This window comes from Nicotiana sylvestris, chromosome 1, assembly GCF_000393655.2.
Source record: "Nicotiana sylvestris chromosome 1, ASM39365v2, whole genome shotgun sequence".
Classification (NCBI taxonomy): Eukaryota; Viridiplantae; Streptophyta; class Magnoliopsida; order Solanales; family Solanaceae; genus Nicotiana; species Nicotiana sylvestris.
In genome coordinates, this window is record NC_091057.1 from 48,173,107 (window position 1) to 48,245,195 (window position 72,089).

At 40.5% G+C, this 72,089-nt stretch overlaps 1 protein-coding gene across 1 annotated transcript; it reads left to right on the forward strand.

Moving 5' to 3' along the window:
• The first annotated feature begins 40,071 nt into the window (after nucleotides 1-40,071).
• Nucleotides 40,072-55,091, forward strand: LOC104232037 (uncharacterized). Its single transcript, XM_070147473.1, has 4 exons — nucleotides 40,072-41,111; nucleotides 42,874-43,379; nucleotides 54,279-54,429; nucleotides 54,722-55,091. The coding sequence occupies exons 1-4, from the start codon at nucleotides 40,072-40,074 to the stop codon at nucleotides 55,089-55,091; spliced, it is 2,067 nt and encodes a 688-aa protein (XP_070003574.1).
• The last annotated feature ends 16,998 nt before the right edge of the window (nucleotides 55,092-72,089 follow it).

Here is a 72,089-nt window from a genome sequence, read left to right on the forward strand (position 1 = left end):
TAGCATGAAAGGATATAAACATTTACAAATTTAGCATGATATGGGTCCTAAACTACCCGGACAATTAACATAGTAGTAGCTACGTACGGACTCTCATCACCTAGTGTGTACGTAGCCCCCACATTTAGTAGCAATTTATTCAATTACTACACCTATGGGGACAATTTCCTCTTACAAGGTTAGAAAGGAGACTTATCTCGCTCCAAAGCGTATTTCCAATACCAAGAACGTGCTTAAACCCTTAATTTAGAGCCAAACGATCCAAAACTAATTAAACGGGGTAGGAACTAGTCAATACAAGCTCACAAGATCGTATTCTAACTTTTAAAGTAGTTTCCCAACCCAAATCACAAGTTTCCTAAAATCTGACCCCAGGCCCACATGCTCGGATTCCGAAATTTTTCGAAGAAAGTTATTCTTTATAACCTAAGGATCAACAATATATGATTTCTACTTCATTCCATAACAAATTTCATGGTTAAATCAAACTTTTATCAAAACCCTAGGTTTTGCTCTAATCCCATGATTTTTCCTTAATCTTTGTGTGTTAATCTACCCGAGATTCAAGTATTAAACTAGAAATAAATAGGATGAAGTTACCTCAAGATGCTAGGTGAAAGTCTTCTCTCAAGAACTCCTAAATCGCCCAATAAATGAGTGGAAATGAGCAAAAATGGCCTAGAGCCCATAATAAATGAAGGTTACTGCTTAAATGATTTCCGCATGTGCGGTACTGGACCGCACCTGCGCCCACCGCTTCTGCGGAAAAGTATCCGCTTCTGCGGAAATTCAGTTGGGCTACTTCTGCAGGAAGCAACTGCTTCTACAGTTCCGCTTCTGCGGAAGCTTAGCAGCTTCTGCGGCTTCTGGCTTGGCCTGCCTGGGCCGCTTTTGCGAGAGCACGACCGCTTCTGCGGTCTCGCACCTGCGGCTGACCAACCACAAGTGCAGTTATGACAAATAGTTGGAGCTTCAGCTCCTTGCCAATTTTTCCAACTTCACTCGAGCCTCGTCCGATTGACGCTCGGGGCCACTGGGCCCCGTCCGAAAATACCGACAAGTTTGAAATCATAAAACTGACTTGTTCGAACCCTCTGAATTCCCGAAACAATGCTACATCTAAGAATCACCCCGTAAAACCAATTGAATCAAACTTATGAACTTCAAGTTCTTCAATTCACTTCTAACGCGCCGAAACGTACTTATACTACTCGGATTGACTCCAAATTTTGCATGCAAGTCTTAAACATTATATTGGACCTGTACCGGGCTCCGCAACCAACATACGATCCTGATACCAACATGATCAAGCATTATTCAATTTCATTAAATCCTTAAAATTTTAGTTTAACAATTTCTAACAAAAATTCATTACTCGGGCTAGGGACCTCAGAATTCGATTTTGGGCATATGCCCAGGTCCCATATTTTCCTACGGACCATCTGGGACCATCAAAACAAATGTCCGGGTCCGTTTACTAGAAATGTTGACCAAAGTAAAACTTAGCCTTTTAAGAAAATCTTAGGGAATCAAGTGTGCTTATTTCAACCCAAACTCTTCTAAATCCCGAACCAACCATCCCCACAGGTCGTAAATTAGATAAAGCGAGCGCGGGAAGTCTTATTTAGGAGGACGGGGTGCTAAAAAGTAAAACGACCAGTCGAGTCGTTACATTTCAGGTATTTAAACAAATAGCTTCTTATAATAAATAATTGAAGTCAGTTTATCCTTTTAGACTTTAGAGTGGACTATATTTTCCTTGTTTCTAAATTATTATTTAGCCACAAGAAGAGAAAAATTACCATATGTGCATGACTACTCCATAGTTTTATTCTTTTTGAATTCTTTAATTTTTTTATATGTTGAAATAGTTTAAATAATTGTTAGCTACAACTATTTCTTTTGTTGAGAAATCATTAATTAATTTGGATTATATGAACATTTAAGAAGCTATTCAAATTTAATTAGTATATTTGAAGACTTATATTATTTAGAATAGGGATTAATGTGAGATTTTGAGTGTTAAATAACTAGTTTAAATAAATCAAATTACTTTAAATATCTCATTTATAGATTTCTATTTGTGTAGATGGAATTTGTGCATCGTAGATGGATGTATAATAGGAATCATCCTAATCGTGCGGGGTTGAGGGATAAATTTATTGAAGGGGTTGCTGAATTTATTGCTAAGGCTCAAACACTTGATGATTTTCTTATTTGATGAAGGATTAGGTGTACTTGTGTGAAATTTAAATGTGTTAAGTTATTGAAATCAGACGAAGTTAAAGTCCATCTCTACAAGAAAGAGTTTGTAGAAAATTATTATATATGGACTGCTCACGGGGAGAATCATGCTAGTTTAGATGATGCTAAATTTCATAATTCTTTTGGTGGTGAGGGTAGCTCCATTGCGGAGCATAATGTTGAAAATTCTCGATACAATGAAATGATGAGAGATGCTTTTGGGACGTTTCCTGGGGTTCAATCCGAATCAAATGATGAGGCTAAGCATTTCTATGAATAGTTACTAGAAGCTAGTCATCCATTGTATGAAGGCTCGGTGCATTCCAAGTTGTATGTTACGGTTAGATTGCTAAGTATTAAATCGGATAGTTCTATTTCCCAAGAGGGCATTGGATGATGCGGTGATGTGCATGCCTCCAAAAAAAAAGAAATTTTGAGGGAAGACGTTGAGTTGCAAGAGGATGAGATCCCTTGGGTGGTTGAAAATGTGATTGATGAAACGTGAATAAGGAAGTGAGGATTGATATCCAAGATGCCTAGGTGGAAACTCAGAATGACGTGAACCCGTCTAGGGAACACATAATAGACATGCTGAAAACGGTTGTGCCTAAAGCCAAGGCTCATTTGCCAAGGCCACCTCCACCTTATCCTCAAAGGCTCGCAAAGTAGAAAAAATGAGAATTAGTTTAAGATGTTTATTGACATGATGAAGAGCTTATACATTTATATGCCTTTGGTGGAGGCTCTAGAGCAAATGCCGGGTTATGCTAAATTCATGAAGGACTTGGTGACAAAGAAAATATCCATGGATTGTGAAACTATCAAGATGACCCGCCAAGTTAGTGCAATAGTGCACTCGATGGCCCCAAAGCTAGAAGATTCCGGTGGTGTCATCATTCCTTGTACCATTGGGAGTGTAGACTTTGCTAAGGCTCTATGTGATTTGGGGGCAAGTATCAACTTGATGCCCTACTCAGTTTTCAAGACTTTGGGTATTGGGCAATCGAGGCCGACTTCCATGAGATTGCAAATGGCGGATAGAACTATGAAGAGACCATTGGGTATTATGGATGATGTTCTTGTCCGGGTGGACAAATTTATCTTGCTAGCTAATTTTGTGATCTTGGATTGTGAGGTAGATTATGAGGTTCCAATCATATTGGGAAGACCTTTCCTTGCTACTGGGAAGGCCTTATTTGATGTGGAAGCAGGGGAACTCATCTTTTGGGTGGGTGATGAGAAAATGGTTTTTCATGTGTGCAAGTCAATGAAGCAACCAAACAGTTTTGAAGTGTGCTCTTTTGTGGACCTTATCACGGCAGTGATAGTTGATGATACTAGTGCAATGATCAATGTGGAGGACCCTCTAGAGGAAGTATTGTTGAATCTTGATGTAAATGAGGATGGAGGCCGAGTGGAGTGTGTGAATACTTTGCATGGAATGGGTTCTTACTCTTATGAGCCTAGGAAACTCTCTTTGGATCTTGAGAATACGAAGACTCCACCAACAAAACCTTCAATCGAGGAACCTCCGGTGTTGGAGTTGAAGCCATTGCCTCCACACCTCAGGTATGAGTTCTTAGGCCCTAGTTCAACTTTGCCAATTATTCTTTCCTCTTGTCTTACTAACATGCAGGTTGATGCTACATTGACGGTGCTCCAAAAGTGGAAGAAGGCAATTGGACGGACCTTAGCTGATATTCGGGGGATAAGCCCCGTATTCTGTATGCACAAGATTATTCTGGAAGATGATGCAAAGCCCTCCTTGGAACATCAAAGGAGGTTGAACGAGGCAATGCAAGAAGTTGTGAAAAAGGAGGTAATCAAGTAGTTGGATGGCGGGGTTGTGTACCCCATCTCTGATAGCTCTTGGACTTCACCGATGCAATGTGTGCCGAAGAAGGGTGGCATGATACCAATGCACAAAATGAGTTGATTCCAACCAGGACCGTCATCGGGTGGAAGGTGTGCATGGACTACCGCAAGTTGAATAAAGTGACCCGCAAGGATCACTTTCCATTGTCGTTTCTTGATCAGATGTTAAACAGACTTGCTGGGCATGTCTTCTACTATTTCTTGGATGGGTATTCTGGGTACAATTAAATTTTAATTGCTTTGAAAGATCAGGAGAAGACCATTCATATGGCACCTTTGCTTTTTCTATGATGCCTTTTGGGTTGTGTAATGCACCGACTACATTCCAGCTGTGTATGATGGCCATTTTTACCGATGTGGTGGAAGAAATTTTAGAGGTGTTCATGGACGACTTTAGTATTGTGGGTGACTCGTTTGATGAATGTTTGAAAAATCTTGATAGAGTGTTAGCCCATTATGAAGAAACCAATCTTGTTCTTAATTGGAAAAAATGCCACTTCATGGTTGAGGAGGGCATTGTTCTTGGGCATAAAATTTCAAAGCATGGTATAGAGGTGGACAAAGCAAAAATTGATGTGATTTCAAGGCTCCCTTCCCCTACTTCTGTCAAGGGAGTTAGAAGTTTTCTTGGGCATGCGGGGTTCTACCGGAGATTTATCAAAGACTTTTCGAAGGTAGTGAATCCCTTATGCAAGTTATTGGAAAAAGATACCAAGTTCGTGTTCGATGAGAGATGTATGCAAGCCTTTGAACTTCTCAAGCACAAGTTGACTACCACTCCTATTATTACCGCACCCAATTGGAGCTTGCCTTTTGAGCTCATGTGTGACGCGAGTGATGTTACGGTTGGGGTGGTCTTGGGATAAAGAGTGAACAAAATGTTTCATTCGGTGTACTATGTGAGCAAGACAATGAATGATGCTCAAGTGAACTACACGGTGACTGAGAAAGAGCTTTTGGCTATTGTGTTCGCAATGGAGAAATTTCGGCCGTATCTCATGGGTTCCAGGGTCATATTTCATACCGATCATGCCGCACTCTGGTACTTGATGACGAAGAAGGATTCCAAAGCTAGACTGATGCGATGGGTCTTGTTACTTCAAGAGTTTGATTTGGAAATTGTGGACCGAAAGGGTAGTGAAAACCAAGTGGCGGACCACTTGTCCCTCTTGGAGGGGGAGGGGAGGCCTCGTGATGGCCTAGAGATCAATGATTCATTTCCCGATGAGAAACTCCTTTATGTGTCGGTGAATGGTATGCCATGGTTTGCGGACGTTGCTAATTTCCTAGTGACTGGTATAATCCCATGTGCGCTCTTTTCTAACCAAAGGAAGAAATTCAAATGGGATAGTTTGAACTTCTATTGGGATGAGCTCTACTTGTTAATGATCTGCACGGATGGTGTGATCTGAAGGTGTGTCCCAGAGGAGGAGCAATTGAGTATCTTAGAGGCTTGTCATTCCTCTCCCTATGGTGGCCATCATGGCAGGGCGAAGATGGCTTCAAAAGTTCTTAATTGTGGGTTTTATTGGCTAACTTTGTACAAAGATGTAAGTAAACTTGTAAAGAGATGCGACGAATGTCAAAGAGCGGGTGGAATTTTGAAGAAACATGAGATGCCTCTAAATACCATTCTTGAAGTTGATATTTTTTATGTATGGGGCATTTATTTCATGGGCCCATTTATTAGCTCGTGTGGGAACACATACATTCTAGTGGAAGTCGACTATGTTTCAAAATGGGTTGAAGCCGTAGCTTTTCCCAACAATGAGGCCCGGAGTGTTATTGCATTTCTCAAAAAGAGCATTTTTACTAGGTTTGGCACTCCTCGAGCAATCATAAGTGATGGGGGTCTCATTTTTGTTATCGAGCTATTGACACTTTTCTTGAAAAGTATGGTGTCAATCACAAAGTTTCTACTCCTTATCATCCTCAGGAGAGTGGTCAAGTTGAAGTCTCAAACAGGGAAATCAAAAGTATATTGTCAAAGATGGTCAATGCAAATAGGACCGATTGGTCAAAGAAGTTGGATGATGCTCTATGGGCTTATAGGACTGCTTACAAGACTCTGATTGGTATGTCTCCGTATCGGTTGGTGTTTGGGAAAGCTTGCCATCTACCGGTTGAGTTAGAGCACAAGGCCATCTAGGCTTTGAGGAAGCTGAATCTTGAATGGGATGTGGCAGCAAATCTTCGTGTGGAGCAGCTTAATGAACTTGATGAATTCTGATTCCATGCCTACTACAGTTCGTCCTTGTATAAGGACAAGATGAAGTACCTTCATGATAAGTATACTCGTGGTAAAGAGTTCAAAGTGGGTGATTTGGTTCTCTTGTTCAATTCTCGGTTACGTCTATTTCCGGGAAAGCTTAAGTTGAAATGGAGTAGACCTTTTGAAGTGGTGTTTGTGACTCCATTTGGTGCACTTGACTTGAAGAACAAAAATGGGGAGGTTTTCAGAGTTAATGGGCACAGGGTCAAGCACTACCGGGCAAAATTGATGACAGCCACGTGGTGGCACTGCTCCATCTAAAGTGATTTGATGGTAACCTGCCTCGTGTTGCGACGTTAAATCAGGCGCTTCTTGGGAGGCAACCCATGTGTCTTTCTTTTTGTTTTTCTTTGATTTTCTTTGTAGTATAGGATTTGCTTTTGGACTAACTGGTTATGAGATGTGTGTAGGATTGTTTTGATATAGTGCAGGATCAAGTTGGGAAAAATGTGCACTCTCTGAAGTTTGCACAGCGGCCGCATTGCATTTCTTACGCCCACAAAGGCCTTAGTGCGGGGGAAACATTTCAATGTGGTTCGCAAAGTTGTTTGGTAAAGAATGGGGGTTCTCTGAAGTTACCACCGCGGCCGCAATGTAATTTATACGGTCCGCGGTGGACCACTGCGGCCGCACAGCATTTCTTGCGGTCCGCAGTGGATGTCTCCCTAGTGCTTCATGTTTCTGAGTACCGCGGACCGCGGTGCCATTTTGTGCGGTCCATGGTGGGTAGGTACAGTGGGTCCCATGTTCTTTTTCTATAAATAGGACCTCATGCCCTCATTTAAAACTTTTCAATCATTTACTCTCAATAGTAAAAAAAAAAGTACTGTTCATCCAAGCCCTAATTGCATAAATTCAAATCTGTTTCTCAATCATCTGTGTTGCATCTCACTACTAATAATTTTAATTTTTTTCTTAGTTTTTAACTTTGTGTTGTTTTCTTTTGATTAGTTAGTTGTAGTTCTTCTTCTTCCCTTTTTCTTTAAATTTGTAGCGTATATTTGCTTAATAATGTTTAGGTTAGGGTTAGTTAGTGAAGAATGTGGATTAAATACCTAGGGGATCAATAATATGTGATTTTAGGCTAAAAATGAGACGAAAAATTAAAACCCTAGGTTGGTATTACTGCTTGTGGCTTACCGCGGTCCACGGTGCTTCTCCGCGGTCCGCAATGCCATTTTGTGCGGACTGCAATGGTGAAACTTCAGCAAGTTAAAAATTGAGGATTGCGGCCGCGGTGGATTTTCTGCAGTCTGCTGTGCCTTAATGCGGACCGCGGTACCATTTTGTGCGGTCCGCGGTGACCTTTATCAGAGAGTGGGTAGTCTGACCCCCACCTCAATGCGGTCTGCGATGCTATTTTGTGCGGTCCGCGGTGGTCCCTTTGCGGCAGCACTGTATTTTGTGCGGACCGCAATCTACTATCTACAACTATTTTCTTCTATTTCCTGCAATTATGTCATTCACTTATTCTTCTAATACTAACAAGCTTCAATTGAATTCCACTTGCAGAAAATGGTTAAATTATGAGGCGGTGGTGGAAAACAAAAGGGAAAAGAAGAGTCCTCCCGGGTAGGGGACTAGGCAAGATCAAATTGACCCCACAAGTCCGGCAAGCAATCAAAGATACCACAAAGTCAATAAGGACTGCGATAAAGCTGCTTCCCATTTGGGAAGTGAGTATGTGCCCTCCCTGGAGGCGTCCGACTCCGAGTCAGTGCCGGAGTATGTTCCTGACTGGTCAGAAAGGCGAAAATTGAGAGATACACCTCCGGGCACTCCTACTGCTCAAGCTTCAGTGGCAATTTCTTCTAAGTCATATGAGGGCTCAACTAAGAGCGGTGATGATGTTTCTTCCACCTCACCTACAATTTCAACAGCCGGTGAGGATCCCATAGAAGAAGAAGAAGAAGGAGGGGTTGAGCCCCAAGTAGGAAGGGCAGTTAGAACCAGAAAACCTTTGGCAAGATAGGTTTGTTAGTGAATTGGCATACCACAAATTCATAGAATGGTGGCCCGAGAGGAAGTTGATACTTGAACGGAGATTCATTGACAAGAATCTTTTGCCGCACAACCCAAATGTGCAGAGGCAATTTAGAGTGAGGTCGGGTTGGGATTATTTCACAAGAAATGTTGAGGATGCAAATGAGCACTTGGTGAAGGAGTTTTATACTAATGTTGCCCACATCAAAAAGGGCATTACAGTGACCAAGGTGCAAAATTTGAAAGTAAAGTTTGATGGGAAAACAATCAGTGACTACCTGGGCTTTCCAGAGGAGGATGAAGCATTATACTTAGAAAAGGTAGTTTTGGGGGAGGATGCCCGTCCGTGGTTAGCAGAGTACTTGGCAATCCCAGGTACTACCCCAGCATGGTTGACAACGGGAGTCAAAATATTGAGGAGAACCCTGAACTTCGAGGCAAAAGGGTGGGAGACATTTGATTGCAGCAGGCTAGACCCCACCACTTATGAGAACTCTCTTCCTATCTCCCGGGCATTTTTGGTAGCTTCTATCATGGCGGGGTACCTGATTAACATCAGAAATGTTATGTCCAGGGTAATTACACGGGTGGTCAACGAAGGTGACAGATCATACCCCTTCCAAAATTTCCTGACTATGTACTTTGAGGATCAGGATGTAGAAAAAAGGAGATTTGATGTGAGGTGAAACCGAAGGCACCCTTTTCCTGGCACAGCCTACAGGGTGATGACAACCCCAAAGGCAAAGATCTTAAAAGCAAATCCACTGCTTCTACTGGCTAGTCTGAAGAGCCAGTAGTAGTAGTAGCTCCTACCCAGCCTTCTTCAACTACCCCAGATATGGCCTCAGGTCCCTCTACTACCACTGCCCCAGATATCCCCTCCTCTTCAGCCTACCCATTGACTGCCCACCGACTAAACCAGACCCTTGCCAGTATCAACAACTAGATACAGGCAACCACTTCTAAGCAGTTTGTACTTTCTACCTTGGTGGCAGCCCAGTCGGTACCCCTCAGCCACAGGTCTTACAGTCAGTGGAGGATACTCTCAAAGAGCTTCTGGACAAACAGAAGAAGCTCCTAGAGAACCAACAGTTGATATTGGAGGCTGTCGGTACACATGGAAAAACATTGAAGGAGCTCACCAAAGAAACAAAGAAGTTGAGAAAGACTCGGGCATCAAAGGAGTCGGTGAAAGAGTTGAGGGTGGAGGTAGAGAAATTGAAAGCTGATCACTTGCCCTTGGAGGATTTATTGCATGACCCGGCTCTAGCAGCCTAGCCTGAGCCGGAGCAAGAGGTGGAGAGGCCAGCAAAGAGGAAGAGGGTGATTTCCCGTGCTGATGATATTGTGATTGAGTTGGAGGACCCGTATGGAGGTTCCTCTAGCCAGCCTCAGGCCCCTGTGAAGGCCCAGGACCTAGTGCAGACACAGGTTATAGGGATCCAGTCATAGGTTCCCGAGCAGTCCGAGGACCCAGGGACCCAGGCTCATGATCATATGCAGACAGAGGGCCAATAGGGAGTTTCTCTTTACGCTCTATCTTTTATTGATCTTATTTTGGTTAGATAGCATTAAGGACAATGCTAGATCTCATTTAAGGGGATAGCCCTATTTTGATGATATTGGGTTGTATATATGACACTATTATTTTTTATTATGCTTTCTTTTTACTTTTGGTATGTACATAATTTTACCATTTTAGTTCACTTTTCATACTTTGCAACTTTGGTCTGTATATAAAGTTACTTTCTGATGTATATATTCATTCCCCCTTATATATATTCATCTAAATCCCCTCTTGTACATATTCATTCTACTTTCCACATTTTTTCTTTCATAGCTTCTTATTTTGAGTTTTGTGTTCAATAAGCCTTTGGTTTTCTTAATGTCACGGTTCTTTCCAAATGTGGAATTTGTGTGAACCCGGTGGCTCTTCCCGATGATGGATGGCATGACAACTTTTTTAAGGGTTTGAGTCTGTTTTCTTTTTCTTTTTGTGTAAATAGTAGCTAGTGAGTAATGGTGCCTCAAGCAAAGCTTCACTTGGGCCTAACAAGTGAAAGTTGTGACCTTTGATCCTATGGTCAAAGATAAATTGTTGTGTATAGGATGGTGAAAGTTGTGACCTTGAGAATCTTGTGTTGGCCGATAATCATCACGTGGTATTTTGGGACCATTGTGTTGCTCAAATCTTAGCTAAGATTGTTGTGGGCCCCCGACTCTGTCTCTTTAGCGATCATATAGCTTATGTGGTGAGAATTTGAACTGCAAGTCCAAGTCTCGAGCCATTAGTCTAGAACTTGCCCTGAATGGTTGTTTAGGCGAAATTCTAAGTGTAGTTTGACTTGAGATGTGATTATAGGCTCTCCTTGATCCGAATGATATCTTGAAAACTTCCATAACCTACCAATGATAATATCCCTAGTCACCCCTTTTGAGCCATAGACCTTTTTCTTTAAAAACCCCACGATACAAGCATTTACCCATTCTAAAAATACCCTCTCTTGGCACTCGATCTTTTCTTAGCACAAGGCAAAAGCATAAGTTTGGGGGGAGAGACGAGGAATGCAACAAAGTGGTAAAAGATACAAAATAAAGAAAAGGAAAGGCAATGAAAAAGAAAGAAAATCAAAAAGTCAAAAAGAATGATCAATGTAAAAAAATGAAATGAAGGGATTCAATAAAAATAAAGAGATGAAAGGTGTGGAAAGTTGAGAAAGGAGAAAAAGGTTTGAAATGAACAAGAAAGAGTGACAGTGTGTCTCTCTAACCCTTAAGATAGAAGTTAATGACTCAAAAAGTCAAGAGAATGTGTGCCAAAATGAAGCAAATGAAGTACTTAAGGGAAGATGGAACCTACCTAGACCAACTATTTCCTACGCTGAACCAAAAGTCTTCACTATATCTCCACAAACACCCTATATTATCTTGAGTTGAATGAAGCTTACATTAGTGGTGACTCACATAAGGGGCAAGCTTATGGTACTTAGAACCGGACTTGTGGCCCTGTCTTTGAGAGAGATGAGTATGTTTTCCACAATCCTTGTTCTGAGTGCTACAACCTAAAAGTGAGGTTTGATTAAGGAGAGTTGAGGAGTATGAGTTTGGGTTCCATAATGACCAAAGTAGTAGAAAGAGTTTCTTTGATGGGTTTAGTCAACTCTTGATGCTCTTGTGTCGCACTAAAACCATGGTGCTTAGAAGGTCAAATATTGTTAATGATTCATTTGAATTGAGGGCAATTGTTAGTCCCAATTGATGCTAGATGAGGTCACTTTAGGTCAGCTATATTTTCTTGGATTTACTCTTGAGGAGGTGAGTCTTATTTTGTTTGTTTGAGGACAAGCAAAAGCTTAAGTTTGGGAGAGTTGATAACTAGGGATTATAGTTCATTTTACACTCCTTTTTACTTGAACTTTGATTAAAATCGTATACAAAATAGTCCCAAAAGTTACATGTTGTACTTGTTTAAAGGGTTTGGTAAAAAAGGTGACAATTAGTCAAAACCAGCTCAAAAAAGAGTGAAACATGCACAAGTACCAAGAACAAGTCAAAGCATAATTTCAACAGACCCATCACGGCCGCAATCCTTTAGTGCGGTCCGCGGTGAGGAGATTCAGAGAAGTGCAATTTTGGAAGCTCAAGCATTGCGGCTGCAAACCATTTTGTGTGGACCACAATAGCCTCACCGTGGCCGCAATCGAGTTTATGCGGTCCGCGGAGCAGAGATTCAGAGAGTTGGGATTTCAACTGTTGGAAGCCAATGCGGTCCGCGGTCTTTTTTGTGCGGACTGCAGTTGAAGCCACCACGGCCGCGATGTATTTTATGCGGCCCGGGGTGGCCAGATTTAGAGAATGATTAATCAAGCCAAGAAGCCTCATTGCGGTCCGCGGTGCATTTTATGCGGACCGCAATACCTCGTCATGGGTATTTTTGTCCATAAAATTCGACCTAGTATAAATACTTTCTTTTCACATTTTAGGGTATTTTTTGTAATCTATTAGAGACCAGAGCACGTGAACGGCATTTTGTGTCCATTTTGAGTAATTTGTAGCTAGATTAACACTGAATTTTCTTTATCTTAGTTTGTAATTAAATCATATGGGTTATTCTTCATCTATTTCTCTGTTTTCTTCCATTATCATGAGTAGCTAGACCCATTAGCTAGGGTTGTGGCTCAACCCTAATGTGGGTATTTGATGGGTCTTTTGATTTAAGGTTTAGATGTTTATGGGTAGATGATATTTGGACTGATTTGTGTTTTTCATGTTGAATTAGTGGTTGCAAACACTAATTTGTGCCTATTTGACTTGGGCTCTTCTTGAGAAAGAGAGTTTGAGTCTAGGAAAATCAGTCCAACAAGGAATTGGAGTGTAATCAAGAGATTGATAGCCCCAATTAAAGGGTTAAACTTAGAGATAGTAATACCCGACTTGAGCCTATATTGCTTGCACAATTTTGACACTCAATTGGTCTTGAGAAAGTCAATTAGGGCAAAGTCACTCAAGCTACCTAAATGTATAGAGTGAGTAATTTCGTGCATTGGCTATATCACAATCCCCAACATAACGTCTTTGTCTTAGGCGTTAGATCTCGTCAAGTATTCACCTAGGAGAAAGTCACTTCCCTAGTGCCTCTTTAACTATTTAGAAAACCTTACAAGCAATCATTCTTAGTTTAATTTAGCTTATCATTAGCATAAATATTAGAAGTAATAACCAACCAAAAGATGATTGGAAGAGTAATTAAGAGCACTACGCATTTCTAGTTTAGATAGGAATCCAATTCCCACTTTTAGCTCCCTGTGGATTCGATCCCAACCATCTCGGGTAAAAGCTGTTTCGACCGCTCTCGCCACTTTGTAGTGGTGTAGGGTTGGCACCGATCAGTCACAAATGCCAATACAAAAAAGAAAGTTCCAGTTAAAGTGATGCATTACTTACCTCTTATACCTAGGTTAAAGAGGTTGTATGCATCAATAAGCTCTGCTCCTCATATGAGATGGCACTACGAACATAGAAGGCCACCTGGTATACTCTGCCATCCGTCAGATGGAGAAGCATGGAAGCATTTTAATAGGGTGTTCCCCGAGTTTGCTAGTGAACCAAGAAACATTATAATCGATTGATAATCGTCCCCCACAAGGATGGGTAAGAAGGTTCTTATACAAATTTTTATGTTTTGAATGTACTTTTAGATATGTTAACATTAAGGAATATTTATTTGCAATTAAAAGATGTTTATTAATTATATATATGTTAACTTTAATTCAGGTTTTTGCCATCCTTTCAAACTACACATTTGGTTACAGATTCTATGAAGCCAAATTATCATGAGCCGTGGATTTCTTGGAGAAAGATACCGTACAACATCAGAGAGCAAATGTGGAATCAATTTAGGGTAAAAATTAATTATATTTATTTAATAATTATTGTCTTCATTTAATATTATTTTTTTATATTGTAGACAAGGTGTACATGGCATCCTCAGCATCAAAATGCAATAAATAGTATTTTCGAGAAGAAAGTTGCTATAAGGATTAAAGATACTATGTGCGTTGCTCGGAATTCCAGTAAAATGTCGGACTGGTTAAGAGAAGATGTTTGGGATAAACTTCTTGAGAAATGGAATACCCCATAATGGAAGGTAAAGAGTGAACAAGCAAAGGCAAACCGTGCCTCTAAAAAAGGTAGCTCGTTGCACACAGGAGGTTCGATTACTTTTGAGGCCCATAAACTAAGAATGGTAATTATTTATAAAAAATTTCTTAGTTTTACATATAGAATTTTACGTTTGTAAAGTCTAACTCATACTTTTTCTTATGAAGGAAAAGGAAAAGGGTGAGATATGAGTCACGCTGAGGTCTTCGAGGAGTTGCATAAGAAAAAGAAGAAGGATGGTACAAGAGAACACTGGGTGGAGATGCGTGCGTCAAACGCATAGATAAAATTCTAACGTCATAATTATTTATGGTTTATTAATATTAGTTTGTTTACATAATAGTTATGTTTTTCATTTCAGGAAGATTATCATAAAAGGTTGGAAGCATAGCAACAAACTCAGCCTCCTTCAACTCAACCAACACCAGATGATATGGTTTCATTGTTGACAGAGGTAGCGGGTAGAGAAAACAAAGGCAGAGTCTACGGACTAGGAGTACATCGACCTACAGGTCATCCAAACCCACTCTTAGCCAATTCTTTTTCTCCTCAAAATCAAGAACAAATGGAAGATATGAGAAATGAAATTCATGAATTGAAGCAACAATTGGACTCCCAATACGGAACATTTGTTAAGATGCAAAAATTCATGTGTAAACATGGGCATGATTTATCTGATGATGAGGATGAACACACTGTATCTGATGTGTAGTAGTTTAGTTGTGATGTTTTGGTTGATTGGTAAACTTAATTGTGAGAGACAACTTTATGTACTACTTTTAAACTTGAATATGGGCTACTATTTGGATGTTTTTATGCCTAAAATTGTTAGGTTTTAGGTTGGTATTGTTGGTTTAAGTTGTGTTAATGGTTGGCATTGTTGGTTTAGAATTTGTTAATGTATTGTTAATTTAGATTGTGTTAATGTATTAATGTATCATTTGTTTAGATTATTCTTAATGTATTGTTGGTTGGTTTTTTGTTTGTGATAGTTTGACAGGTGGTGTAGCTCGAAATTGGGCAGATTCTGTCCAGTTTTATACAAAATTCCGACTGAATTCCGACGGAAACGGTCGAACAGCTCCCCAGATTTAACCATAAATTCTCAGATTTTTGACTGATTCGGTCGGAAATGTAAAATAATAAATTAATATTCAGAAATTTTCGACGGATTCCATCGGAAATTAAATAAAATTTAATTTTAAATTATTAATTTCAGACTGATTCGGTCGGAAATTCAAAAAATATTAATATTCAATAGTTTTCGACGGATTCCGTCGGAAATTAAATAAAATTTAATTTTTAATTATTAATTTTACTTGTATTATTACGACCGATTCAGTCGGTAAATTCTGATTACTTTAGTCGAAAATGTGAATTATTTGGTTGTCTGACCTTTTTGAAATTTGTGACCACTTTGGTCAGAAATCACCGACAGATTCGATCGGAAATTATTTTCCGACCAACATTTTTCCGACCGACCAATTTCGGTCCGAAAGTTGTCGGAAATACGTGATTTCCGATCAAATTCCGACCGTTTTGGCCATCGGAAATATGCCATTTTCTAGTAGTGGGAAAGCCTATTACTATATTTATTCTAACTGCAAATCCTATTTAGATATGAATTAAAATAAACCAAATCCTAAATAACTAATGTTTCCTACTACAACTTTGAATTAGTTTTCCAACTTCATCAATGCAAACTATATTGAATTTAATTGGTTAGTAATTCGTAAAGTATTTGTTGGTGAGTACAGTTCACGTCTTGCTCCTTTTAGCTTCAATCAGGAGGATTAAAGATTCAGTTTTCATTACCCAAAATTTCTACTGCTTTTGCAGGTCTTAAAAAGTACGTATATTATATTTAACATTAGCTGATACCTTTCATTTTGCTATATATAACCAAAAGAAAAAGTTGAACGAAGAGCAGGTATTGCTGATTTCATGTATAGCGGACGGGACGATTTACCGGAACGAAACGGGCAAAACATAAAGGGATAAAAGGGAGAGCAAAATTCATTTCTAGCCATCCGCTAGAAAGTAATATCATCCGGTAGCCATAAAATCCGGCAACTAAAATTCGCTAGCCATCCGCTTTCCAGCGGCTTCTAGGGCCCTCGACCCTATTTTTATGCAGTAGCTTACATAATCTCTTATTTCAAATCCAATACTTTGAGAGATTATTATTTTAAGATTTTGAAGTTTGCTTTATGTTGAGTTTCAACTTTTATTTAAAATGTATCCAATTGTTTTAAGTACGTTGGTGAAGTTGTGTAAGTCTTAGGGCGGTTTTATAATTTTTTCTTTTGAGAATTGTCTTTAATTTGGGTATTTAATTTTCCTCTGTATCCTTTAGCAATTGTTTTTTTCCCAAAATAAGAGCATATTGCTCTTTGGTTAGAGACCGTTTGTATTCTTTAATTTTGAGAGTAAGTGAAAAACTCATGCTTACTACTAACTTGCATCATCTGAACTTATCAACAACTGTGTATTAATTTTCCAATGTTGAACCACCAATCTTTACACTAACAGCAATGGTTAAAATTTAGGAATTTTTACATTCGTATGCCACATAGAAAACTTATTACTCTTAATGTTTAAGGTTTGACTTAATTACACTTAGTATATCAAATTACCAATTCTATACCATAGTGTATTTTAAGGGTACAATTAATGCAGCGTATATCCCTCCTTAATTCAAGGTACCGTATATCCCACCCCTCCCACGTTTCTCTCTCTCTCTCCCTCACCCTCACCCTCACCCTCACCCTCACCCACGTTTATGTACTGTTATTAAACATATAAACTTATGATTATGGAAACATAGATTTACAGCATATTGATGTAGAAACACTTAAATCTTACATTGCAATTAGGAGCAGCAATCATTCAAGTTCTTGGTTACTGCAGTCAATTACCTTTACAAATCACTTGCAGGAAAGGAAGTACGTTTTTAAGGTTAAATCACTGAATTGCGTCAAACACTGGATATCAATAAGTTAATTTATTCGTATAGTCCTACCAAAGAACTTGAGCTGGTCTAATTGATTGAGTAATGAGATTCAAAAATATTATTAATTGACTAATTTTAATGAGTATTTCAGATCTTTAAAAATCACTTGAAGGAAAGGAAATGCGTTTTTAAGGTTAAATCACTGAATTGCGTCAAACACTGGATATCAATAAGTTAATTTCTTCGTATAGTCCTACCAAAGAACTTGAGCTGGTCTAATTGATTGATTATGAGATTCAAGTTCCTGGTGAAAATCTTGTGAACTGCAGTCAATTACCAATACTTTATTTCCCAAAAAAATAAAGACAAAGAAGCTCGTGTTTTAACTTCAATCAGCACCTGATTTGAATTTTCTGTTACTCTACATTGAGAATACAAATAATTTACAATTCATCTACAAAATATCTACAAACTGGGTATATTGAATTTTAATATCCCAATTCCCATTCGATTGTAGCTTAATTGGAATTTTCAACATAATTGCGTTTTTTGCAGAAGATTTGTAGAAGTTTTAGTTGTTTTTGATTTGTGAAAACAGAAAACAATGCATCTACAATCAGATACAAATAATCTACAATTCATCTACAAAATATCTACAAACTGGGTACATTAAATTTTTATATCCCAATTCCCATTCGATTGTAGTTTAATTGGGATTTTCGACATAATTGTATTTTTTGCAGAAGATTTGTAGAAGTTTTAGTCGTTTTTGATTTGTGAAAACAGAAAATAAAGCATCTACAATTAGAATACAAATAATCTACAATTTATCTACAAAATATCTACAAAATGGGTATATTGAATTTTTATATCCTAATTCCCATTCAATTGTAGCATAATTGGGATTTTTGACATAATTGCATTTTTCAGAAGATTTGTAGAAGTTTTAGCATTTTTTTATTTGTGAAAACAGAAAATAAAGCATCTACAATCAGAATACAAATAATCTACAATTTATCTACAATTTCTGCAATATGTCTTCTTCTTCTTCTTCTTCTTCTTCGAGTTTCAATCTGAAATTCAGTCAAAACCAAGTCTAATCTTCACCAAAACCCCTCAAAATTGAGATATAAACTCCAAACCATATTCCCGATTATTTTCAACAACACCCAATCCAAACAAATAATGATTTTTGAAAACCCAAATTTGAATTCAAAGTTTTCAAGCTTTTTAATGGCTGTCAATGGTGGAATTGCTCCTCTCTTTTCATTTGCTTTGTATTACTGAAATTTGAAATTGAGAAATAGAGAGCGATGCAGAGAGACAACTGAGCTTTTGCAGAACTGATTTCTACAATTTGATTCGAATTTGTTGACGATTTTGTCTTTTTTTGATTTGTGACTTAAGGAAAAATATCGAAGAACGGAGTTGTTGCAGAAAAGAGTCTATGCAATTTGATTTTAAATTGAAGATATAGGATTTGCGTTTCAAATTTGATCTGAAGGTCGCTAAATCAATTAGAATATTCTATTCCTGATTTGTAGCACGCCTAATTAGGAAGGAATCAACTCCTAACAATTAGTATTTAATGAATGGTATAATAATAATTGTTGAAAAACTGTGAACATGGCGGGTAAATATGAAACTATGCATATTTTTAGTAATAAGGTTTCATATATGGTATAGGAAGGAAAAAGTCTCTAAAATTTATATGTAATTATATTAATTTATAGAACTTAAATTCCTTTTTGGATTGTGGGCCGCATGAGTTTAGAATTCTGCCGTGTTTGTCTGGAGTTTGTGTTTATGAGATTTAATGGGTCCCTAATGGGAAAACATGGAAGTGTAAGGGAATTATACGAAATAGACTATCATTATACAATTTACATATAATAGACTGTTATTATACAAAATATATATAAAAATAGACTGTTACTATACAAAAAAATATACAAAATATAATGTCACTATATAAAATATATACAAAATAGACTGTCACTATACAAAAATATACTAAATAGACTATCTCTATACAATTTATATACAATAGACTATCGCTATACAAAATATATACAAAATAGACTGTCACTATATAAAATATATACTAAATAAATGTTACTATACAAAATAGACTGTCATTAGACAAAATAGACTGTCACTATACAAAATAGACTGTCACTATACAACAAATATACAAAATAGACTGTCATTATATAAAAAATATATAAAATAGATTGTCACTATACAAAAAATATACAAAATAGCCAATGCGGGCTATTAGATGTAATATGTTTGGGCCGAATGGCCATTTTGTGTAAGTAAAAAAAACATAGGCTATTAAAATTTTGAGGGACTATAGAGGATAATTTTCTCTAAAAGGGATCGAGCCTTATCCGGGTTGGGATAACGGGACAATCCATTGGCCCATCCCGTCCCACTAACTAACGGAACGGGGCGTGGGCCTAAGTGGGTTTTTTTTTTTAAATTTTATATTAAGAGATTTTTACATGGTTGCTCCTTTTTTTAAAATTATTCTCATAAATGATAGTAATCTTTGTTTATTCCAAAAATGACATTTTTTTTTATATTTTTAGCACTTTCATGTTGTAAAGTCCATTAACTAAGGGATCCCTCAACATCAATACACTTTTAATACATTTCCTTTTCCCTCTCTCTTCCATAATATTTTTTCTCTTTCATAAATAATACTTACCCAAATATTTTAAAGATTCTGAAAGAAGAATATCTCAAAAATAATTCCTTCTTTAATGAGGTTGCAAGAATTCCTATACAAGTGAATAGTTTCAACTAAAACAATACAAAATAGTAAATTACCCCTTTAAAAATAATAAAGTAGATAGATAATGAAATGTGCAAGCATTTCTTGTAGAAACGGTTAGGGAAGAGAGGAATTGTGTAGTTAATAGAATTAAAGGTGTGACATTTCAGTTTTAATTAATGTGCTAACCGTTACAATTTTAAGAAGTGACCATTGAATTTTTTGAGATAGACACAGAAAGGAAAATGGGAGAAAGGCCAAAAAAAATTGAGAAAAAGGAAAAATACATTTGATGCCCATAGAGAGTGCTACATCACCTTGTCTAGGTCTTTGTTTTATGTATCATATCATCATATCATAATACTATGAAAGTGTGAAGTCTAACGTTGAGAATTGAATTACCAAAATACCCATAAAAAATAAGCGACCATTTTATTCTTTAAACTCAATCTATTTCCTAAGAGTTCCTATACAAGTGAATAATTTCAATTAAAATAGAATACAAAATAGAAAATTACCCTTTTGAAAACAATAAAGTAGATACATCGTATTAGGACCAACTCAAATTTGGTGATACTTAAATTCTATTAAAACTTTGGTATAGATTGCATGAGTCGAAACATTTCACCGACTTCAAAATTTGTTTTAACCATTTTGACGTGTCTCTTCTCTCATTCTTTTATTGTCTACCCCGCACTTGCATCAGTTTTAAAGTTTTAGTTACTACTAATTGAATTAATTGTCAAGCTTGGAAGAAAAAATATAGCAAGTTTTATTTTCTTTTGTTCGCCAGCTTTTGCCATGTCATATGCTAAAGGAACAAACTGCTATCTTCTCGTACAAAAATCACTTGTCTTGGCCACAAGCAACCGTAATGGTCATTAAGATTTTAGACCTATTTTCACTTAATAATGAGGTATGCGGATATACTACTAAAAGTATTGCTAATATGATGGTTATTGGATCGACATGTATTCACTTTGATTGAGAATGTGATTATATATGTAAATATGTAATTAAGATATTCTTTTTTTCTTTTAGGTCTTCTATATGCAGTTTGTTTTAGCTGCTTTGGAGTCTTTTTTTTTTTTAGAGGTTTGAACTCACTCTATATTTGCTACTTTTTAGTCATCTTGAGATGACTATTGGTTTGATCTCATAGTAGATTTTTTTCCTTTTTAAATGACAAAATTGTTTTCTTATCTTAGAAGAATATGTCCAACTTATACATGAGATTATGATTCTACCTATAATTTCAAGAGATTTACATATGGATTCTGAGACCTAAGTTCTAACATCATTTAAAGGTGAAATCTTGCACCTAAAGATTAGCTAACTCAGTTAAGATATAGATTTTTCTTCTGATATAAAATAACTTTACTTTGCACATGATCAGGACGCCGAGTAGCTATGGTTTATTTTTAGTCATTTTGCCATGACTATAATAAATTTATATTATTATTGTTTCCTTTTGTTTTTACTAATTGCACAATTCAAGTAGTAGTTTCGCCTCATATATAATAAATGAAAGTCTGCTTTAATTTTTCTGCATGCAAAAACGAGGTTGGTTAGATCTGTCTAAAATAGCTAAATGAAACGTCAGCATAATAATTGATCACGCCCAACTATGCCTTATAAAAAGGACTAAGCGGTCGTTGAAAATATAATCCAGTTTAAAAGTCCGGAATCGAATTCCATAGACAATTAAGGCTTAACTACAATTGTTCAATATCGCTAAGAAACACAAGTCCAAACAATTTTCTAATTATAAAGATTATAATATTTACTTTTATCTAATTAGCTAACAAATACTAGAAAGCAATAAAACTATCAATTAACAAGGATAAGGATTGGAGTCAAGATTAAGAAGGTTTAGAGTTATGTTTACCCCATTGTGGGAATCCTTTCCGCTACGTTTTCTATAAATTTACCTAAGTCTTCTCTACCGATCATGAGCGCTCTGAGTGTCGTAATTTTCTCTCGAGTAACTACCACAATTTACTAGATATATTCTCCCGAATTATGTTAGTTGGTATTAAGTATGGCTCACTCGGATCGTACCAAGGTTTCGTTATCCCTAATCTCACCTTTAAACCCTTCGTATTGATCCCTCATATACGTTAGAGTGATGTTGTTCAACAACTACCTAAATATGCATTCTCTCCCAAGTAATACGCACTAAATAGGTACACTCGATTGAGAGCTCTTCAACCAACCATAATAATAACGCAGTTGAACAAATAGAGAAAATACTATGGCAAATCTATATTAACGTAACATGAAAATCATCCTCCAATAGGTTCCATCAAAACCCTAGATAACAAATTAGCTATTCATAATAGTATGCATAACAACAATACTAGAATTCATAACCAATAATGAAAATAGGAAGAAGAAAGTGAAAAACTCGTAGAAGAATTCTCCGCCTTGCTCCTAGTGTGTTCTTGCCTCCTTAGGTCCAATCTCTGGTCTCCACGGCGGCTCCGTGCTCTCCCTAGGCCTAAAGTGTGTCAAAGTCTGTCCCAGTCATCAAAATAGCGTTTTTACATATATTTATACCAAATAGGGTCGGGCCCAAACGAAATATCTTTTCCTGCGCAAAATAGGACTCTAGCTTTATAAAATTTGCACAAGCGCGCCGCATGGGGAGACGCGCCATGCGGTGCACTTGTGGGGAACTTTAGAGAGCTGATTTTGACAGGCTATAGAAAATTTCCACAGGCGCAGTGCACTCCGCGCTGCTCTATGCGCCCGGTAGTGGGAATTCGGGAAAATGTAAAACATTAAAGTTGTAGCTCTTTTAAATAGCTCTCTAACGATATATTTTGGAGCCTAAACGGAGTTCTGAGCGAAATATTATGTGCATTTTACTAGACAATACGCTGTATGCCCGCTCGATTCTTTGATTCGTTCTTAACTATCATCTATTGATCCTCGAACACGATCTCGGCTTAATTCTTTGGGCTTTTACTCAGACTTAAAAGCTCCAAATTACTTGAATTTATTCTAAAATATTTACATAGCTCGGAATCACTCCTACAAGGCATAAAATAAACAATTAGTGCAAAACACTAACGATTAAAGCTCAAACTCAATTAAAGTGCAGTAATTTAGAGTGTAATAAGCGACTAAAATACGCCATTATAGGCTATTATCAACACCCACACTTAAACCATTGCTCGTCCTTGAGCAATCAAATTACACTTCATAAAGACACGACCTTTTTAAACAACTCTCCTAACTCATTATACCAAGAATATTTAAAATAGACTAAGCACAAAAGTTGTCACGACCCATTTCCATTACAGGTCATGATGGCCCCCAACACCATTGTCAGGCAAGACAACGCGGAAGTATAATTAAGTGTTCACTTTACTATACCAAACAAGTACTATGATTTCTAATAAAGAAGTTAAAACTAGTGATAATCAGAAATGTATCCCAAAATAGTTATACAATTCCCAAAAGAAATAGTCTACTAATGTGTGTGCCAAGACCTGATGTCACAAGTTGTGGGCAACTAGAAGAATATACAAAAGAATAAATCTATCCTACTGTCTAAAATAGAATAGACAGCAAAAATAAAGAGAGACTCCATCAAGCTGCTGAACGGCACAGGAAGGGAGCAGCTCACCGTGGAAGTCTCGGACTCTGATCAGGGATGTGCACCAAACTGATATCCAGATGTATCTGCCTCAGATCCTATACAATTAAGTACAGAAGTGTAGTATGAGTACATAAACAATATGTACCCAGTAAGTATCCCATCAAATCTCGAAGAAGTAGAAACGAGAGGTCAACTTGATACTTACTAGGTCAAATAATATAATAAAGTGTGATATTAAGCATGGAAGTCACAATTAATTTATAGTTTGTAGCAAGAAGTAATAAGTCATGTCCTTAACAATATCACAGGTAGCCATTTACATTTCAAAACACTGAACAAAGCAAGTCATGAATAAGATTTCACATAGATATCATGCGCACATTATGCCGAGGTCCACGGCCCGATCCAACAAAAAAAGAAATTGTGCACTACCAGAGGGTCGAATGGCACGAACCATAGATGCATCTATTTCTACCGAGGCGATCGGCCCAATCCACAAATATCAATTGTCATCAAGAAAGCACATGAAGGCGCATTTATATTCAAATAAAATTCATACAAGTGTTAAACAAGTACATATGTTCACTTTTGTTCATAGCCAATTCTCTAGCATATCCTAAGTGATCACATTAGCAAGAAAATATATAAACATTCGCAAATATATCATAATACGGGTACTAAACTATTCGGACAATTAACATAATAGTAGCTACGTACGAAGTCTCGTCACCTAGTGCGTACGTAGCCCCTGCATTTAGTGGTAATTTATTCAATTATTACACCTATGAGGACAATTCCCTCTTACAAGGTTAGAAAGGAGACTTACCTCACTCCAAAGTGTACTTCCAATACCAAGAATGAGCCCGAACTCTCATTTTGGAGCCAAACGATCCAAAACTAGTTAAATGGGGTAGGAACTAGTCAATACAAGCTCACAAGATCGCATTCTAACTATTAAAGCAATTTTCCAACCTTAAACACAAGTTTCCTAAAATCCGACCCTGGGCCCACGTGCCCGGATTCCGAAATTTTTCGAAGAAAGTTGTTCTTTGTAACCTAAGGGTCAATAATATATGATTTGTTATTCATTTCATAACAAATTTCGTGGTTAAATCTAACTCTTATCAAAACCCTAGGTTTTGCTCTTATCTATTGATTTTTCCTAATCTTTATGTATTAATCCACTCAAAATTCAAGTATTAAACTTAAAAATAAGGGGGATGAACTTACCTCAAGATGCTAGGAGGAAATCTTCTCTCAAGAGCTCCAAAATCGCCCAATACACGAGTGCAAAATGGGCAAAAATGGCTGGAGCCCGTATTAAATGAAGCTCACTGCTTCAGTGATTTCCGCATCTGCGGTCCTGGGCTGCACCTGCGCCCACCGCATCTGCAGAAAGGAGTCCTCATTTGCGGAATCTCAACTGGGCTGCTAGGCCGCATCTGTGAGAGGTTGACCGCTTCTGCGGTCTCGCACCTGCGGCTGACCAACCGCAGGTGTGGTAATGACAGATAGCTAGAGCTTCAGCTCCTTCCCAAAATTTCCAAATTCACTCGAGCCTCGCCCGATTGATGCTCGGGGCCCCCGGGCCCCGTCCGAACATACCAACAAGTCTAAAATCATGAAACGGACCCCCGCTCGACCCTTCGGAACGCCCGAAACAACGCTAAATCTAAGAATCACCCCTTAAAACCAATTGGATCAAACTTATGAACTTCAAGTTCTTCAATTCACTTCTAACTTGTCGAAACGTACTTAAACTACTCGGATTGACGCCAAATTTTGTGGGCAAGTCTAAAATGTTATATTGGACCTGTATCGGGCTTCGGAACCAATATACGGGCCCGATACCAACATGATAAATCATTAGTTATTTTCTTTAAATCCTTAAAATTTCAGTTTAACAATTTCTAATAAAAATTTATTACTCGGGCTAGGGACCTCGGAATTCGATTCCGGACATACGCCTAGGTCCCATATTTTCCTACGGACCCTCCGGGTCCGTTTTCTAAAAACTTTGACCAAAGTCAAACTTAGACTTTTAAGAAAATCTTAAGGAATCAAATGAGCCTATTTCAACCCAAACCCTTCCAAATCCCGAACCAACCATCCCCGCAGGTCGTAAATTAGTTAAAGCAAGCATGGGAAGTCTTATTTAGGGGGACAGGGTTCTAAAAAGTAAAACGACCAGTTGGGTCGTTACATTCTCCACCTCTTAAACAAACGTTCGTTGGCCCCTCAACTAGACTCCCAGGTCGCCTCATCGACTGGTTGGCCCCTCAACTAGACCTTCATCACTGAAATCCTCTTGGATCTTAACTGGCAATCCTATCTATCAACAATGGCAACTGGATCCTCTTCATAACCTAAACTCTCATCCAGCTAAATAGTACTGAAGTCCAACACATTGGACAAGTCGGCATGATACCTCCGAAGCATAGACACATGAAAAACTGGATGAACTCCCGATAAACTGGGGGGTAAGGCAAGCTCGTAAGCAACCTCCCCAACTCGCCTCAACACCTCAAATGGGCCAATAAACCTTGGGCTCAGCTTGCCCTTCTTCCCGAACCTCATAACACCCTTCATTGGCGATACTTTCAAGAGGACCTTCTCGCCAATTATGAATGATACATCACGCTCCTTTTGATCCACGTAACTCTTCTGTCTGGACTGAGCTGTGCGAAGCCTCTCCTGAATCAACTTTACCTTGTCCAAGGCATCTTGCACCAAGTCTGTACCGTATAACTTAGCCTCACCAGGCTCAAACTACCCGATAGGAGAACGACACTGCCGACCATACAAAGCCTCGAATGGAGCCATCTCTATGCTGGACTGATAGCTGTTGTTGTAAGCAAACTCTGCCAAGGGCAAGAAATGATCCCACTATTCTCCAAAGTCAAGCACACACGCTCTAAGCATGTCCTCCGAAATCTGAACTGTCCGCTCTAACTGCCCGTCGGTCTGCGAATGGAATGTTGTGCTAAGCTCTACCCGGGTCCCCAACTCACTCTAAACGACTCTCCAGAAATGGTAAGTGAACTGAGGGCCTCTATCTGATATGATGGACACAGGCACACCGTGCAACTGGACTATCTCCTGAATGTAAATCAGAGCCAATCTCTCTGAAGTGTAAGTAGTCACAACCGGAATAAAGTGTGCCGACTTGGTCAACCTGTCAACTATGACCCATACTGCATCAAACTTCTGCAAAGTCCGGGGCAACCCAACTACGAAGTCCATAGTAATCTGCTCCCACTTCCACTCTGGAATAGGCATCTGCTGAAGTAGGCCACCCGGCCTCTGGTGCTCATACTTAACCTGCTGGAAATTCAAACACCTAGCCAGATACTCCACTATGTCCTTCTTCATCCTCCGCCACCAATAATGCTGTCTCAAGTCACGATACATCTTCGTCGCACCCGGATAAATGGAATACCACGAACTGTGTGCCTCCTCTAGTATCCTCTCCCTTAGTCCATCAACATTAGGAACACATAGGCAACCTTGGAGTCGTAAAACACCATCCTCGCCAATGGAAACCTCCTTGGCACTACCCTGAAGCACTGTCTCTTTAAGAACTGCCAAATGTAGATCATCGAACTGTCGGGCCTTGATCTGCCTCACTAATGAAAACTGAACAACAACACACATAAGAACTCGGCTGGGCTCTAAAATATCCAACCTCATAAGTATGTTAGCCAAGGACTGAATGTCCAAAGCTAGTGGTCTCTCCTCTGTTGTAATGAATGCTAAGCTACCCACACTCTCTGCTTTCTTGCTTAAGGTATCCACGACCACATTTGCCTTTCCCGGATGATAAAGAATGGTGATGTCATAATCCTTCAGTAACTCAAGCCATCTACACTGCCTCAAATTGAGATCCCTCTGCTTGAACAAATGTTGTAAGCTACGATGATCAGTATAAACCTCACATGACACCCCATACAGATAATGCCTCCATATCTTAAGAGCATGAACAATCGCGGCCAACTCCAAATCGTGCACACGATAATTCTTCTCATGAATCTTCAACTGACACGACGCATATGCAATAACTCACCCATCATGCATCAATACACATCCCAATCCAATGCGCGAAGCGTCGCAATATACCATATATATCCCTAAACCAGAAGGCAACACAAGAACTACTGCTGTAGTCAAGGCTGTCTTGAGCTTCTGAAAGCTCGCCTCACAATCATTGGACCAACGGAAAGGAGCACCCTTCTGGGTCAATCTAGTCAGGGGTGATGCAACAGATGAAAAACCTTGCACAAATCGCCTGTAATAGCCTGCTAACCCCAGGAAACTCTTGATCTCAGTCACTGAAGTAGGACGTGGCCAACTCTGAACTGCCTCAATCTTCTTGGGACCCACCTTAATACCCTCTACTGACACAACATGCCCCAAGAATGCCACTGACTCTAGCCAAAACTCACACTTGGAGAACTTAGCATATAGCTTTTGCTCTCTCAAGGTCAGAAGCACTACTCTCAAATGCTGATCGTTCTCCCCCAGGCTACGTGAGTATATCAAGATGTCATCAATGAAGACGATGACAAAGGAATCGATATAAGGCCTGAACACCCTATTCATCAAGTCCATGAATGCTGCTGGGGTATTAGTCAAGCCAAAGGACATTACCAAAAACTCAAAATGGCCATACCTAGTCCGGAATGCAGTCTTCGGTACATCCGAGTCCCGAATCTTTAGCTGATGATACCCTGACCTCAAGTCGATCTTAGAGAACACCCTGCAACTAGTCAAACAAATCATCGATATGAGGCAACATATACTTGTTCTTGATGATGACTTTGTTCAATTGGCGGTAATCAATGCACATACGCACAGGCCCATCCTTTTTCTTCATGAATAACACTGGCGCACCCCAAGGTGATATACTGGGTCTAACAAACCCCTTTGCTAACAACTCCTCAAGCTGCTCCTTCAACTCTTTCAACTCTTTCGGAGCCATACGGTATGGTGGGATAGATATAGGCTGGGTGCCTAGAGCCAAATCAATACAGAAATCAATATCACAATACGGTGGCATGCCATGAAGATCAGAAGGAAACACATCGGCGAACTCCCGGACTACTGGAACTGAATCAATCATCGGAGACTATGTGGTGGTGTCCCGAACATAAGGTAGATAATCCAAACACCCCTTCTTGAACATATACCGAGCCTTCAGGAAAGAGATAACCCGACTAGATGTATCAATTGTGGAACCCTTCCACTCCAACCTTGGCAACCCTGGCATCGCTAATGTAATAATCTTGGCATGGCAATCTAGGACGGCGTGATATGGAGATAACCAATCCATGCCCAGGATGATCTCAAAGTTGATCATATCAAGCAACAGGAGATCCGTTCTAGTCTCAAAACCACAGAATGTGACCATACAGGAATGGTAGATCCGATCCACAACCACAGAATCACCCACAAGAGTGGACACATGAACAAGAGTGCCCAAAGGCTTAGGAGAAGTAACCAGGAAACGAGAAAACAGAGATGATACATATGAATAGGTAGACCCTAGATCAAATAATATCGAAGCACCTCTACTGCAGACGAAAATAATACATGTGATGACGGCATCTGAGGCCAATGCATCTAGCCTAGCCGGAAGGGCATAGAATCTAGCTGGAGCACTAGCTGGCTGGCCCCTACCTGACTGAGCAGTAGCTGGCTGACCTCTCCCTGTCTAGCGTCCACCTCTAGGACGGCCTCTACCAGTCTGCCCCCCACCTCTAGATGGCTGGGCAACCGGTGCTGAAATCATAGGCTGCTGACCCTACTGTAATGCCTTGCCCCGAAGCCTGGGGCAGTATCCCTCATATGACCAAGGTCTCCGCACTCAAAACAACCCCGGGATGCAGTGACCTGTTGCCCTGATGGCCCGTAGACCCACTGGAAGAAGCCTGGATAGCCGGTGGACGGTATGAACTTTCCGGCATAGCACTGAAATAGGAACCAAAAGAACCATGGGGACCCGGAATACCCACTGGAGGAACCCTTAATAGCTAGCGGGCGATAAGAACTCTCTGGCATGGCACTGAAATAGGGGCACGCTGGAGCACCCCGAGTAGGTGGTGGTGCTGAATATGGGGGTTTGCTGGGCTGACCCCTCTCAAACTGACCTCTACCCCTAGCCAGGGCACCTCTGAACTCTCCGAAGAATCTAGCCCTCTTATCCTGCTGCATCTGCTCTCTACCCCTCAGACGGTAGCCCTCAATCCTTCGAGCAATCTCCACTACTAGCTGATAAGGAGTCCCCATCTCCACCTCTCGGGCCATGTTGGCCCTGATGCCAGAATTCAACCCTACATTGAACCTCCGCACCCTCTCTGCGTCAGTAGGAAGTATCATCAATGCATGGCGAGATAACGCATAAAACCTCGCCTAAAAGTCGGTCACAGACATCTGACCTTGCTGAAACTGCTCAAACTGATATCGCAGCTCTTCCCTCTCAGAGGATGGGATATACCTGTCCAAGAATAACTGTGTGAACTGACCCCAAGTGATGGGAGGAGAACCTGCTGGCCTATCAAGAACATAGGAATACCACCATCTACAGGCCCTGCCCTCTAGCTGAAAAGTAGTGAAGTCAACTCCATGCGACTCCAATATCCTCATGTTGTGCAGTCTGTCCCTGCACCTACCGATGAATTCCTGGGCATCCTCATGACGTTCACCCGCGAAGACAGGAGGGTGAAGTCTAGTCTATCTATCCAGTAATTTTTGTGGGTTACCATCCGCAGCTGGTCTGGGCGCGGGCACCACTGCAGCAACTGGATGAGCCCCATCCGCGGGTAGTGCACTCGGAGTCTGATACACTACAGCTGCATGACTAGGAGCCTGAGCAGTAGGGGTATGTGCTCCCCCTCCTACCTGTGAGGTAGCTGGATCTGCTGGAAATAAACAAGCTTGAGTCATGGTGTCCATGAACTGTAGTACACGACCCATGACCTCCTGGAAACCCGATGCTATCATAAAGTCCGTTGGGGTAGGCTCAGCTGCGGGCACCTCGCCCTGCTCCTCAATGATAGGATCTCCCGAAGGATCTGCTGGTGGCGCTACTGGGATAGCTCTGGGATGCCCTCGTCCCCTACCTCGGGCCAGTGCCCTCCCCCGGCCTCTGCCTCGGCCTCTAACAATGGGGGGAGCAGCTCCTCCTGGGTCTGGAACATCAGCTGTGCGTGTCCTCACCATCTGTGAGAGAATAGAAGATGGAAACTTAGTATACCAACCACTGCACGATAGGAAATGAATAAAGAGTAGTTTTCTTAACACCCTATAGCCTCTCGAAGATAAATAGAAACGTCTCTGTACCGATCCGCAAGACTCTATTAGGTTTGCCCATGACTTGTGAGACCTACGTGAACCTAGTGCTCTGATACCATGTTGTAACAACCCATTTCCATTACATGTCATGATGACGTTTAACACCATTATCAGGCAAGCCAACGCGGAAGTATAATTAAGTTTTCACTTTACTATACCAAACAATTACTAAGATTTCTAATAAAAAAGTTAAAACCAGTGATAATCTGTAATGCATCCCAAAATAGGTATACAATTCCCAGAAAAATTGTCTACTAATGTGTGTGCCAAGACCTGGTATCACAAGTTGTGGGCAACTAGTAGAATATACAAAAGAATAAATCTATCCTACTGTCTGAAATATAATAGACAACAAAAATAAAGAGAGACTCTATCAAGCTGTTGAACGGCATAGGAAGGGAGCAGCTCACCGTGGAAGTCTCGGACTTTGATCAGGGATGCGCACTAGACTGATATCTAGATGTACCTGCCTCAGATCCTGTACAATTAAGTACAAAAGCGTAGTATGAGTACATAAACAATATGTAACCAGTAAGTATACCATCTAATCTCGAAGAAGTAGAGACGAGAGGTCGACTTGATACTTACTAGGGTCAAATAATACAATAAAGTGTGATATTAAGCATGGAAGTCACAATTAATTTACAATTTGTAGCAAGAAGTAATAAGTCATGTCCTTAACAATATCAAGGTAGCCATTTACATTTCAAAACACTGAACAAAGCAAGTCATGAATAAGATTTCACATAGATACCATGCGCACATTATGCTGAGGTCGACAGCCCGATCCAACAGAAAAGAAACTGTGCACTGCCAGAGGGTCGAATGGCACGAACCATAGATGCATCTATTTCTACCAAGGCGATCGGCCCGATCCACAAATATCAATTGTCATCAGGAAACCACATGAATGTGCATTTATATTCAAATAAAATTCATACAATTGTTCAACAACTACATACGTTCACTTATGTTCATAGCCAATTCTCTAGCATATCCTAAGTGATCACATTAGCAAGAAAATATATAAACATTCGCAAATATAGCATGATACGGGTCCTAAACAACCCGGACAATTAATATAATAGTAGCTACGCATGGACTCTCATCATCTAGTGCATATGTATCCCCCACATTTAGTGGCAATTTATTCAATTATTACACTTATGGGGACAATTCCCTCTTACAAGGTTAGAAAGGAGACTTACCTCGCTCCAAAGTGTACTTCCAATACCAAGAATGAGCCCGAACTCTCAATTTGGAGTCGAACGATCCAAAACTAGTTAAATGGGGTAGGAACTAGTCAATACAAGCTTACAAGATCGCATTCTAACTATTAAAGCAATTTTCCAACCTTAAACACAAGTTTCCTAAAATCCGACCCTCGGCCTACATGCCCGGATTCCGAAATTTTTCGAAGAAAGTTGTTCTTTGTAACCTAAGGGTCAATAATATATGATTTGTTATTCATTTCATAACAAATTTCGTGGTTAAATTCAACTCTTATCAAAACCCTAGGTTTTGCTCTAATCCCTTGATTTTTCCTAATCTTTATGTGTTAATCCACTCAAAACTCAAGTATTAAACTTAGAAATAAGAGGGATGAACTTACCTCAAGATGCTAGGAGGAAATCTTCTCTCAAGAGCTCTAAAATCGCCCAATACACGTGTGCAAAAATGGTCGGAGCCCGTATTAAATGAAGCTCACTGCTTCAGTGATTTCCGCATCTGCGGTCCTGGGCCGCACCTGCGCCCATCGCATCTGCGGAAAGGAGCCCGCTTTTGCGGAATCTCAACTGGGCTACTGGGCCGCATCTGCGTGAGGTTGACCGCTTCTGCGATCTCGCATCTGCGGCTGACCAACCGCTGGTGCGGTTATGACAGATAGCTGGAGCTTCAGCTCCTTCCCAAAATTTCCAACTTCACTCGAGCCTCGCCCGATTGACGCTCGGGGCCCCCGAGCCCCGCCCAAACATATCGACAAGTATGAAATTATGAAACGGACCCATCGAACCTTGACGCCCGAAACAATGCTAAATCTAAGAATCACCCCCTAAAACCAATTGGATCAAACTTATGAACTTTAAGTTCTTCAATTCACTTCTAACGTGTCGAAACGTACTTAAACTACTCAGATTGACACCAAATTTTGCGGGCAAGTCTTAAATGTTATATTGGACCTCTAACGGGCTCCAAAACCAACATATGGGTCCGATACCAACATGATCAATCATTAGTTATTTTCTTTAAATCCTTAGAATTTCAGTTTAATAATTTTTAATAAAAATTCATTACCCGGGCTAGGGACCTTGGAATTCGATTCCGAGCATACGCCCAGGTCCCATATTTTGTTACGGACCCTTCGGGACCGTCAAAATATAAATCCGGGCCCGTTTGCTAAAAATATTGACCAAAGTCAAACTTAGACTTTTAAGAAAATCTTAAGGAATCAATTGAGCCTATTTCAACCCAAACCTTTCCAAATCCCGAACCAACCATCCCCGTAGATCGTAAATTAGTTAAAGCAAGCACGGGAAGTTTTATTTAGGGGGACGTGGTTCTAAAAAGCAAAACAACCAGTCGGGTCATTACAAAAGTGTAACATCTTTACCTCAAGAATTGACTCACAAGTACCACGCATTATTCACAACTTACTCACTTACTCTAGCATAGAGGTCCACAATATTGTCTTTCCTTCATGAATCAAGTACCCTCACACAACAAGAGACTAGTTCCACACACCATAAAAGTTAAGAACAATTAGGAACTCAAGATAGAAAGAATTCCCTCACTCTCATAAATAACATTCATATGCCACAAAAGATACACCATAGGCTTGCCCGTAGTGTACTGCTCTACTAATCGAGCTCATTCAGTCTAAGATCAAGTACGACTTTATTTGGTTGTAATGTAGGCTGCGGGATGGGTAGGATACATTTAGATATAAGAGTGACTACACCTCCCTAAGCACTTTAATACATACATTGTAACATTTAAAACCCCACACTTATGTCAAACCATGACTCCACCTTCACATCAATATACATCAACTCCCAAATTATTTAAGCACAATTACATCAAGAGTTACCACTTGTCAATGAATATCTGCACACAATACAACTATTTTTTCTTTTCTTTTCTTTTTTAATTCAAGTGGCTTGCTCTTTCAAATTAGTGCACCTTTCTCTTTATTTCATTAGTTCCACTCAAAAGCCGAACCAACTACCCCACACTTTAACTTTTACAAAGTTTATAACAATTCAAGTGCTCATGAGAGGTGAAAAGGTTCAAATTTCAAACAAATGAGTAAGGCTTGTAATGTGGTTGCAAAGAAACAGGATTACAAGATCAAAGGAGTTAACTACGATACATAACAATTAGGCGGGTAAAATATATATATGGCTCAACAAAGAAACACCTATATCACCTTCAAGACTGAACAAAACAACTATTTCGTTTTGCAAACATAAGAGACAAGTTCTAGACATCAAATGCAACACACAGAATAACACAAAATTTACACACACATGGCACATAACTCACTCAAGATTGGATTCATCAAGACACTCTAGTCAAAACAGTTAAGCAAAGTTAAGATCATACAATTTAAGGTACTTCTACAAGAGTCAAAAACTGAGCCTAAGCGTCACAGCCAAAGTACTCACTATTCTCAAGGCATAATAAAGTCAAGAGATATTGCTTCAATTCAAAACACAGCACAATGGCTCCTATTCCTAAAAAATTAAAACTAGCTACACCTGATTCAAACAAAACCCTTGGAAAAGAACCGCGACATAAAGAAAAACCAACGGGGGTTGCTACACTACCGATAAAGAAAATCTTTTTGTCATTTTTCTTTAGACTTAAATCCCTCAAGAAAATTGTCTAATAGATCCATCGTCAGGAAGAGTCCATTCTTTTAAAAAAAAATATTATTCAATTAAACTAACATAGCTAAAGTAGCATAGAAAGTCACCCAGACAATCTCCTCACCCTACACTTAAAATTGTACATTGTCCCCAATGTACATCATAACTAATAAGAGGGTAAAAGAAACTCTATGGTAGGCCAAAGGCTGAAGCACTAGCAGCTCATGGGCTACTCAGACTTTTCCCAGGCCTGATCCTTCTTACGGATACCTCACACTTAGTTCCAACCATCTGGTTTGCTGTTGCATCCTTCCAATATCTTTGCTTTCCATGCTCCTAGAAAATCAAAAATGGACACTACAAACAAAATATAGTTAAAAAAATAAAAAAATAAAAAAAGTAGTAAAGCTGGGTTGCCTCCCAACAAACATTTGATTTAACGTCGCGGTACGACGTGAATCACTTTCTACCTCCAATTCGAACTTATGAATTGAACCCCAAGTTGTAATTCAAGCTTATGATTATACTCCTGGGGTGGTGGAACGAATTTGACTGACCCCAATAAAATAATGTAGTATTCTGCACTTCTTGGCCTTTGGATGAGGTGTGTAATCCTGACTTTCTGGCAAGAAGAATTTCAGAATGTAGGCACCTTGTTCCTCATTCCTTGACTCCTCAAGTGTCTCGGATGACTCTATTTCTATATCATCATCCAAACACAATGGGGAAAAATGGTTGGAGTGTGGACCAATGCGCTCAACTGCATGAATATTGGGACTGTCAACATCCTCAACACTAATGATACTAGAGCCAACTAAATATATATCCTCGATATCCTTGGTTGACCCTAGTATCTCTTCTACAACATCGGTATCCTCAAATTTTAGTTTGATTGATTGTTGGTGTTCTACTATGGACCCCTCTATTGGTACCTCAATTTCTGCATCTAATTCACGCTCTTCTTGGATACTATTCATAATATTGGCTTGTTGAGCATTAAAATCTTCAACCAGTTGACTTGCTTGAACTTTCAAGTTGTGAATAGTTTCCTATTGCCTTTCTATCTGCAACTGTCTTTTACTATTTTGTTCCACAAGGCACTTTAACATATCCTTGGTCAGCTTTAACATAGCTTTGATCTCCTTTAGGTCAGCTTCCCTGGGTTCTTTGTTCCTATTAACTTCACCAAAAATAGTAAAACCATCATAGTAAGGGGTTGGGGGAAGATAAGAAATATAAGCACAACCATGAAAGTGACCATCTTGACCACCACACATATCACACACATTTCACAAATAAGATTGAGTTGGTGCACATAACTCGGTCTCGAAAATATTTTGATAATTTTGCCATGGGTGATTTCCTCCACTATATGCATAAGGAGGATCAAAAGTAGAATTAGCAACATCAAAACTCTCATAATTCCAAGATGCCACGTCTCTCAAGTCAAAAATAAAAAAAATTAAAAAAATAATCAAATACTTAAAAAAATAAAATAAAAGTTCAAACTTGAAACCTAGCAATATGTACAACTAAAGCTACATCGTTAGTTCCCTGGCAACGGCGCCAAAATTTGATCCCGCCCAACTATGCCTTATAAAAAGGACTAAGCGGTCATTGCAAATATAATCTAATTTACAAGTCCGGAGTCGAATCCTACAGAGAACTAAGGCTTATCTACAGTTGTTCAATATCGCTAAGAAACACAAGTCCTAACAATTTCCTACTTATAAAGATTATAATATTTATTTTTATCTAATTAACTAATAAATACTAAAAAGCAGTAAAACTATCAATTAACAAGGATAAGGATTGGAGTCAAGATTAAGAAGGTCTAGCGTTATGATTTCCCTTATTGTCAAAATCCTTTTTGCTATGTTTTCTATAAATTTGCCTAAGTCTTCTCTATCGATCATGAGTGCTCTGAGTGTCGTAATTCTCTCCTGAGTAACTACCACAATTTACTAGATATATTCTCCCGAATTACGCTAGTTGGCATTAAGTGCGGCTCACTCGAATCGCACCAAAGTTTCGTTATCCATAATCCCACCTTTAAACCCTCTGTATTGATCCCTCATATACAGTAGGAGTGATGTTATTCAACAACTACCTAAATATGCACTCTCTCCCGAGTAATACACACTAAATAGGCACAGTCGATTGAGAGCTCTTCAACAAACCACAATAATAACGTAGTTGAACAAATAGAGAAAATACTACGCCAAATCTATATTAACGTAATAGGAAAATCATCCTCTAATAGGTTCCATCAAAACCCTAGATAACAAATTAGCTATTCATGATAGTATGCATAACTACAATACTAGAATTCATAATCAATAATGGAAATAGGAAGAAGGAAGTAAAAAACTCGTAGAAGAATTCTCCGCCTTGCTCCTAATTTGTTCTTGCTTCCTTAGGTCCAATCTCCAGTATCCATGGCGGCTCCGTGCTCTCCCTAGGGCCAAAGTGTGTCAAAAGTCTGTCCCAGTCCTCAAAATAACATTTTTACATGTATTTATATCAAATAGGATCGGGCCTAGATGAAACACCTTTTCCTGCCCGAAATAGGACTCTGGCTCTGTAAAATTTGCACAGGTGCGCCGCATGGGGCGACGTGCCACGCTGTGTGCTTGGGGGGAACTTCAGAGAGCTGAATCTAACAGGCTGTAGGAAATTTCCACAGGCGCGACGCCTCCGTGCCGCTCCATGCGCTGCGGTATTGGGAATTCCGGAAAACGTAAAACATGAAAGTTATAGCTCTTTTAAATAGCTTTCAAACTATATATTGTGGAGCTCAAACGGAGTTCTGACCGAAAAGTTATGTAAATTTTAGTAGATAATGCACCGTATGCCCGCTCGATTCTTCGATTCGTTCTTAACTATCATCCGTTGATCTCCGAACACGATCCCGGCTTAACTCTTTGGGCTTTTACTCATACTTCAAAGCTCCAAATCACTTGAATTCATTCCATAATATCTACATAGCTCAGAATCACTCCTACAAGGCATAAAATACACAATTAGTGCAAATCACTAGCGATTAAAGGTCAAACTCAATTAAAGTGCAATAATTTAGAGTGTAATAAGCGACTAAAATACGTAATTATAGCATATCATCAATAATCTAAATTTATCCTTAATGAAAGTTCAAGCAATAAAACATATGCACTTTTGTGGAGGAAGGTTTCTTCCTTTATATTTTTTTAAATTCTTATTTTGTAACTCAAATATTTATTTTTATACTAATATTTGTGTGATATTTTAAATTATTTACTATTCGATATAGGATACAAGTTTATATAAATTACAGATATACATCATAATACATGTAAATAAACAAAATATACCACATATTCTTTAGTTGTGCATTATACTTTATATATACCACTATTATATAATTTATCACATATACCATTGAAATAGAAAATATAGATGAATCGTCGGTCGAAGTTGTAACATGTTAAAATAATATTTTATTTTCCAAATTTTAACTCCAAAGAAGGAAACGAAAAGAAGAATTTTGCATATACAAAAAGAAAATAGAAGAAAGGCATAGAAAAGGGAAGACAAAAAGAATAGAAGGATTGTATAAGTTATGTTAGATAAATCTGAGCAAAATAGTAGGAACAGTTTCCTATTGGAAAAATTGTGCTATTTGTACATCATGTCCCTTTACAATTTTAAAATTAAGAAAATGAGCTTTTCATATCTCTTATGCGTAAAAAAGATTTCTCATGTGTAAAAGTAAATCTCTCATGTGTAAAAAAAAGATAGGGTCATAAAATTAAAAATAAGTTTGTAAAGAGCCAAAAACCAATTGACCCATTGGAATGATTCTTGTCTGGCTGAATTTTAGGAAAATTTATTTGAAAGCTATCATGATATGTTAATATTTAGGTGTCGTGGATGATAATTAACTAATGTTGCTATAGTTTTGCAAATTTTCTTTAAATATTACATAATTATGTTTTTCCCCTTTTATTAATTTAAGTTGACAACGGCTATTTTTTAAAGTTAGCAACGTCTATTTTTTTAAAGTTTGTAACAACTAGTTTTTAAAACCAGTCAACGACTAACTTTTTTTACAAAAAAAGAAAATAATGGCAAGCTGGCGGGCAGGGACCGGGCTTTAACCGGGAGGAAACGGCAATCCCGTTTCATCCCACGTTCCTTCCCCAAAAACCATCCCACTTATTTCTGACGGACCGGGCAGGGACTAGGCCGGGCCTCCCGGTTCCGTTGGACACCCATAGTTTTATGTGAAATACTAATATGTCCTTCTCCTTGTATTTTGCTGCATCCTATGATATTTCCATCAGGGTCATGCAACTGGGAATCTTGATGTTTTTGGCTTTTAAAAAAGTAGTAACTAACATCACATGCTAACCAATCATTTACTACTAATATGCTTTGGAGCTAAATTGGTACTTCCTCTGTTTCAATTTATGAGAACCTATTTCCTTTTTGGTCTGTTCCAAAAAGAATGACCCCTTTCTAAATTTGGCAACAATTTAGCTTAAACTTACAATTCTATCCTTAATGAGAAGCTTTTATAACCACACAAATACTTTGGACCCCTTTTTGACTTGTTTAGGACCATAAATTCTAAAAATCTTCATTTTTTCTTAAACTCCATGCTCAGTCAAACAGGTTCACATAAATTGAAACAAAAGAAGTAACTGTTTGTAGTTGAGATGAGCTGATTTTGATTTATTTTTCCTCTGCATTAGCTTCAAGCTAAGATGGAAAATATAATGCTTTGGAAAGCACCTAATGTTTTTGGTTATTTTCCAATTTAATTGATTGCCATTATTCATTAAGATACAGTTCTATCAATGGTGGGAACACAGCCGCAGGATCAAGAAGCGGACCAGTTAAATTGTTACATACTGAGAAAATTGTTGTAAAAAATTAGTTATGGAGAATAAGAATTAGCTTGAGGTGTATCAAATATACTGTCCTTAAGGATATTTCGCTCACACAGTGATAAGTAAAATTAGGCGTACCCCCAAGATTCTATTAGAGCATAAGTTAACCATGAGCTAGTTTACTGCTTTGACCAAGTCTTTAGCTAGTAGTTAGGATTTTGTTATTCCTTTATCTTCTCAAATAAATCTCCTTATTCAAGGAGTTTGTTTAGCAAGTAGTTTAGTCCTCCTCTTCCAAAGGAGTTAGTTTAGGGAATTGGTTTGTCACTCTTGTATTTAAAGATTGGTTTGATTCAATAAAGATATCAGCTTCTAGTGTCTCTCTTGTTCTTATACGGTATCAAGAGCCTCAACAAACTCTAACGAGTAAGATCTTATCTTTTTTCTCTCCCACCCACCCTCCACAAATGGCCAACACTACTGGAGTTGTTAATGCTGATAACAATAGTGGTGTGATAGTCGTCTAATATAATCCTGCGTCACAATTGCTAATAAAATTACAAGGCAGCCACAACTTTGCAACTTAGAAGGCGCAATTTTCCACTTTATGCATGGTCATGATCTTTATGGTCATCTAGATGGGTCTACTCCTGCCCCATCTCGCACTATCACAAATGGCACAGTCCTTAGTGCCAATCCTGCATTTTCTCTTTGGTTTCGTCAAGACCAACTCATTCAAAATGCATTTATGGAATCTGTTGATCCAACAATTGCCACTACTATTGCAGCTGCTGACTCAGCAAAAAAAGCCTGGGATGCATTGCACACTGCATATGCTAACAAGTCCCAAACCAGAAATTTCAGCCTTTCCAATCGACTTGTGCGACTCACAAAAGACTCCCAACCAGTTACTGAATATTTGCAAAATATTCTATCAGATTTTCGTGAGATTTCTGCTGCAATTCGTGCTTGTGACTCCACTATTACGTATAAAGAACTCTATGAGAAACTTCTTGATCATGAGCTTTTCCTTAGACATGAAGAGTCAAAGAAAGCTCCTAGCCAAATTACTGCTGCTGCTGCTGCTCCATTTAACAAATCTGGAAACTCCAACAATCGCAACAATCGTCGCTCCAACAATAACAATGGCAACAACCAACAATGGCGATACAACAATCGTTTTAATTCACAAAATCAGGGGCGATCTTCGAACACCAACAACTCTTATGATGGTGTTCGCTGCCAGTTGTGCAACAAATCAGTTCATGTTGCAAGTGTATGCAGATCCATATCTCACAATCATTTTGAGGCTAAGGACAACTATGTTTCGGGAATGCACGCATCAGCAAATCCCTGGATTCTCGACTCTGGAGCATCTCACCACATAACTGATAATCCTCACAACTTACAGGAATACAATGGCATGGAGCAGGTCTCTATGGGTGATGGTAACAAAGTACCAATAACTCACACTGGTTTAACTCAATTACATGCATCAATGAATACTTTTAAACTCTCTAATACTCTCTGTGCTCCTAGCATTAAATGCAACTTACTCTCCGTCTCTAAATTTTGTCAAGATAACCTAACCTCTATTGAATTCTTTCCGTTTGATTTTTCTGTGAAGGACCTGGAAACGCGGAATCTGTTGGTGCACGTTCGGAGTAGAGACGGTCTCTATGAGTGACCAACCTCACATTCCATATCTTCCCCTAAAGCGCATTTAGCCTCCACCAACACATCCATCTTCACCTGGCATCGTTGATTGGCTCATCCGTATGCAAAAGTTTTAAATTTTGTTTTGAATAAATTCTCGCTACCTTGCTCTCCAGACAAATTTTTAGTTTGTAATTCTTGTTCATCGAATAGGGCTCATCGCCATTCTTTTCAGAATCTTACTTTATCAAGTACCAAACTGTTTCAAACAATATTTACTGATTTATGGGGTCCTTCTCCGGTTTTATCGATTGACAAAAAATTATATTATTGCATTTTTGTTGATCAATACACCAAATATACTTGGCTATATACATTAAAAAATAAAAGTAAAGTTAAAGACCTTTTCAAAAATTATCAAGCATTAATGGAACGTCGTTTCAATACAAAAATTCTTTCTATCTATGCTGATGGTGGTGGAGAATATAAAAGTCTTGATCCATACCTAAATTCTCAGGGTATTGAACATCTTTTATCTTCTCCATACACCCCCCAAAGAGTCGCTCTTGCCGAACGACGTCACAAACATATTATTGAAATGACAAGAACTTTACTTCATGAAGCTTCGCTTCCACCAAATCTTTGGTCATTTGCTTGTCAACATACGGTTTATCTCATAAATCGCTTGCCAATATCACTTTTACAAAATAAATCACCTTTTCAAATATTGTTTGGTAACGATCCAGATTATAATTCTTTAAAAATTTTCGGGTGTCTCTGTTATCCCTGACTCAAACCCTATTCAAAAAATAAATTAGAGCCACGGTCAACACCTTGTGTTTATTTAGGTTATTTTTATTATCATTGTCACCAATGTTTTGATCCAAAATCTTCCAAAATATTTTTATCTAGAGATGTAAAAATTTTTTAACATAATTTTCCTTTACAGAATATCTTTTCAAATATTTTTTTAAATTTTAAAACTCTTGCGTGAGAAAACCTAACTGAAACTAACCCAACAAAATCTCCTATTTTTTCTCCTCCCATAATAAGTGAATTACCCAATCCTATACTTATCCCAAATACAGAAACCAGCGCTTAAAAGAACACAGTATCCTCTGCCTGTGCTCCAACAGAGTCTGCAACTACAGGTACGTCTTGTACTTCTCCTCCTACAAATTCTGTTGTTCTTCCTGATCTTAATGATACCAATCTTATCCCCCATTGCCATCCCCAACAGTTATCCCAAGAAATTAAAATGTCTCCTCTCCTCCACAATCACTACGTACATTATCACTACCCCCTTACTCAACATATATATATTCTCAACAACCATTCACCTCAGTCCCGTAGCCTCAATCACCATCTTTAACAATTGTATACAGTTGCAGAATGACCAAAATGATATCTACTGCCAAACCACTATTGCTCGTACCACTGCCTCAATTCTGCAACCCTCACAACCTTCCCTCGAACCACTTCCAGTCACAGAACCACAACAGCCTTCTCTCCTTCCTCCAAATCGTGTTGTGACTAGTTCACAAAACAACATTCATAAACCGAAAACAATCCTTAACTTCATGGCTCATTTATCCCCTACCATCATCCCTAGCAGTTTTAAACAATCTAACAAACACCCAAAGTGGCAGAGAGCAATGAAAAGTGAATTTGATGCATTATTGAATAGTTAGACATGGGAATTGGTCCCACATGACCCCACAAAAAATATTATTTCTTGCAAGTGGCTATACAGGTTAAAGAGAAAAGCTGATGGGACAATCGATCGCTACAAGGCTCGTCTTATTGCAAAGGGGTTTACACAATGCACTAGAATTGACTTTCACGCTACATTTAGTCCGGTTGTCAAACCGACTACTATGCGATTGGTGCTTTCAATTGCTGACCAGCAGAATTGGCTCATACGTCAGCTTGATGTTAACAACGCATTCTTACAGGGTCACCTAGAAGAAGAAGTCTACATGGTCCAACCTCCGGGTTTTGAAGACGAGCAATTTCCCTCACATATATGTTACCTAAAGAAAGCTATATACGGACTCAAACAAGCTCATCGGGCCTGGTACAATGAACTTAAGACGTTCCTTCTTTATTTGGGATTTGTCAAGTCCAAATCTGATGCATCACTTTTCATTCGCAAAGTGTCGAACAACGTGTTGTATGTGCTGGTCTACGTCGATGATATCAGCATCACAGGGAGCCATAGCTCATATGTAAATCAGGCTATCTATTGCATTGCTGGCCGTTTTTGTCACGACCCGGATTTTCCACCATCGGGTGTCGTGATGGCGCCTACTATCGAAGCTAGACAAGCCAAATATATAAAACATTTTTTCTTGCTTTCTTCCAAACAATATAATAAATGAGACAAAATTTAAACGGAAGACTTTAAATCCAAAGCAACTGAGAACCAAAAGTGCGGAAGTTTGAACCAAAATGCTAGCCAGAGTCTGGTGTCACTAGCTCACGGACTACTATAGAATACTACAATCAATGTCTGAAAGGAAAATACATCATGTTTGTCTGGTACAAGATAAACAAACGAAAAACATGGAAACGGACTTCGGCCTGCGAACGCCAGCTAGGCTACCTCGAGAGTCTCTGGACTGAAGATAGCTCCTAGAAGTCCTACTGCTGCGGTCCGTAAGCAGCTCCCCGATCTGTGCACAAAAATGCACAGAGTGTAGCATCAGCACAACTGACCCCATGTGCTGGTAAGTGCCTGGCCTAACCCCGGCGAAGTAGTGACGAGGCTAGACAGTACCTACCACAATTAACCTGTACAGATATATGTACAACAAGTGCAAGAAAACAATAACAAGATAATACAAAATAAAACTGGGAGGGGACATGCTATCGGGGAGTAACAGATAAAAATGAAACATCGGAAATAAACAGAAGGAACTCCGGTTTCCATGATATATATATATATATATATATATATATATATATATATATAGTGGACGGCGTGCCACACGATCCCATAATATCATATATAAGTGGACGGCGTGTCACACGATCCCATAATATAGTATATAAGTGGACGGCGTGTCACATGATCCCATAATATAGTATATAAGTGGACGGCGTACCACACGATCCCTTTTAACAATATATAGGTGGACGGAGTGCCACATGATCCCTTTTAACAATATATAGGTGGACGGCGTGCCACACAATCCCTATTTCCATATACCACGTGGTAGGCGTACCACCCGTTCCCATTTCATCTTTATCACAGTGCACAAAATGTCACCAGCAACGGAGGCCAATAACCAAGTGGACGGCGTGCCACACGATCCCATAATATCATATATAAGTGGACGACGTGCCACACGATCCCATAATATCATATATAAGTGGACGGCGTGCCACACGATCCCATAATATAGTTCATAATATCTGACTTCATATAGTAGACCCCTTCAGGGGAGAATAACAACTCAATACCTTTAACCCGGCAAGGGTACAGCTAACAGCCCAAAATATCCCGACAAGGGAGAATATATATATCAGTCTACACATCCCGGCAAGGGAGTATTCACAACACATTCTCCTTTTAAATCATTCTTCCTCAACCGTTCACATTATATGAAACTTATCAAATAAACAAGGAGCTTGTGTCACATTATTCGAATTAAAAGCAATCAAGACTCACGGTCATGCTAGACTCCGGTGCATAGATAACCGTCACCATGCCTATACACCGTACTCCACATTAGCAAGTAGCAAATATCATCCTAATCCTATTCCCTCAAGCCAAAGTTAGAACAAACACTTACCTCGAATGCTCCAAACTCAACTCACGCTTCTAGTATAGCTTTACCTCTTGATTCCACCACCAATCCGCTCGAATCTAGTCATAAGTTACTTAATCACATTAATAATTACTAAATGAATTACTCCCCATGCATGAAAAATAAATTTTACAAGGTTTTTCCCAAAATGGTCAAAAACACCCCCGGACCCATGTGGTCGAAACTCGAGGTTCGGACCAAACCCGGTTACCCATTCCCTCATAAATCCAAATATATGATTTGTTTTTAAATCCGACCCTAAATTGAGGTCCAACTCCTCAATTTGTAGAAAACCTAGGTTCTACCCAAAACACCCAATTTCCCCCATGAAAATCTTTGTTTTGAAGTTGAAATCATGTTAAAAGATGTTAAGAAATAAAGAAATTAAGTTAGAAATCACTTACCAATCGTTTTGGAGAAGAAAAGTTGTTTGGAAAATCGCCTCTTAGGTTTTGGGTTTTTGAAAAGTAAAAAATGACTGAGATTTTCCGAACTTGTATACCTTTCTGAGGACCTGGCGCGGACTGCACAAAAATGTGTTGCGGCCGCACCGAGTGGGAGAAAAATTGGGGCTTCTCTGAACCCTTCCAGCGCGGACCACACTGTTTTGGTGCGCGGCCGCGCTGGTTAACCTGAAACCCTAGCCCTCAGACTCAGCCACGCGGACCGCACAGAAAGGCATCGCGGCCGCACGGCTCCAGTGCGGACCGCGCGGAAATGACCGCGGCCGCGCTGCTCCAGCGCGGATCGCGCGGAAATGACCGCGGCCGCGCTGCTCCAGCGCGGACCGCGCGGAAATGACCGCGGCCGCGTTGGTGTTTGCAACACCTGAACCTGCATTTTCTTAAGTCCAAGACCTCCCGGGCCCCATTCAAAACTCACCCGAGCCCTCGGGGCTCCAAACCAAACATGCACACAACCTTAAAAACATCTTACGGACTTACTCGTGCGATCAAATCGCCAAAATAACATCATATACATAGGATCAAGCCTCAAACACATGATTTTCTTTCTTCAACTTTCATAACTCAAATTCTCCATTTTTAGTCCGAAACACGTCATATGACGTCCGTTTTTAGCCAAACTTTACAGATAGTGCTTAACACATATTTAAGACTTGTACCGGGCGTCGGAACCAAAATACGAGCCCGATACCTATATTTTCTAACTCCTTTTCATTTCAAATTTTCATATCAAATTTCAGAAAAACAATTTCTTTCAAAAATTCATTTCTCGGGCTTGGGACCTCAGAATTTGATTCCGGGCACACGCCCAAGTCCCATATTTTTCTACGGACCCTCCGTGACCGTCGAATCACAGGTCCAGGTCCGTTTACCCAAAATGTTGACCGAAGTCAATATTATGCATATTAATATCAAAATTCATCAAATTTTTAACATAATTCACATATTCTAACATAAAAACTTTCCGGCTACGCGCCCGAACTATGCACGCCAATCGAGGCAACTAAAAGCGAGGTTTTCAAGGCCTCTAAAGCGCGGAACAAGGAAGAACTACGGTGATGCCCCTTTGGGTTGTCACATTCTCCACCTCTAAAACAACCGTTCGTCCTCGAACGGACAAAAGAAAGAAGTACCTGAGTCGGGAAATAAATGAGGATAACGGCTCCGCATATCGGACTCGGACTCCCAGGTCGATGCCTCAGGAGGCTGACCTCTCCACTGAACACGCACCGAAGGAAAACTCTTCGACCTCAACTGTCGAACCTGCCGGTCTAGAATAGCCACCGGCTCCTCCTCATATGACAGATCCTTGTCCAATTGGACAGTGCTGAAATCTAACACGTGCGATGGATCTCCGCGATACTTCCGGAGCATAGATACATGAAACACGGGATGCATAGCTGACAAGCTAGGTGGCAAGGCAAGTCTATAAGTCACCTCTCCCACACGATCAAGAATCTCAAATGGACCGATGAACCTAGGGCTGAGCTTTCCCTTTTTCCCAAATCTCATCACGCCCTTCATAGGCGATACATGGAGCAATACCCGCTCCCCAACCATGAAAGCAACATCTCTGACCTTGCGGTCTGCATAACTCTTTTGTCTGGACTGAGCTGTACGAAGTCTATCCTGAATAATCCTGACCTTGTCCAAGGCCTCCTGAACCAGATCCGTACCCAATAATCGAGCCTCTCCCGGCTCAAACCATCCAACTGGAGACCGATATTGCCTACCATACAATGCCTCATACGGAACCATCTGAATGCTGGACTGGTAGCTGTTGTTGTAGGCAAACTCTGCTAACGGCAAAAACTGGTCCTACGAGCCTCCAAAATCAATGACACAGGCTCAGAGCATGTCCTCAAGAATCTGAATAGTCCTCTCGGACTGACCATCCGTCTGGGGATGAAATGTTGTACTCAACTCAACCTGGGTGTCCAACTCTTGCTGAACCGCTCTCCAGAAATGCGAGGTAAACTGCGTACCCTGATCCGAAATGATAGATAGCGGCACCCCATGAAGGCGAACAATCTCCCTGATATAAATCTCGGCTAACCTTTCGGACGAATAGGTGGCTGCAACAAGAACAAAATGCGCTGACTTGGTCAGCCTATCAACAATGACCCAAACTGCATCAAACTTTTTCCGAGTCATCGGAAGTCTAGTAATGAAATCCATCGTAATCCTCTCCCACTTCCACTCGGGAAGTGCAATCCTCTGAAATAGACCACCAGGTCTTTGATGCTCGTACTTAACCTGCTAACAATTCAAACACCGAACCACATGCACAACGATGTCTTTCTTCATCTTACGCTACCAATAGTGCTTCCTCAGATCCTGATACATCTTCGCGGCGCCCGGGTGAATACAATACCGAGAACTGTGGGCCTCCACTAAGATCAACTCTCGAATCCCACCAACATTGGGCACACAAACTCGCCCATGCAATCTCAATACACCATCATCATCTAAGGTTACTTTCTTGGCACCTCCACGCTGCACCGTGTCTCTCAAGACACACAAATGGGGATCCTCAAACTGCCGCTCGCGGATATGCTCTAATAGTGAGAAACGAGCAACCGTGCAAGCTAACACTCTGCTAGGCTCAGAAATATCCAACCTCACAAGACGATTGGCCAAGGCCTGAACATCCAAGGCAAGCGATCTCTGGCTGACTGGAATATAAGCAAGACTACCCATGCTGGCGGACTTCCTGCTCAATGCATCGGCCACCACATTGGCTTTCCCTGGGTGGTATAAGATAGTAACATCATAATCCTTTAGCAACTCTAACCACCTCCTCTGCCTCAAATTCAACTCTTTCTGCTTGAACAGATACTGAAGACTCTTGTGATCAGTGTAAACCTCACACGTCACGCCATATAAGTAATGCCTCCAGATCTTCAGGGCATGAACAATGGCTGCCAACTCAAGATCATGAACCGGATAATTCTTCTCGTGGATCTTCAATTGCCTCGAAGCATAAGCAATGACTTTGCCTTCCTGCATCAACACTGCACCAAGCCCAATACGAGACGCATCACAATAGACCGTATATAGCCCTGAACCTGTGGGCAAAACCAATACCAGTGCCGTAGTCAGAGCCGTCTTGAGCTTCTGAAAGCTCACCTCACACTCGTCCGACCACCTGAACTGGGCACCCTTCTGGGTCAATCTGGTCATAGGGGCTACAATGGATGAAAACTCCTCCACGAACCGACGATAGTAGCCTGCTAACCCTAGGAAACTCCGAATCTCCGCAGCTGAAGCTGGTCGAGGCCAGTTCTTGACTGCCTCTATCTTCTTCAGGTCTACCTGAATACCTGCTGCTGATACGACATGACCCAGGAATGCGACCGAGCTCAACCAAAACTCGCACTTTGAGAACTTAGCATACAATTGACTACCCTTCAAGGTCTGAAAAACCACTCTGAGGTGCTATTCATGCTCTTCCTGACTGCGGGAGTATATCAGAATATCGTCAATGAAAACAATCACGAACCAATCCAGATAGGGCCTGAACACTCGGTTCATCAATTCCATAAATGCTACTGGGGCATTGGTCAACCCAAATGACATGACCAAAAACTCATAATGCCCATACCGAGTACGAAATGCTGTCTTAGGGACATCAGACGCCCTAATCTTCAGCTGATGATAACCAGATCTCAAATCTATCTTCGAGAACACCCTCGTACCCTGAAGCTGGTCGAATAAATCATCAATCCTCGGTAGTGGATACTTATTCTTAATTGTAACCTTGTTCAATTGCCGGTAATCGATGCACATTCTCATCGAACCATCCTTTTTCTTAACAAACAACACCGGCGCACCCCAAGGCGAAACACTGGGTCTAATGAAACCTTTCTCAAGCAAATCCTGCAGCTGTTCCTTTAACTCTTTCAACTCCAGCAGGGCCATACGATATGGCGGGATAGAAATGGGTTGAGTTCCCGGAGCCAAATCAATACAAAAGTCGATATCCCTGTCGGGCGGCATACCCGGCAAGTCTGAAGGGAAAACCTCAGGAAACTCCCGAACAACGGGCACAGAATCAATAGAAGGGGCCTCCACTCTAGAATCGCGAACATACGCCAAGTAGTCCAAATATCCCTTCTCGACCATATGCCGAGCTTTCACATACGAGATAACACTGCGGGTACAATGACCAGAAGTCCCTCTCCACTCTAAACGGGGTAATTCCGGTAAGGCTAAGGTCACGGTTTTGGCATAGCAATCCAAGATAGCATGGTACGGGGATAACCAATCCATCCCCAATATAATATCGAAGTCGACCATGTCCAAAAGCAACAAATCAACACGGGTCTCAAGACCCCCAAACACTATGATACAAGAACGATGAACTTGGTCGACCACAATAGAATCACCCACCGGTGTTGACACATAAACAGGAATACTCAACGAGTCACTAGGCATAACCAAATAGGGTGCAAAATAGGATGACACATATGAATACGTAGATCCGAGATCAAATAGCACAGAAGCATCCCTATCACAGACCAGAATAGTACCTGTAATCACATCATCTGATGACTCAGCCTCTGGCCTGGCTGGCAAGGCATAACAACGGGGCTGGGCCCCACCTCCCTGAATCATATCCCTAGGATGATCTGCTGCTGGCTGACCCCTACCTTTAGCGGTCTGAGATCCACCTCTAAGACCTTTACCTCCACCTCTATGTCCTTTACCCCCGCCTCTAGCTGGCTGGGCAGGCTGTGGAGCAACTGGTGCCTAGATTATCGGGCGAAGACCCTGCTGCTGCGAGCTGCTGGAAGCTCGAGGGCAATATCTGGCAATGTGACTCACATCGCCGCAAGTATAACAAGCCCTCGGCTGCTGAGAATAACGAAGTGGTGGTGCACTGATAGGTGCTGATGGTGAACTGAAGAGCTGCTGGTCAGAATACTGCGGCTGAGAACCACGACCACCTGGTGTACCATGAGAAGCCTGGAGAGCTGACTGAAAGGGCCTCGAAGGATGGCCTCTACCATAAGAATCCCTACCTCCAGACGAGGTACCACTGAATCTACCAGAATGACGGGGCCTCTTATCAGACCCAGGACCACCTCCCTAAGCAAGTGCCATCTCTATCCGGCGGGCACCATCTGTCGCCTCCTGAAATGAAATCTCGCTACCGGCACCCATGGCCATCTGAACACGGATCGGCTGAATTGCGAGAACCTGAGCCTGAGGAGCTACCGGCTCTAGAGTACAAGTATCGGGAGTCTAAACTCCTCCCCCAGCTTGAGATGTGGCTGGAGCTACGGGAAGCAAACCCACTCTAGAAATGCCCTCCATAAAGCCTACCAGTCGGACCAAAGCGTCCTGAAGCACTGGAATGGCTATGAAACCTTCTGGGACCTGAGCTGGGCCCACTAGAGCTACTGGAGCTGGAACCTCCTCGTCATAGTCAGTACGAGGCTCCACCTCTGGGACTGCTACTGGGGGCTGAGCTCTGCCTCGGCCTCAGCCTCTGGCACGGCCTCGCCCTCTGCCCCTGATAGGAGCTGGGGGCTCGGGCTACTACGCGGTAGAAGAGGAAGCACGTGTTCTCATCATCTGCGAAAGAACAAAGTGGAAAGACAATCAGTACTTGAGAAACAGAATCGCATGACAAGAATGAACAAGGTGAAGTTTCCTAACTCAGCAGCCTCTGCGGGATAAATACAGACGTCTCCGTACCGATCCCTCAGACTCTACTGAGCTTGTCCGTGAGTTGTGAGACCTAAGTAACCTAATGCTCTGATACCAAATTGTCACGACCCGGATTTCCCACCATCGGGTGTCGTGATGGCGCCTACTATCGGAGCTAGGCAAGCCAAATATATAAAACATTTTTATCCTGCTTTCTTCCAAACAATATAATAAATGAGACAAAATTTAAATGGAAGACTTTAAATCCAAAGCAACTGAGAACCAAAAGTGCGGAAGTTTGAACCAAAATGCTACCCAGAGTCTGGTGTCATTAGCTCACGGACTACTACAGAATACTACAATCAATGTCTAAAAGGAAAATACATCATGTTTGTCTGATACAAGATAAACAAACGAAAAACATGGAAAGGGACTTCGGCCTGCGAACGCCATCTAGGCTACCTCGAGAGTACCTGGACTGAAGATAGCTCCCAGAAGTCCTACTGCTGCGGTCCGTAAGCTACTCCCTGATATGTGCACAAAAATGCACAGAGCGTAGCATCAGCACAACCGACCCCATGTGCTGGTAAGTTTCTAGCCTAACCCCGACGAAGTAGTGACGAGGCTAGACAGTACCTACCACAATTAACCTGTACAGATATATGTACAACAAGTGCAAGAAAATAATAATAAGATAATACAAAATAAAACTGGGAGGGGACATGCTATCGGGGAGTAACAGATAAAAATGAAATATCGGAAATTAACAGAAGGAACTCTGGTTTCCATGATATATATATATATATATATATAGTGGACGGCGTGCCACACGATCCCATAATATCATATATAAGTGGACGGCGTGCCACACGATCCCATAATATAGTATATAAGTGGACGGTGTGCCACACAATCCCATAATATAGTATATAACTATAAGTGGACGGCGTGCCACACGATCCCATAATATAGTATATAAGTAGACGACGTGCCACACGATCCCTTTTAATAATATATAGGTGGACGGCGTGCCACACGATCCCTTTTAACAATATATAGGTGGACGGCGTGCCACACGATCCCTATTTCCATATACCACGTGGTAGGCGTACCACCCGTTCCCATTTCATCTTTATCACAGTGCACAATATGTCACCGGCAACGGAGGCCAATAACCAAGTGGACGGCGTGCCACACGATCCCAATTCATATCATATATAAGTGGACGGCGTTCCACACAATCCCATAATATCATATATAAGTGGACGGCATGCCACACGATCCCATAATATAGTTCATAATATCTAACTTCATATAGTAGACCCCTTCAGGGGAGAATAACAACTCAATACCTTTAACCCGGCAAGGGTACAACTAACAGCCCAAAATATCCCGACAAGGGAGAATATATATATCAGTCTACACATCCCGGCAAGGGAGTATTCACAACACATTCTCCTTTTAAATCATTCTTCCTCAACCGTTCACATTATATGAAACTTATCAAATAAACAAGGAGCTTGTGTCACATTATTCGAATTAAAAGCAATCAAGACTCACGGTCATGCTAGACTCCGGTGCATAGATAACCGTCACCATGCCTATACACCGTACTCCACATTAGCAAGTAGCAAATATCATCCTAATCCTATTCCCTCAAGCCAAAGTTAGAACAAACACTTACCTCGAATGCTCCAAACTCAACTCACGCTTCTAGTATAGCTTTACCTCTTGATTCCACCACCAATCCGCTCGAATCTAGTCATAAGTTACTTAATCACATTAATAATTACTAAATGAATCACTCCCCATGCATGAAAAATAAATTTTACAAGGTTTTTCCCAAAATGGTCAAAAACGCCCCGGACCCACGTGGTCGAAACTCGAGGTTCGGACCAAACCCAGTTACCCATTCCCCCATGAATCCAAATATATGATTTGTTTTTAAATCGGACCCCAAATTGAGGTCCAACTTCTCAATTTGTAGAAAACCTAGGTTCTACCCAAAACACCCAATTTTCCCCATGAAAATCTTTGATTTGAAGTTGAAATTATGTTAAAAGATGTTAAGGAATAAAGAAATTAAGTTAGAAATCACTTACCAATCGTTTTGGAGAAGAAAAGTTGTTTGGAAAATCGCCTCTTAGGTTTTGGGTTTTTGAAAAGTGAAAAATGACTGAGATTTTCCGAACTTGTATACCTTTCTGAGGACCTGGCGCGGACCGCACAAAAATGTGTTGCGGCCGCGCCGAGTGGGAGAAAAATTGGGGTTTCTCTGAACCCTTCCAGCGCGGACCGCACTGTTTTGGTGCGCGGCCGCGCTGGTTAACCTGAAACCCTAGCCCTCAGACTCAGCCACACGGACCGCACAGAAAGGCATCGCGGCCGCGCGGCTCCAGCGCAGACCGCGCGGAAATGACCGTGGCCGCGCTGGTGTCTGCAACACCTGAACCAGCATTTTCTTAAGTCCAAGACCTCCCGGGTCCCATTCAAAACTCACCCGAGCCCTCGAGGCTCCAAATCAAACATGCACACAACCTTAAAAATATCTTACGGACTTACTCGTGCGATCAAATCGCCAAAATAACATCATATACATAGGATCAAGCCTCAAACACATGATTTTCTTTCTTCAACTTTCATAACTCAAATTCTCCATTTTTAGTCCGAAACACGTCATATGACGTCCGTTTTTAGCCAAACTTTACAGATAGTGCTTAACACATATTTAAGACTTGTACCGGGCGTCGGAACCAAAATACGAGCCCGATACCTATATTTTCTAACTCCTTTTCATTTCAAATTTTCATATCAAATTTCAGAAAAACAATTTCTTTCAAAAATTCATTTCTCGGGCTTGGGACCTCAGAATTTGATTCCGGGCACACGCCCAAGTCCCATATTTTTCTACGGACCCTCCGAGACCGTCGAATCACAGGTCCGGGTCCGTTTACCCAAAATATTGACCGAAGTCAATATTATGCATATTAATATCGAAATTCATCAAATATTTCACATAATTCACATATTCTAACATAAAAACTTTCCAGCTACGCGCCCGAACTGTGCACGCCAATCGAGGCAACTAAAAGCAAGATTTTAAAGGCCTCGAAAGCGCACAACAAGGAAGAACTACGGTGATGCCCCTTTGGGTTGTCACAGTTTTTCCATTAAAGATCTCGGAAACCTTAACTTTTTTCTCGGAGTTGAGGTGCTTTGTGTTGCAGATGGAATTACTCTATCACAATCCAATTACATCAGTGAAATCCTCTATGAAGAAAATATGAAAGACTGCAATTCCGCAAAAAGTCCAATGAGTTCCAGTGAAGTGCTTCAACAAAATGATGGAGTGGAACCAACTGATGCCACTCGCTACAGGTGAGTTCTTGGAAAACTATAGTACTTGTCTTTCACTCGTCCGGGCATAAGTTTCTCAGTGAACAAATTGTCTCAATTTATGCACTCCCCATCTGAACTACACTAGAAAGCACTCAAACGAGTACTCAGGTATCTTCAAGTAACAATTCTGTTTGGTCTTCGCATTCAAAGAGACAACGATTTCAAGCTACGCATGTATTCGGATGCGGATTGGGTTGGAGATGCAAGTAATCAAGCCTCCTACTAGTTACATACTGTTTTTTGGCCAAAATCCTGTGAGCTGCTCATCCAGGAAACAAAGAACAGTTGCTCGCTCATCAACCGAAGCAGAGTATCGAGCAGTTGCAAGTGCACTTGCTGAAATAAATTGGGTGATGAATCTGCTAAATGAACTACATGTTTCAGTTCCACAAGCACCAACCATTTACTGTGACAATGCTGGTGCAACTTATTTATGCGAAAATCCAGTCTTCCATAGCCGCATGAAACATATTGCGGTGGACTTTCACTTTGTTCGCAAGCAAGTCCAACAGAATCAAGTTCGCATTGTTCATATTCATACTGTAGATCAGCTCGTGGATACCTTCACCAAAGCGCTACCAAAGCCAGCCTTTGACAGACACTTATTCAAGCTAGGCGTAGTTACACACTGCCTAACTTGAGGGGGGCGTATTAGAGCATAAGTTAACCATCAACTACTTTACTGCTTTGACCAAGTCTTTAGCTAGTAGTTAGGATTTTGTTATTCCTTTATCTTCTCAAATAAATCTCCTTATTCAAGGAGTTTGTTTAGCAAGTAGTTTAGTCCTCCTCTTCCAGAGGAGTTAGTTTATGGAATTGGTTTGTCACTCTTGTATTTAAAGGGCTTTGATTCAATAAAGATATCAGCTACTAGTGTCTCTCTTGTTCTTATAGATTTGACAAGTTCTTTTAGTTATTAAACTCGGAACAGAACTAGCAGAAAACTCAAAAAAGAAACCCAACATACATATTAGAAAGTGTATCTTTAGCTCTCCAAAGACCACGTTTATATAGGCGTTGCTCCAACAGCTAGATAACGGCTAGTTTGACTCTATAATGTAAAATAATTTACTAACTAATAAGTAAATGTAAATAACATTTCAAAGAGAAAATATTTTTCAAACCAAGATGAACAATACCTTTTGAGATATCACTAATTATATAAAAAAAAAAAACAGAGTTAGTAAGTTTCTTGTGGTCCTCGTGTAAGAAACCATCCATTTGACAGTAAATAAGATTCAATACTGTCAAAGATGGGGGAAATTTTAGCCATTAAAGTGTGCCAAACCTATGTCATACATGTTGATAAGAAAGTGCAAATGGTTAATATTATATGGAAATATCTCCCCTTGGAATCTAATACTCAAATATCTATATCTCTTGATCTCTCCCAAAACAAAATAGTTGAAGTCACACCAATTCTTTTTTAGAATTTCACTGTTCAAAGGAAAATAATCCAGTATATTAAAACAATTCCATTTGTCAAGTTCATTAATATTTCCAGCTTTAACTTAGTAGGAGAGGAGATTCCACATATCTTATTTAACAACTTTAAATGGTTTATTCACTGTTCATTTTCAATTGATAACCATTCATGCTATTTGGTTTATTGTTGATTTACTTTTATCGTATAGGATATCTATGGATAATGGTGATAAAAGTTGGATGAATCTTCTGAGATAGACGGATGTGTATATCCGTGGAGTGAATGATTTTCTTGATAAGGCATTTGAACGAGCCGCCCAAGGAAATGAAATATTATGCCCTTGCAAAAAGTGCATGAATCACTATTGGTATTATATGAAATTTTATGATTATTTTTGTTTATTTCCTTTATAAAAATTATTCTGACATGCTTCAATTTTTGCAGGATTTGAGAGAGATTTCGGATACTTTTGTTCGGTTGTTGAGGCCCGTCCCTTCTCCCACGTCCTCTTTGGTTTAGTTGGTAATTTCTATCCTCCATGAAATTATAGCAATATTATAGCCTAATATGATATTTGGTCGTCACTCTCACGCGGAATGGCTTAGTTCATTCACATTATTCATTCAACTGGCATCCATTTATCTGCTCCCTATCATTTAGATTTCAATCTGTAGTAAGTCACTGATTTGGTGAGAAGTTGGAATTCTCCAGATCTTCAGAAGTTGTATGTCTTCTTAGAGCTTACATCCTCTGGCCACAAGGTTTGTTTTAATCTTCATACTTAGATATTCCATTTTATGATCCATTTGGGGGTTATTGCTCTCTTGGTTTGCTGCAGTCTTTCCTTGATTTGGTGCTTCAAATTCTTTTCAAATAGAAATTGGAGACCCTGCATATACTGAAATAGCTGTTTTATTCTGGCATAGTGAACTTGGAGCTGGACTTTTCGTCTATAGTAGTTGATGTCATTGGAACCCTAACTACTTAATGGATTATGTTCCAGTACTACTGGAATAGGGTCATTATTCTTCTGAAGTGTCAACTCATCTCTGATTGATTGTCTTTGTATTTCAGGTTGAAGCTGAAGAACAGCCCGAGATATCTGAGTTGTACTCTGTTTCTGTTGTTCCTTACTTTGTCTTCTTCAACGTAACTCACATGGGAATTTGCTTTCCTTGTCCATGTACTGTTTGTATATCTGCTTGTGTTTGTAAACCTGAGAGGAGTTAACATGCATAGACAAAGAAAACCTTATATGTAATACTATTGACAACCTTATAGTGCTCCAACTTATATAATGCAGTCCGGAATACTAAATGGTTAGAATTAGGATTATTGATGCCTTCCTTTTGTTTATCCTTGCTACCTGCCACTTGCCACATATGGGTATGCTGATTTGAGATCCACAGAGTTGGATTAAATTAGGATTTTGTTCAAGGCAATCTATGTAATTTTACCTTGTTTGGGTAAGTTTGTTTACGCTCAAACTTAATTTTTGTTGAATTATTTATTTTGTCGTTTTCACTTGATATATAGCATCAGATGCCTATACAATATGTTGAATTAAGCACTTTTCTTATCTCTTGTTGGAGGTGTTTTGCGGGGATCAGGGTTAGAGTAGGAAAATACCTGAAAAATGGATGACAAAAAGAATTGCATTTTGGCTCTATATAGCAAATCTGTTAGGCAACAGATTGATATTTAAAGAATCTGTTAGGCAACAAATGGAAGGGTTTATTAGTCAGACACTTAGTGATGGCGGTTACTGATAATGATTGTAGGAAGTATTTAAATGTCTATATCTTCTTGTTATAGATACAGAAGGCACACCAATGACTAGGTTGCTTTAACAAAGAAAACCTTATATGTAATACTATTGACAACCTTTATCTTTGGATTGAAATTCAGTGTTGATTTAGGACTAATTTTGAGATGATTAACTACTAGTTTTTGGTTCTTTTATTTTTTTAAAACCAAGTACTCGGATTTAGTTTTGGAAAATTTGGTTTATAAAAAATGATGATGAATAAATATTAGGGCAGATTTAAACAAAATGGATGAAGGGAGAGCAACATTGCCATTTATCTAAAGAAAAGCCCCATATTCTGGATTTAGTTATGTTTTACAAAATCAAATAATATGTTGCCTAAACTCGAAAATAAAATAGAGTAATTGGTATCAGAAAACACACTACCTTTGGTTTCTAAACAAAATAAGCCCGATAATCTTAATACATTAAACTGAGGTTTTTCTATTTTGATGACTTCACAGGAATACTTGAAAATTACATGTAACATCAGTAAAATGTAGGACACTATGACCTATAGTATCACAATTTTCTTGTACAAAGCAATATAAGTAGAAAATTATTGTGCCTCAGTTGTCGCCTTAATGAAGACATCCTCCAAAGATGTGTCAGCCAAACCCCAAGATTGGACAGTAAACTTCTGCTTTGCAAGTTTAACTGTTAGAAATACATACGAAATTTTAGCCTCATCTTTTGGCAGCTCAAATTTCTGGGCAATTCTTGAATGGAAAGTTGTAATTGAGGCTTACAGTACTGTTAAATCTTTGTGCTTGAAGTTAAGGTCGTATGATTAGATCTATCTGTTTGATTCACCTGAAATATACATTCTTCGGGCAGATTTTAGTTGGATGGGACAGCTTGCAAGGGGTTGTGAAGAACTTTTTGGAACAACAACTCTCTTGATAAATGTCTTGAGAAATAGTTTAGTTGAGCAAGAAAATCAGTAAACATGGTCAAGAACTAGACTTGTATAGGTGTGATCCCCTTTTAAGTTTTTAAATCTTGTCATTATATTAGAATATTTTGCTTAAATCTCAAGATAATTCATATGGAGTTATTCATTCAAGCTATCCAATGAGAACTGTACTTGCAACTTTGCTCTCCTGAAATTCTTGAGAATAATGTTTCTTGAATTGATAGTGAAACCTACAAAATTAGAAGTTTTTCTTTTTTAGTTCAAGTGCTCCAAGTTACATGTTCTAATGGACCAGTATATTTTAGAAATGATATACTATGTTTGCTGTTTTTGCTAACCTATATTGTGTTTGCTTTTCAGAATCTAAAAAATATTTGAATAGTCATGAATCAAGAAGGGTGCTCAAGCAAAAATAAGAAAATATCCAACCGCATTCCAGCTAGATCACTTGCATCTTTGCGAAATCAAAGGGTTTTGTCGTTGACAACAAAATGAACCTTCCAAGCTACAAGGTCAAATGCAAATGAAGAATGACAATCAGAAGGTGGATTACCTTCATATTTGCAAAACCAAAAGGTTTCGTCGTTGACAACAAAAACAACCTTGAAAGCTCTAAGGTCAAATGCAAATGAAGGACGATAATCCGAAGGTGGATCTCAGTTGCAAGAACAAGTACAGCAAGTGCCACGGAATTGTACCTCTTCAGCAACACAAGGAGTACATGAACAAGTGCAACAAGGAAATATGGATTCCATCACTCCTGCATCACAGGGAGTACATGAAATTGGTTCTGTTTTATTGTAGCAATTCTGACCATTTGCTTTTCCCCAATCTTCTGCCCTGCCATGTTATGTTTGAAATGTTTCTATAGTAAATTAGTACTACTACTAATCAGCTTGTGTAAACCCTAAAGTATTTTGAAATATAAAATCCAACTAGTTGTATACAAGCTCAAAGTCAAGAATAAAAGATGATCCATGACATGATCTCATATCACAGAAGACTTGTTCCTAAATGGAGCTTGACATCACTCAAACTTATTTATTCTTATTTTTTATGGACTTTCCATTCCACCACCCTCCGTTTCAGTTTTAAAAAGAAACAGAAAACTGCATGAATATGACAGTTTGTTTCCATTTTCCTAGTTAAATTTTGGTACATTCAAAGATGCAATTAACATTTTCTATTTGAAAGGGTTGTTGGGGGTGCTAAAGCTGGAATAGTTCTTCAGAAATGGCCAACGCATTTGAAAAAACGATGAGTCAATTATGCTGCTTATGGACTATAGATTTTAGCACACCCGTTAAGAAATATAATTCCCTTAAAGATTGTCAATTAAGTATAGACTAAAGGTAGCATCTGCTTAAAGGGATTTAAGGTGGTGTTTCTTTTAGAACCTGAAGAAAACTATCCAGTTCTTTGGTTTGAAATCTGATAGTTGTTGTGATAGTACTTAATCAAGCAAGCTTTAATAGTATGAGTGTAGTCTTGGGTCTTGATGTGGGTAATAGGCATAACTGTTGGTTGCTATTGGTTAACTCATTTATTTGCAGAAAATATCCAAAACCAATATAGAGAATCGAAATAAGTTGAAGTGTCCGCACACTGCTGGTAGAACACCTTTTGCTCTAATTCGCGAGGTTTGATGTTTTATCTTTCTTTTTTTTTAAATTATGAACTTGCTAACTTTATATGAAAAAATTCTTATACCTGTTTTTAAGTAACTAGAAAAAAACAAAGGAAATCTCTGATACTTCAGATACTCTATCAATTAATGACATCTTTGTGGCTAAAAGAAAAAGAAAACTTGGCTGAGTATACAAAAGCTCATATAACAATGCGATTAGTAAAATTGTACGAAATTTCTAATTTAAAGTTTGTCATGATTATTTATTTGTTCTTAATTATTGATTCAATTTTAGTTACTTAAAACTCTTTTCTCTCGTATTTGGTTTGTAGGCTTGTGACGACCCGGCAAGTCGTCTCATGAGTTACCGCTCCGTTTTCCCCCATTTCAGCTTCTTTATGCTTCGTATCCGTATTTTATGTGATCGGGTTGATTAGTTTGAGTTCGGAGAGGATTTTGGTAAGAAGTGAGACACTTAGTCTCTTTTAAGAAGGCTTAAGTTGAAAAAGTCAACCGGATGTTGACTTATGTGTTAGAGGGCTCAGATGTGAGTTCCGATGGTTCGGTTAGCTTCAGGAGGTGATTTGTGACTTAGGAGCGCGATCAGAATGGGTTTTGGAGTTGTAGAGAAGATTTAGGCTTGAATTGGCGAAATTGATATTTTGGCAAATTCTGGTTGATAGGCGAGATTTTGATATAGGTGTCGGAATGGAATTTCGAGAGTTGCAGTAGCTTCGTTGTGTCATTTGGGATGTGTGTGCAAAATTTCAGGTCATTCGGACAAGATTTGATAGTCCTTTTGATCGAAAGCATAATTTAAGAGTTCTTGGAGTTTTTAGGCTTGAATCCTATGTTAAATTGGTGATTTGATGTTGTTGGAAGCGTTCCGAAATGTTGAACAAGTTTGAACGATGTCATGGGATGTGTTGGTACAATTAGTTTAAAGTTTCGGGGGTCCCGGGTAGGTTCCGGGATGTTTTAGGCCAAAAATCATAGTTGCAGCAGGTCCAGGAGGGTTGCAGGCCCCAGAACTCACCCACGCAGTCCGCATAAAAATAAGTGCGCCTGTGGTGAGTGCAGTGCGGACCGCACAAAGGTGAGCGCGGCCGCGGTGAAGAAACGTTCCACTGGTCCTACTGCGGAAGCTCATATCTTTTGATATACAAGGAATTTTGAGATGATTTAAAAACAAAAATTGTAGCCCTTTGTGTCCAGTTTCCAGAAAGATAAAGATATTGCTATTTGGACATCTGTAGCAAAAGTTATGGCCAAAATACTAAAGTCTGTCACTGCAAAGGAAGGCATGTGCTGCCGCGGTTGTGTTTGCACGGACCGCGGTCATTTTGGTGCGGCCCGCGGTAGCTGAAATCTGAGGGGGTACTTATAAATACGAGATTTTGGGTTTTATTTAATATTTTGACCTAGAGAGCTTGGATTTTGGCGATTTTTCGAAGGGTTTTCAAAAAATTCATCGGGGTAAGTGATTTTAACTCAGATTTGGCTAGAGTACATGAATCTATCACTGAATTCATCATTTAATTCGTGATATGGGATGGAATTTGGGAGGAAAATTGTGAAACCTTTCAAAAATGTAAAACAATGATTTGAGGGACCAAATGATATCGGAATTGGATAATTTTGGTATGGTTAGACCCGTGAGAGTATAAGGATTCTAGTTTCGTGAATTTGGTCAAATTTCGAGATGGTAATTTCGGGAATAGTGCCCTTTGTTGATTGTTTTCGCTTGGGCCTTGTTCCCTTAGCATATTGTGACGTATTCGTTCTAATTTTGAATAGATTCGACGCACGTAGAGGCCGATTTGAGGGGCAAAGGCGTCGCTAGCTAGAGATTTCGCCAGTTCGAGGTGAGTAATGATTGTAAATGATGTCCTGGGGGTTTGAAACCCCGAATTTGCACATCGTAGTGCTATATTGAGGTGAGACACGCACTTGATGATGAGCGCGGGTTGTTTACAATTGGGGATTGTGACTTGGTCCGTCCCGAGTGATGCTTCTACTGCGTATTTGATTAAAGCTTATTTGTTATCATCATTATTTGGACTGATTTTCATATTTGGGCTTCTTGCCATTTCTTTGAACCCTCCGGGGAGTTTATTTACTATTTCCTCACTGTTTGACTTACTACTTGAACTCAGTTGTACCGTTTTCTACTGTCTTACAACTCAGCCACTTTTACTCGATTTTTGAAATTAAAAGATATATTAAATGATGTTTGGGGCTGAGAACTACTATTTTACTATTGCCCGAGGGGCTTATATGATTTCTGGACTGAGTACGGCCAAGGGCCAGATGTGAGGATACTATGGGATCGGGCTGCGCGCCGCAGCAGTATTATACCAATATTGATATGAGGCTGAGGGCCTAGATTTGATGCCACGAGATGGCTTGATATTGAGCTTGGGCCGCAAGGGGCCCCTCCCGGAGTCTGCACACCCCCAGTGAGTGCCGTTGACGATAAATAAATGGAGCGGGCTGCACGCCGCAGCGGGTACTATAGGGTACCGTTCTATGTGTTGATTTCTCTTTATATGTTTGTCACTTAAGTGCTTATTTGTTGTAGTATTTCTACATTTCGCTTCCTTTGGTTTATTACTCTCATATTACTTGTTTTTAAACTGCCGCAATATAGATTACTCTATGTTTCCGTGATTTCTTATTCTCAGTCATTATTTATGCTTATTACTCACTGGGTTGGAGTACTCACATTACTCCCTGCACCTTGCGTGCAGATCCAGGTACATCTGAGGCTGAGTGAGGATTATATCAGTTGAGCAGCGCATATCCGGGAGCATCGAGGTAGCTGCATGGCGTCTGCATCCCTGATCTCTCCCTTTTTTCCTTGTTATTAATTAGTATTCCCTAGATGAACATGTATTAGGTTGTTAAACTTGTACTAGAGGCTCGAGACTTGTGACACCAGATCTGTATGGGTTATGTAGTGGTATTATCATCTGAATTTTCACATATTTAACTCGTTGTCTTAAACTCTTATTAGAGTAATTTAGCAATTTAACTTTGTTAGCTGATAATTATTTTTATAAGAAAACAGGAAGGGTTGCTAGTTGGTCAGGCTTGCCTAGCAGTGTGTTGGGCGCCATCACGACCGGGGTTGGGGTCGTGACAAGTTGGTATTAGAGCCTAGGTTACTTGGTCTCGCGAGTCATGAGCCGGTTTAGCAGAGTCTCGTGGATCGGTACAGAGACGTCTGTATTTATCCTCGAGAGGCTGCAGAACCTTTAGGAAAAACTTCATATTCTTGAAACTCCTGTCGTGCAAACTTGTTGATCCGAATGCTAAACTTTTGTTATTCGATTCTCTCGTAGATGGCAAGGACTCGCGCTACCGAACGAGGTGGACGACCACCAGTGCCACCCACTGAGGCCACCAGAGGCCGTGGACGTGGTTGTGGACATGGTAGAGGCAGAGCAGCGAGGGCAGCACCTGTTGACCCACCAGCTGCCCCGACTCCGGATCAGGCTCCAGCTATGGATGCTCCAGCAGCACCAGTTCAGGCACCAGCTATGCCTATTGTGGTTCTAGGTCTTCAGGAGGCCTTGGCACAGATCTTATCAGTTTGCACTGGCCTGGCTCAAGCAGTTTCAGCCACTAAGCAGCAGCTACTTCACAGGACGGGGGAGGCAATCAGACCCCTGTTACTCGCATACCTGAGCAGGTAGTACAGGGACTACAGATGCCGGGGGCACCTCCAGCTCAGCCGGTTGTACCAGTTCAGGAGTTCGTAGTACCAGCTATGCCGGACGATGAGCAGCGTCATCTTGAGAGGTTTGGTAGGCTCCAGCGTCCATCATTTAGTGGTGCTGAGGGCGAGGATGCCTAGGGTTTTCTTGACAAATGCCAGCGGATGCTCCGTATAGCAGGGATTCTTGAGTCTAGTGGTGTGGCATTTACCACCTTTCAGTTCTCGGGGGCTATCTTTACTTGGTGGGAGGATTTTGAGAGGCGTAGGCCGGTTGGTGCAGCACCCCTTTCATGGCAGCAGTTCTCCGCTCTCTTCTTAGAGAAGTATGTACCGTAGTCCTCCAGAGAGGAGCTGCGTAGGCAGTTTGAGTGGTTGACACAGGGGGGTATGACCGTGACCCAGGATGAGATGAGGTTTTCGGAGTTGGCTCGTCATGCCATTTGGATGATTCCGACAGATCATGAGAGGATTAGGAGATTTATGGATGGCCTTAACTACCATCTCCGTATTTTGATGACTAGAGAGAGAGAGTATTGGGTGCTACGTTCGAGGAGGTGGTTGATATCGCTCGTGAGATTGAGACGGTTTGCCGTCGGGAGCGAGAGGAGAGGGAGGCCAAGAGGCCTCGAGGATCGGGAAGTTATACTGGTGATCCTTCGAGAGGCCAGTTCTAGCATGGTAGAGGTCATTCTTTCAGGCCTGCTCATTCGGCCCGTCCAGAGTATCGTGGGGCATCCTCAAGTCATGGTTATCATGGGTCGCAGCAGGGCCAGTCATCACTCAACGCCCTTCCAGCTCAGAGTTCATCTCGTGCCCTATTAATCCAGGGTTCTTCCGTGGCAGGTCCTTCTTCTGGCCATTCTGTTGCCAAGGGTTCCCTTCAATACCCATCTCCAGCACCGGGTAGTTGTTACGAGTGCGGAGGGTTTGGGCATATGAGGAGGCATTGTCCTCGACTTTGCGGTGGTCAGTATCAGCAAAGGGGTCAACTCTCGACTTCTGCTCCAGTTATTTCACCACCCGCCCAGCCAGCTAGGGGTGGAGGTCAGGAAGCCAAGGGTCGCCCTAGAGGGGGAGGCCGATCAGGGGGCGGTCAGGCCCGTTTCTATGTACTCCCAGGCAGACCCGACGCCATTGCTTTGGATGCTATCATTACAGGTATTGTTTCAGTCTACCACAGAGATGCCTTTGCATTATTTGATCCCAGTTCCACCTTTTCTTATGTGTCATCATACTTTGCTCATTATTTGGGTACGCCCCATGAGTTTTTTGCTTTACCTATTCATGTATCTACCCCGGTGGGCGATACTGTTGTTGTAGACCGTGTGTACCGGTCATGTGTGGTGACTATTGGGGGTCTGGAGACCCGAGTAGATCTATTATTATTGAGCATGGTGGATTTTGATGTCATTTTTGGCATGGATTGGCTATCCCCGTGTCGTGCTATTCTAGACTGTCATGCTAAGACAGTCACTTTGGCTATGCCGGGTGTACCGCAGATCGAGTGGCGTGGTGTGACTGATTATGTTCCTAGTAGAGTGATATCCTTCTTGAAAGCCCAACGTATGGTTGGGAAGGGTTGCCTTTCATATCTAGCTTTTGTGAGGGATGTTGGAGCTGAGACTCCTAGTATTGATTCTGTTCCAGTTGTGAGGGATTTTCCCGATGTTTTTCCTGCAGACCTGCCGGGAATGCCACCGGACAGGGATATTGATTTTGGTATTGACCTGGTGCCGGGCACTCAGCCCATTTATATTCCGCCGTATTGTATGGCACTAGTAGAGTTGAAGGAATTGAAAGAACAACTTCAGAAACTCCTAGATAAGGGGTTCATTCGGCCTAGTGTGTCCCTTTGGGGTGCACCGGTTTTATTTGTGAAGAAGAAGGATGGCACAATGAGAATGTGCACCGATTATAGGCAATTGAACAAAGTAACAATTAAGAACAAGTATCCTTTGCCTCGCATTGATGATTTATTTGATCAGCTTCAGGGAGCGAGAGTGTTCTCCAAGATTGATCTCTGTTCGGGCTATCACCAGTTGAAGATCAGGGATTCGGATATTCTTAAGACTGCTTTTAGGACCAGATATGGTCATTATGAGTATCTTGTTATGTCTTTCGAGCTAATCAATGCCCCAGCAACATTCATGCATTTGATGAACAGCGTGTTCCGGCCTTATCTCGATTCATTCGTCATAGTCTTCATTGACGATATTCTGGTGTATTCACGTAGTCAGGAGGAGTACGCGGAGCATTTGAGAGTTGTGTTACAGAGATTGAGAGAGGAGAAGCTTTATGCAAAATTCTCCAAGTGTAAGTTTTGGCTCAATTTAGTGGCTTTCTTGGGGAACGTGGTGTCCAGCGAGGGTATTCAGGTTGATCTAAAGAAGATAGAGGCAGTTCAGAGTTGGCCTAGACCATCCTCAGCCACAGAGATTCGTAGCTTTCTTGGGTTAGCAGGCTATTATCGCCAGTTTGTTCAAGGATTTTCATCCATTGCATCGCCCTTGACCAAGTTAACTTAGAAGGGTGCTCCATTTGTATGGTCAGAAGAGTGTGAGGAGAGCTTTGAGAAGCTCAAGACAGACCACAGCTCTAGTGTTGGTTTTTCCATCAGCTTCAGGTTCATATACTGTGTATTGTGATGCTTCGAGAGTTGGGATTGGTTGTGTGTTGATGCAGGAGGGTAGAGTTATTGCTTATGCTTCTCGTCAGTTGAAGCCCCATGAGAAGAAGTACCCCGTTCATGATTTGGAGTTGGCTGCCATAGTTCATGCATTGAAGATTTGGAGGCATTACTTGTATGGAGTATCTTGTGAGGTATTCACTGATCACCGTAGTCTTCAGCATTTGTTCAAGCAAAAGGATCTTAATTTGAGGCAGTGAATATGGTTAGAGTTGCTTAAGGATTATGATATTACCATATTGTATCACCCGGAGAAGGCCAATGTAGTGGCCGATGCTTTGAGCCGAAAGGCAGTGAGTATGGGGAGTTTGGCATATATTCCAGTTGGGGAGAGACCCCTTGTAGTTGATGTTCAGGCCTTGGCCAATTGGTTTGTGAGACTAGATATTTCGGAGCCTAGTCGGGTGTTGGCTTGTGTGGTTTCTCGGTCTTCCTTATATGATCGCATCAGAGAGCGTCAGTATGATGATCCACATTTGCTTGTCCTTAAGGACAGAGTTCAGCATGATGATGCCAAAGATGTGACCATCAGTGATGATGGTGTGTTGAGGATGCAGGGCCGGATTTGTGTGCCCAATGTGGATGGGCTTAGAGAGTTGATTCTGGAGGAGGCCCCTAGATCGCGATATTCCATTCATCCAGGTACCGCGAAGATGTATCAGGATTTGAGGCAGCACTATTGGTGGAGAAGAACGAAGAAAGATATCGTGGGATTTGTATCTCGGTGTCTCAATTGTCAGCAGGTGAAATATGAGCATCAGAGACCGGGTGGCTTGCTTCAACAGATGGTTATTCCCGAGTGGAAGTGGGAGAAGATTACTATGGACTTTGTTGTTGGACTTCCACGGAGTTTGAAGAGGTTTGATGCTATTTGGGTGATTGTGGATCGGCTGACCAAGTCTGCGCACTTCATTCCTATATGTACTACCTATTCTTCAGAGCGGTTGGCAGGGATTTATATCCGGGAGATTGTTCGGTTGCATGGTATTCCGGTTTCCATCATCTCAGATAGAGGTACTCAGTTTACTTCGCAGTTTTGCAGAGCCGTGCAGAGGGAGTTGGGTACTCAGGTGGAGTTGAGAAAAACATTTCATCCTCAGACGGACGGACAGTCCGAGCGTACTATTCAAATATTGGAGGACATGTTGTGTTCTTGTGTTATTGATTTTGGAGGTTCATGGGATGAGTTTTTGCCACTTGCAAAGTTTGCTTACAACAACAACTACCAGTCGAGTATTCAGATGGCTCCGTGTGAGGCTTTGTATGGGAGGTGGTGTAGATCTCCCGTTGGTTGGTTCGAGCCCGGCGAGGCTAGGCTATTGGGGACAGATTTGGTTCAGGACGCCTTAGAGAAGGTGAAGGTGATTCAGGAGAGGCTTCATACAGCACAGTCGCGTCAGAAGAGCTATGCAGACCGGAAGGTTCGAGATGTATCCTACATGATTGGTGAGAAGGTCTTGCTGAAGGTTTCGCCCATGAAGGGTGTTATGAGATTTGGGAAGAAAGGAAAGTTGAGTCCGCGATTTATTGGGCCATTTGAGGTGCTTCGGAGGATTGGTGAGGTGGCTTATGAGCTTTCTTTGCCACCCAGCTTGTCTAGCGTGCATTCGGTATTTCATATTTCTATGCTCCGGAAGTATATTGGGGATCTGTCTCATGTTTTGGACTTCAGCACGGTTCAGTTGGACGATGATTTGACCTATGATGTGGAGCCAGTGGCTATTTTGGGTCCTCAGGTTCGAAAGTTGAGGTCAAAAGATATAGCTTCAGTGAAAGTGCAGTGGAGAGGTCGGCCCGTGGAGGAGGCTACATGGGAGACTGAGCGGGAGATACGGAGCAGATATCCTCATCTATTTGAGGCTTCAGGTATGTTTCTTGACTCGTTCGATGACGAACATTTGTTTAAGTTGGGGAGGATGTGACGACCCGGCCAGTCATCTCATGAGTTACCGCTCCATTTTCCCCTATTTCAGCTTCTTTACTCTTCGTATCCGTGTTTTATGTAATCGGGTTGATCAGTTTGAGTTCAGAGAGGATTTTGGTAAGAAATGAGACACTTAGTCTCTTTTAAGAAGCTTAAGTTGGAAAAGTCAACCGGATGTTGACTTATATGTTAAAGGGCTCGGATGTGAGTTCTGATGGTTCGGTTAGCTTCGGGAGGTGATTTGTTACTTAGGAGCGCGATCAGAATGGGTTTTGGAGTTGTAGAGAAGATTTAGGCTTGAATTGGCGAAATTGATATTTTGGCAAATTCCGGTTGATAGGCGAGATTTTGATATAGGGGTCGGAATGGAATTCCGAGAGTTGCAGTAAATTCGTTGTGTCATTTGGGATGTGTGTGCAAAATTTCAGGTCATTCGGACAAGATTTGATAGACCTTTTGATCGAAAGCATATTTTAAGAGTTCTTGGAGTTTTTAGGCTTGAATCCTATGTTAAATTGGTGATTTGATGTTGTTGGAAGCGTTCTGAAATGTTGAACAAGTTTGAACGATGTCATGGGATGTGTTGGTACAATTAGTTTGAAGTTTCGGGGGTCTCGGGTAGGTTCCGGGATGTTTTAGGCCAAAAATCACAGTTGCAGCAGGTCCAGGAGGGTTGCAGGCCCCGGAACTCACCCACGCGGTCCGCACAAAAATAAGTGCGCCCGCGATGAGTGCAGTGTGGACCGCACAAAAGCGGGCACGGCCGCGGTAGGCGTAGCGCGGACCGCACAAAAGTGGGCGCGGCCGCGGTGAAGAAACATTTTGCTGGTCCTACTTCGGAAGCTCATATCATTTGATCTACAAGAAATTTTGGGGTGATTTAAAAACGAAAGTTATATCCCTTTGTGTCTAGTTTCCAGAAAGGTAAAGATATTGCAATTTGGACATATATAGAAAAAGTTATGGCCAAAATACTACAGCCTGTCACTGCAGAGGAAGGCCTGTGCGGCCGCGGTTGTGTTTGCGCGGACCGCACTTGCTTGCGCGGCCCGCGGTAGCTGAAATCTGAGGGGGTACCTATAAATACGAGGTTTTGGGTTTTATTTAATATTTTGACCTAGAGAACTCGGATTTTGGCGATTTTTCAAAGGTTTTTCAAGAAATTCATCGGGGTAATTGATTTTAACTCAGATTTGGCTAGAGTACATGAATCTATCACTGAATTCATCATTTAATTCGTGATTTGAGATGGAATTTGAGAGGAAAATTGTGAAACCTTTCAAAAATGTAAAACGATGATTTGAGGGACCAAATGATATCGGAATTGGATAATTTTGGTATGGTTAGACTCGTGAGAGTATAAGGATTCTAGTTTCGTGAATTTGGTCAAATTTCGAGACGTGGGCCCAGGGCTCGGGTTTTGGTAATTTCGGGAATAGTGCCCTTTGTTGATTGTTTTCGCTTGAGCTTTGTTTCCTTAGCATATTGTGACGTATTCGTTCTGATTTTGGATAGATTCGATGCACGTGGAAGCCGATTTGAGGGGCAAAGGCGTCGCTAGCTAGAGATTTCGCCGGTTTGAGGTGAGTAATGAATGTAAATGATGTCCTGAGGGTTTGAAACCCCGGATTTGCACATCGTAGTTCTATATTGAGGTGAGACACGTACTTGATGATGAGCGCGGGTCGTTTACTATTGGGGATTGTGACTTGGTCCGTCCCGAGTGATGCTTCTACTGCGTATTTGATTAAAGCTTATTTGTTATCATCATTATTTGGACTGATTGTCATATTTGGTCTTCTTGCCATTTCTTTGAACCCTCCGGGGAGTTTATTTACTATTTCCTCAGTGTTTGACTTACTACTTGAACTCAGTCGTACCGTTTTCTACTGTCTTACAAATCAGCCACTTTTACTCGATTTTTGAAACGAAAAGATATATTAAATGATGTTTGGGGCTGAGAACTACTATTTTACTATTGCCCGAGGGGCTTATATGATTTCTGGACTGGGTACGACCAAGGGACAGATGTGAGGATACTATGGGATCGGGCTGCGCGCCGCAGCATTGTTATACTGATATTGATATGAGGCTAAGGGCCTAGATTTGATGCCACGAGATGGCTTGATATTGTGCTTGGGCTGCAAGGGGCCCCTCCCGGAGCCTGCACACCCCCAGTGAGCGTCGTCGACGATAAATAAATGGAGCAGGCTGCACGCCGCAGTGGGTACTATAGGGTACCGTTCTATGTGTTGATTTTTCTTTATATGTCTATCACTTAACTGCTTATTTATTGTAGTATTTCTACATTTCGCTTCCATTGGTTTATTACTCTCATATTACTTATTTTTAAACTGCCACAGTATAGATTACTCTGTGTTTTCCGTGATTTCTTATTCTCAGTCATTATTTATGCTTATTACTCACTGGGTCAGAGTACTCACATTACTCCCTGCACCTTGCGTGCAGATCCAGGTGCATCTGAGGCTGAGTGAGGATTATTTCAGTTGAGCAGCGTATATCCGGGAGCATCGAGGTAGCTGCATGGCGTCCGCAGCCCTGATCTCTCCCTTTTATCCTTGTTATTAATTAGTATTCCCTAGATAGACATGTATTAGGTTGTTAAACTTGTACTAGAGGCTCGAGACTTGTGACACCAGATCTGTATGGGCTATGTAGTGGTATTATCATCTGAATTTCCGCATATTTAACTCGTTTTCTTAAACTCTTATTGGAGTAATTTAGCAATTTAACTGTGTTAGCTGATAATGATTTTTATAAGAAAACAGAAAGGGTTGTTTGTTGGTCAGGCTTGCCTAGCAATGTGTTGGGCGCCATCACGACCGGGGTTGGGGTCGTGACAAGGCTGAAATGGAGAGAATACAATCAACTCAGGAAAATGAAGATAGCAGTCATTCAGTTGACGTTTTTGCTTCAGTCATGGGACCTGAACATCCAGGTCGCGTGAGATTGTATGGACGAGGGGTTACCAAGACTTTATTAAAAGGGCAAAAAGGGAATCTTGGATCTTCTTTAGATGCTGATGAGAGGATGCACCCGAAAATAGAGGAAATGGAAGAGAGGATGCAACAAAGAATGCATGAAAAGTTGAACGAACAAAAGGATACTATGGAACAAAATATTACAATGAACGTCATTGCACGACTTCAGCGTCTGAACCCAGATTTGCGACTTGATCCTGACATGTTAAGGTTCAGTGCACGTTCACCTATAGATGCTTCCTCTGCACAACAATCTGCTATTGAACTAAACAATCGATCATCTCCTGGTAGTAACAATCAAGGTCAGTACGTACCAAATGTTATACATCTTCTTCTATTTCTTTTTCTCCTCCTTCCTTGCTTGGAATTTTTCTTTGGTTCAATAGCAGAGTGGATATGGTAATATCCTTTTTTCTATTTAGTAGGAGCATATGATTTCTTAAGTGCCAAGTGGTCTCCTATGTATAGTAATAATACCTGAGTAATATTGGCAGTTCTATGATAGTTGAACTTTGAGAATTTAAAATTGG

Excerpts from the sequence above, each read along its gene's own strand:
- LOC104232037 (XM_070147473.1), top strand. The coding sequence starts at position 40,072 with ATGCATGGTCATGATCTTTATGGTCATCTAGATGGGTCTACTCCTGCC. Across the intron at positions 43,380-54,278 it reads TATCTATTGCATTGCTGGCC|ATGGAATTACTCTATCACAA; the intron begins GTTTTTGTCACG and ends TTTGTGTTGCAG. Across the intron at positions 54,430-54,721 it reads ACTGATGCCACTCGCTACAG|GAAACAAAGAACAGTTGCTC; the intron begins GTGAGTTCTTGG and ends CTGCTCATCCAG.